At 40.8% G+C, this 72,089-nt stretch overlaps 2 protein-coding genes and 1 pseudogene across 2 annotated transcripts; 1 reads left to right on the plus strand and 2 right to left on the minus strand.

Annotated features, from left to right (window-relative positions):
* Positions 1-13,979: 13,979 nt before the first annotated feature.
* On the minus strand, positions 13,980-16,253 carry Pate1 (prostate and testis expressed 1). The gene is made up of 4 exons (XM_038322159.1): positions 16,202-16,253; positions 15,216-15,248; positions 14,808-14,930; positions 13,980-14,113 (listed from the first exon to the last, which is right to left on the minus strand). The coding sequence occupies exons 1-4, from the start codon at positions 16,251-16,253 to the stop codon at positions 13,980-13,982; spliced, it is 342 nt and encodes a 113-aa protein (XP_038178087.1).
* A 27,234-nt stretch (positions 16,254-43,487) lies between these two features.
* LOC119808690 lies at positions 43,488-43,871 on the minus strand (annotated as a pseudogene).
* Positions 43,872-53,874: 10,003 nt separating this feature from the next.
* Positions 53,875-54,461, plus strand: LOC119810514 (60S ribosomal protein L29-like). Its single transcript, XM_038324033.1, has one exon. It carries the CDS (start codon positions 53,903-53,905, stop codon positions 54,347-54,349), a length of 447 nt encoding a protein of 148 aa, XP_038179961.1. The 5' UTR covers positions 53,875-53,902; the 3' UTR covers positions 54,350-54,461.
* Positions 54,462-72,089: the final 17,628 nt, after the last annotated feature.

Consider the following 72,089-nt stretch of genomic DNA (forward strand, 5'->3'; position numbering starts at 1 on the left):
TTGATGTACCTGGACACATGAGTGTTGAAGGAACGGCGGGGCTGTGTCCCGCCACTCGGCTAGCTTTACCCAAAATAATTACACGGAAACTGTATTCTTTTAAACACTGCCTGGCCCACTAATTTCAGCCTCTTATTGGTTAATTCTCACATCTTGCTTTAACCCATATTTAGTAATCTATGTAGCACCACGAGGTGGTTGCTTACCAGGAGATATCTTAACCTGCGTCCATCTCAGAGAGGAGAAGCATGGCGACTCACTATGGTGACTGCCTGAAGTGTTCCCCCCCCCACTCTGCTTCCTTTCTCCCACAATTCTGTTCTGTCTACTCCGTCTACCTAACTTTCTGTCTCTTAAAGGGCCAAGCCAGTTTCTTTATTAATAATAAAAGTAACACATAGACACTCTTCCATCACATGAGGATAGTAGAGGTCAGTGTAGGAAAATTATTATTTAGCACTGAGTTTCAAAATAACCTTTAAAAAGATCATGAACCAATGTTTAACAAAGCCAAATTTGAATTTCATTGAAAATGAAGAGTTGTAATTAATTAGAAACTTGTTCTGTGCTTCCCAAGTAGACAGCAGGAGTAGGAGCTGCATAGCACTGGGTTTTATGCAGACATGGGTGTTTTTTATGCCTGCACAGACTGTCCTTGTGGGTGCTCAGTTGCATGGATTTTTGACTTTTGAAAACTCTTTTGCTTACTTATCTATAGATTTTTCTCTCTGCCAAACAGGATTTACTTTGTCCACTTGCTAAACTCTCACCTTGGGTGTAGTCATTGGCTGTTGCGTGTCTGGACTCTAGGACCAAGGTGTGGATCAGTCTGTGGTATAATTTGTGACCAACACATTTTATAATGGGACAAGTTTAAAGCCAGTCTATAACTAAGACCATCAACATTTTCCTTCCTCACTTCTTTTCTTTATTTTTTCTAAGTTTTAGAGGGTGTGGTAAGATGCTGGGAATCAAACCCACAGCCTTATTCTCTAAGTTTTAAGAGGAAACAACCCAGTCATTGGGAATGGAGCTCTCAAACAAGATGGGTCAGGTTGGAAAATGAAGTTGTGTTTTGTTTCTCTTGAGTGAGAGGGTGCATGAAGGTGCGTGGTTGATCGGCAGTTATGATTCACCAGACAAGCTTTAATATATATAATTCAGTTTTAATAAAGGAAAAGAAAGGGAACTTACAAATCCAAGGTTCCAGCGAGGAGCGCAGGAAAACAAAGAGCAGGCGGGCCGCAGGCCTGCAAGATTTTATAAGTCAATATTAGACCAAGGGGGACACGCCTTTAGACTAAGGGGGACACGCCTTACAAAACAAGGTTTTTGGCTAGGTTTCCCCTTCAGGTGCAGGGTCTGAATGCATAACTCACGAAAAAGGAGACTCTGATGTGGTAGAGTAGTTACATAGGAATTATTTTACAGATATCCTCTTAAGAGTTGTACTTGGGCCAGTAACCTGGATCTGGAATTGACCAACAAATAATTCACACAACTCCATAATTAATCCAAAATGAGTTTCACATGTATTAAAGCTATCATTGTGAAAAAAATCAAATAAACTTTGACTTTAAAAAACGTGTTATGTCTATTATCATTTAATATATGCTAAAAATTCTAAATACCATATATATTATATATATTATTGCTATGTAATCTCACATGCTTTTCACAGTTTTTATAATCTAGGCAAATTGGTAGATAAGAAATCTGATAGCTGGCTAGTGAAATAAGTAGATAAGTATCAGAAAATTACATTTTCCAGTCTTGACTATTGTCATCACTGTGATCAAGCAAGTCCTTGACTGAAGTAACATATTATTTTGGCTCTTGGTTTCAGGTCCACAGTGAATAGTATGGGCTCATGTGACAAGGGACTTCAGTCTGAACTGTTTACATATGGGAAGGTCAGGGAACAGAGACTGCACAGGAACAGGAACGACCTACTGACCCTCAAAGCTGTGAGTGGCAGGCTAGGCCCTATACACCAGTTCCCAAAGTCTCTCCAAACATGGCCACCAGCCTGGAATCAAACATTCAAACATCTGAGCCTGTGAGGGACAGTTCATGTTGAAACCATAGTACAGTGCTGTGTAACACATTGTTGAGTACACATCGTGTTCACTGGAACTGTGTGTCAGAATTTTGTAGGTAAACACTGGGGCTTGTCTCTTCTCCTTGATGACCAAGGTCTCAGAGGAAGACCAAAGACAAAAGAAAACCAGAAACTGGAGATTGTATGCTGTTCCCCTCCACCTCAGCCTTGAGGGTCATGTTTGCTGCACTACACTAATTCCCTGCCTCCACTAGAGGGCAGAAAGTTCTATAAAGCTTATGATATGAGAGATATGGTTACAGGAATCTTTGGAAAATACAGTTTACTACACATAATTAATGGTAGAGCTAGAGTTTAATTCAAGATCTGTAGAATTCATTCTCATCCTCATTCTGTTCTCACTATCAGTATTTTAAAGTGTCTACATATCTAATGATTGAGGAAAGCTTTTCTAACTAAGTTATCAGTTAAAAAGATTGATAGATTTAACCACACACGAATGTAAATACTTGATAAATTAAAATCATTCCTCTTGGAAAATTATAGGAATGTAATTAGAAAAAAGTTATCTGATGATTTGTCTCCTAAATATACCAAAGTTCTTTCATATAAATTAATATAAGGTTAACTACACAATTAAATAATAAGAAATGAACAATTAAATAAAGTACACCAAGAATACAAAGGAGGAATATAAATTGTTACTACACATAACACAATATCCACAGTCATTTATGATACCAGATATGCAAATAAAGAAAACAAAGACCTCAGAACCCTTGATTAATACATTACCAACAAGAAATGACTTGTGCGCTAGGGATGCTACAACTAACTCTGTTAAATGGACTTAGTAATAAACTGCCCCTAAATTCTTATCTTTACACCCATAGGTTATGCAACTCTCAGCCCTTGTCAGAGAAGCTTCTTTTTGTTTGTTGATGTCAACTAATACTGAGACCCATGATCTGTCAATGTGCAAAGAATAAGGGACTGGAATGCCTGACTCTAAGTGAGACATCTCTATCAAACCCTCTTCTCCCAAGGCTGAGGGATCATTGCAGAAGAGGAACCAGAAAGACTGTAAGAACAACAGGGCACAGATGTCTGTAGAAAAAAAGCATTTGCTGGACATGACAACATAGTTGCACATATAGACTTGCATAGGCTGAGACTGTGTGCACAAGACTTATGCAAGACTTATGCAAGTCAGCCAAAATCCCAGCATGGGTGGGTCAGAAGCTAATGATATCCCACCAGAGTCTGAGGGGCTATTTCTATTGATAGCTGCTTGGGGAATGTTTGTTAGTTTTCTTTAGGCATACAGGTCCTGAAAAGTGACCCATGATCTAGTAGATGATCCCATACCCACGAACATTCAGGTAGCACTAAATAGCTTCAGTGGATAGTAACAAAAAGAGAGAGCACACAAAGTTAGGGGAGAAAGTATTGGGGATAAGAGTAGGTGAAGGAATGGGGAGGATTTGAGCTAAATACATCATATACATGTATGAATATGAAAATATATTTAAAATAACAAAATAAAGATATATATGTGTGGATACACACACACACACACACATATATATGAATCTCACTTTTATAAGCTTAATTTGTGGAAAAAAATTAGAGAGGAAAAATAAATGCAAAGATAACAAGCTTTATAGACATATTTTAATATAAAAAAGCAAAAAGAAGCTGGATTTGGGGCTGGAGAGATGGCTCTGCTCTTCCAGAGGTCCTGAGTTTATTCTCAGCAATAATATGGTAAGAGCTAGTGTTCTTTTCTGGTATGCAAACATATATATGGGCAGAACATTGTGTACACAATAAATAAATGAATTTTAAAAAAAGCTGGATTTGTGCATCCGTGTGTGTGTAAGTGTGCTTGAATATATGTATGTATTCATTCTATCAGTTCTGATTCTTTAGTGAATCCTGACTCTATCATAGTAATAAGGTAGACACCTTAAATAAAAGTCATACTGGGGTGACTCAGACTCCCTAAAATGTAATCTATAGCTACTAGGGGTGAGAGATGGGCAGATGAGACGTCTTGACTCATAATATTTCTCTGTAACTTCGCATTAAAAATCTAGTATGGATGATGCCAAATTTCTCATCCAAGGTTTCAAAGTAGCTAAGTCTCAGTGAAGCGTGGGAGACAGGCAAGAGCAGAATTTAAATGGCTTTTCTCTAATGCCACAGGCCATGCCTGCTTTCACTTCTTCAGGCAATATGTGCTATGACCTTAGAACAGAAAGTTTCTGGATAATACATAAGATAAAACATCCAGACTGAAGCGGTGACTCATCCATAATTCCAGCACTCTGGAGGCTGGGGCAGGATGATCAAAAGTCCAAGGCCAGGCTAGGCTACATAGAGAGACCCTGCCTCAAAGGGATTGGGTAAGCAAAGGAAGGAAAACATACAAGTATCTTGCTAACATTGAGGACAACCAAATACCTTTATCTAGGTCCAGTGAGAAAGAACATCTACTTAGGACATTATGATCAGGGGAAAAGAATAGCATGCCAAGAAAACCCTTAACCAAGATACTGGCAACAGGAAATGACGTGGGTCTCAGTGCTGCACGAGAAGAACAAATGCTAGCTCAGACATGTGATTTCAAAGACATGGCAGCAATCTCTGTAGTTGAGGGTGAGTTGATTCAGAGTTGCTCAACTTCAGAGTTTCTCCAGGGTTGACTTGGAGAAGGAGGGACAGAAACCATGCTCCATCTCTATCTCACAGGGACCTGCCAGTGTCCTCCTCTCCTATTTCATGAGTCTCTGAGAAGAAGAAAAGATTACTTCACCCCCAAACAGAAAGCCAAATTCTCAACCTGGGGCAGAACTGCCTAAAACCCCAAGGGTCACAATAATTTTCTAAGTGCTAGAAGAAAATAAATCACTGAGTTCAGAAACAAATGACAGAAACTAGAATGCCCTGAGAGGGATTCTTCTCAGCTGCTCCACACACTCTCCTTATCAAGGAGGCAAGATCCTTATACATGACAACATCTCTCCCTCTGACCCTTACCCTGACCAGTCAGGCCAGCTTACAGTTCTAAGTTCAACTACAACTTCTTTATGAAGAGTTTTCCCATGACCCACTCTGCACCGCCTTTTCTTTATTCCATATATTTTCCACACTATTTACAGGTGTATTTAATTCTAGCTGTTTGTAGCAAGACCATTTTCTAGAGAATTTTCCAGAGCTGCCTGTATGTGAACCAAACACCCTGGGTTTCCTGCATTTATGACTTTGGCAACTAAAATTTAATCTCTCGCTGACTCAGTTCCTCTGACTGTGGATCATTTAGGTGGACATGATACCATGGGTGTGCAGGTTTTCCAGGTCATTGAGCCATAATACTGGGTGTGTGAAGTAATAATTCTTACAGGAAAATGACCAGTAGGTTATCAGACTCAAGTGGGTCACCAATGCACAGTTCATGACACGAACACCCAGGTGGCTCTGTTCTTTACTTCCTCTCTTCCTATACATGTGCACACTCTCTCAGTTTGTTGATTTTCATAGCTAACTGATTTGATAAGAAGGAAATTAGAATTTACAAATATTCTGTCAATCATGACTGAAGAATTAAATGCTGATAAAAAAGTGTTCCTAAAAGATAGCAATGAAGAAAAAAATTGCTAACATAACAATTGGCTATTTGTTCTTTGGTTTTTTGATCCATGTCCAAATTTTTTACAAATGGAGTAACCTCCTTTCCCAGGTCTGTCACTAACCACTCTTCCATCATAACTTTGAAAACATTAAAAATCATAGACAACAAAGATGAGAAATGGACAGGTATTTTCTCACCCTGTCTCACAGCTTTTTTTAAACATTAGTTTTAATTCTTTGCCAGGTATCTATATCTAAAGTGCCTTCTTCTGGAAACCAAGGATTATATTTCTTAATTACTTTGACACACATTTCTAAATCAGAAAAAGAAACAGAAACACTATGAGTTTTTAGTAAATGTTTTAGCATAGCGAGATACAGAGAAGATTTACCTTGTCCCATTATCCTGTAATATTACTTACTTGGTTAACGTTTTCAGACCCTTCCTAACTTTTCCTCTTCAGGAGCCACTTGTCAAAGTCTAGTGCGTTGGGGGTCTCTGGGTAAGGGTCTCACACAAACCAGGACACAGGGGATGTAAAGTGTGAACAACTGCCTAACAAGCTTTATTTTGTATGGCCCTTTTTTAATTTTTATTTTTCCATTCAATTATTTACATTTAAGGACTGGAGAGATGGCTCAGAGGTTAAGAGCGCTGGCTGCTCTTCCAGAGGTCCTGAGTTCAATTCCCAGCAACCACATGGTGGCTCACAGCCATCTGTAATGAGATCTGGTGCCCTCTTCTGGCCTGTAAGCATACATATAAACAACAATTATTTACACTTCCTTCCCTCCTCCCAATTCCCTCCCGCCCCCCCCCACACCCTCTCCTCCCTCTCCCGCCCTGCTCGAGAGAGGACCTGGAATCCTGCCCTGTGGGAAGTCTAAGCCCCCCCCCCCATCCAGGCCTAGGGAGCTGTGTATCCATATGGGCTAGGGTCCCCAAAAGCCAAAACATGCCATAAAAACAAGTCCCAGTGCCTTTATCAATGGCTTCTCAGTCAGCCCCCATTATCAGCCACAAACAGAGAGACCGGTTTGATCACATGCTCATTCAGACCCCGTCCAGCTGGATTTGGTGAGCTCCCATTAGAACAGGCACATTGCCTCAGATGGTGGACCAACCCCTTGCGGTCCTGACTCATCTTCCCCTTCTTCTGCCTTTCAACTGGACCTTGGGAGCTCAGTCCATTGCTCTGATGAGGGTCTCTGTCTCTATCTCCATCCGTCACCGGACGAAGATTCTGTGGTAATAATCATATTCGAGATAATCATCAGTGTGATAGTGGGACAAAGACAGTTCAGGCACCCTCTCCTCTGCTGTCCAAGGACCTAGCTGGGGCCATCCTGTGGACACCTGGGATCCCCTCTAAATCCAAGTCTCTTGCCAACCCTAAAATGGATCCCTTATTGTAGGTATCTTCTTCCCTGCTCCTGTATCCGCCCTTCCCCCATCTCCACCTCCCACTCCTCCAAGCTCTTGCCAGTCCTTGCCTTCTCCCTTCTCTCTCCCCCTCTCCCCTTCCCCCCAATACACCCCTACCCCTGCCCCCACCCCCATGCTCACAACTTTTGCCCTGCAATCTTGTTTGCTTCCAATTTCCAGGAGGATCTATATATGGTTTTCCTTGGGTTCACCTTGTTATTTGGCTTCTCTGGGCTTGTGAACTATGGGCTTAATGATCTTGGTTTATGGCTAGAGTCCACAAATGAGTGAGTACATACCATATTCATCTTTTTGGTTCTGGGTTATCTCACTCAGGATAGTGTTTTCTATTTCCATCTATTTGCATGCAAAATTCAAGATGTCATTATTTTTTACAGCTGAGTAGTACTCTAATGTGTATATATCCCACACTTTCTTTATCTATTCTTCCATTGAGGGGCATATTGGGTGTTCCCTCTCTTATTAAGACAGATAATGGACCTGCTTATTCTTCCAAAAATTTTGCTAAGTTCTGTGAATGGCATAACATTGCTCATGTTACAAATATTGAATATTATCCACAAGGACAAGCTATTGTTGAACGTGCCCATCAAACTTTGAAACAACAAATTAAAAAATTAAAAAGAAGGAAAAAGAAAGATGATGATATGGAATTAATGTGGGATTTTCAGAATAATGTGAGAGCCATTTTACATCAAGCATTATTCATATTAAATTTTTTTATAAAACAAAATAAAAGGTTTTTATTAAAAAAATAAAAAGACCCACAATTGGTTATTTGTTTCATTTGTAGCTTTAAGATAATTCAGGGTCATTTGTTAACACTCTGGCTGCAGGTAAAGCCTGACCCTCATGGGTAGAAGTTATTTGTACTGGAACAAGTGCACATTTTAGACACAGCTGCTCCCGGTAACAGTGGTGCTTCCAATGCCATTATTGCAGGCTAACAAAAGCCCCAGTCTTTGCCAAGACAGCTCCCATAGCACCTAAGAACCTATTTTATTACAAAGATGATGCAGTAGTGGGCTCATGGCTGTGAAGAGTACTGATCTCCCATCTATCTCATCGCCACAAACTGTTAACCTAAGAGATGGCGGCCTGTGTCAACAAAACCTCAGTTAAACGATGATTTGCAATCAAGCATTACAGTGATTGCCTATCAAATGAGATATAACATATGCTCTAAGATAGGTTAATATGTGGCTCTGCTTTACAACTGAACAGGAAACACAAGCCAGGAATCAAGACTTAGAAGTCAGAACAAAATGATTGTGTTCCTAGCATTTTTACTTGTCCGCAAAGAAATGTTTTCAAGGATTTGAAGTGTGTACTCTAATGAACTAGAGCTCCTTATGCTATCGGAACAGTGAGAATGGAAGTGTTAAGTGTGCACATTCAGTCACACTGGGTGACAGAACTTGGTGATGGGTGGTGAGGGGAAAGTTTTCATAGTTCGTTCTGGAAAGTCTTCCTCCTTCCTCCACCTTCCATATTAACTAAAAGCAAGGGAGCATCAGCTCCTGCCAGATTTAGTCAGCTTCTAAGTTCAGGGACTCCACTGGCTGTTCAATGGGCCCAGTCACTGGAGAGTGATGGAGGACTCTCATTGGTTAATAAAGAAATTGCCTTTGCCCATTTGATAGGCCAGCCCTTAGGTGGGTGGAGTAGTCAAAACAGAATGCTGGGAAGAAGGGAAATTAGTATGCCTCTCCTCTCTGGGTCAGATGCGATGGAGCCAGCCGCCAGGTCAGACATGCTGAATCTTTCCTGGTAAGACACCACTCGTGGTGTTACACAGATTATTAGATATGGGTTAGTCAAGATGTGAGTAAGAGGATGAAACTAATGGGCCAGGCAGTGTTTAAATGAATACAGTTTGTGTGTTGTTATTTCGGGTATAAAGCTAGCCGTGTGGGAGCCGGGTGGGACAAAAAGCAGGCCTGCTCGCCTCATCACTACAGGAGAGGACCAACCATCCATCCCCTATTTCAGGGAAATGTTGTGAAGGACATAACAAGTCAAGACGATGTGACTGGAATTCTTTGGCTAGTGCTGTAGTGCTCCCTTCCATCCATCCGGGTATCGGAACCTAGAGCAGAGGGTTTGCCAAGTCTTCTCAGTCAGTCACACTGTGGGTTGCAGAATGGGCCCTATTATAGCTGTACTCTTCTGGGGTTTCAGCAACATGAAGTGGAGTCATGAGTCAGGTGTGGAGAAAGAAGGAACTGTCACCTGGATGAAAGGCCAAAGTGAATGTGACTAAGAATGACTGTGAATGGATTACAAACAAGAAGTGAAATCTAGGTAAGATGTGGTAGCACATGACTAATCTCAGTGCTCAGATGTTGAGACAGGAGACCTCAAATTTCAGGTCAGTATGAATATGCTTGAGACCTTGTCTCTCAGAATAAAAACAGTGAAATTTGGAAATACACCAAGGAAGGACAGAAAAATACAACAGCCTTTGGAGCCAAAGCATGCCATACCATAATATCCAAGAGGAAAATGCTGCATAAGAAAGCATGGGGAGGGGGACTAAAGAGAGGGTTCAGAGGTTAAGAGTGTGTGCTGTTCTTGCAAAGAACCTGGATTCAATTCCCAGCATCTGCACGTGGCTTACAACAATCTGTAACTCCTGATCCAGGGAAGTCAATACCATTTTTGGCCTCCAAGGATACCAAACACACACACATAGTTCTTGTACATATATGTAGGAAAACTCTCAGAAACATAAAATAAAAATAGATAATTTTAAATAAAAAAAATGGAAGTCTTCTTGACTAGAAAAATTATTGTGGATGTCATTGGAGGTTGGGCTGTGGTGGCACAGTGAGGTGGGGATGACTTTGCCTGGCATATAGAAATGTTAGTTCAGATATTCATGAAACCTTGGAAATGGAAACAGTAAAGCTACTGAATACTTGAATGCATCAGGAAGGAAGATCCTTATCATCCCTTCAGGTAGATCAAAGATCCAGAATGTTTTATTGAGGGGGGACAAAACAAAGACTTGGATCTTAGAGTATCACTGTTATGTTCAAACAAACACTGGGCAGCTGTGCACACCTCTCTTGTTTCCTAATCTCTCTCTTCTCTCCATCTCTTTATTGTTTCACGTAAGAATTGCTGTTGGTTGACAGGTGGAAGTGAATGGGTCGAAGAATGCTTACCATTGCACAGAAATGAATATCTGGGTTCTTACTCCATGATCAAGATAAATTTGAAACTCTCTCCTCTTAGTTTGGCAAGGGGTAAGAAAGTCTTTATGTAGAGAATAAAAAAGCATTGTTAGGCAAATCCATGAAGTTATCTTTCTTGGTAAACAGAGTCTAAATACAGATAGAAGGGAGTATATAGATTCTGAATAGCCAGTGAGGTGACTCCATTGTTATTAAATTATCATTTCTCACTTTCTCCTGAAGCAAGGGAACAAATACAGTGACCCAGAGCCAGACATTATGTAGAGAGAGACACCTTAGAACACACAGGTCTAAATGGGATGTCTCCATCAAATCTCTTCTTCAGAGGTCAGGGTACCCTGTGGAAGAGGAGGCAAAGGGAATGAAGGACACCAGGAGAACAAGGCCCTCTAAAACAATTGAGCAAAGCTCATATGAACTCACAGAGACTGAAGCAGCAACATTGGGGCCTGCACAAGTACACACCAGGTCCTCTGTATGTATGTGTATATATATGCTAGCTTTCAGTTTAGTACTTTTCTGCGACTTCTGAATGTTTGAGCAACTTGGTCTTTGATTCTTGTGCCTTTTCTTGGGACTCTTTTCCTTCTGTTGGTTTGCGGTTTCCAACTTTGGTGTGATTTTTGTTTTATCATATTTTATTTTATTTTGTTATGTTTTATTGTTGTTTCTTAGAAGCCTGTTCTTTTCTAAAGAGAGAGAGGAAGGGAGTGGATCCAAATGGGAGTGGAGATGGGAAGGAGCTGGGAGGAGTAGAAGGAGGGGAAACTGTCATCAAGATATATTGTATGAGAAAAGAATCTATTTTTTAATAAAATGGAAAAATTGCTATCTCTCAGCTTTAGGCACACTGTTCTATATTCTGCTACATGATGCCAACTTGCAAGGATTCTATTTTATGCCTTACTCCCACCCCACTTCCAGGAACCAGATTCATACTGCTTACTAAGAAAGAATCATTTAACAGTGTTCCTTCCCTTGACGTATACATTTTATCCTCACAGTTAACTTCATTGGAATTTATTTTATTGTGTTGTAAACAGGATCCGACTCTCTATCCCAGTCTTGCCCGGAGCTCTATGTGTAGCCCAGACTGTCCTGGAACTCAAGATGTAGCCCATGCTGCTCTTGAACTTGTGGCAGTCCATTCCTGTCTCAGTCTCCACAGTGCTGAGATTACAGGCTTGAGATGTCATACCTGACTTCATTGGGGAATCTGAGGTGTCCACACGTGAGTAACTCAATCTCAAATGTCTGAGTCTCAGTTTCAGAGGGTTCCTCTTCTAGCTTGCTAAAGGCTAGTGACAAGTTTCCCACTGTGTTCTCAGAGGCTCATGGGTTTAGATGGTTACTACAGTTTTTATATATTAAACCAATATCTCATTTTGTTTTTTTTTCTGTCCTTCAATGCCTGGATAATAACTATTTCAAAGTTTTTGTTAGAATGATTGATGCTATTTCATTTTCCTGCCTGACCCGAAAGAGGTCAATGGTGGCGTACTTCTTGGGTTCTGTGAAGAGGGAATGAGAGAGGAGGTGTGGAGTATTTTGCTGATGGCTTTCACACAGGGATTACTTATCATTATTCATCCATGTTCTGATCTCCTACTAGACTAACCCTCATGAGTACAGAGATCATGACTGTCATATCCCAGAGTCTAGCAGTACCTGGAATGTGGTATGATTTGAATAAATGTTTGTTAAACAGATTAAGGGAGAGATTGGAATGGAGTCCTCTCCACAACAGTGTTGTGAATCATCCTCAATCCCACATCACATTTGTTTTACCCCATTTCCCACAGTATGTTGGGATTACACAGCATGGACAACCTGAGTTTGTGACAGATGGACGTGATTAGGAACTTCATGCAGCTATGATCATCTATCAGCCAGATGCAGAGAGCTTCCTTGCCCTCACAGCTCTCAGTGTCCATTGCAGTAGCCTTCATGCTTGCTGGTCCCAGCTCCTTAGAGGCAACCCTGCAGCTCTTCCCTGCCTGTGATCTTTCTCCAGAATCCCACGGACTCCTCCCACAATCCAATGTCTTCAGTCTATCTCCTCAAAGACAGATGGCACAGGAGGCTTCTCTCTTTGGATCTCTATCACAGGTTCCTTTCCACACCCTAACCTTTCCCTCAGCCTGACAGAAGCACCAATGAACAAAATTCAGCAAAAGTTCAATCACTAACTTTTTCCACCAAGCACATTCTTTCTCAGAAAGTCAGTGGTACATGCTTTAGCAGAAGTGGAATGAGAGGCAGGGAGGAAAACAAGAGAAAGAATTAATAAAACATCCACCCACAAAGGGAAAGGTTATAGGACCTAACATGGAAGCTACAATGGTTGGTCTGGTAAACCGACATGAACAGACATGGTAAACAAACCTGTCTGCTCTCTTTCTAAATAACTGCATTTGTCTCCAGAGATCAGTGCTGCTGCTTGCTTTTTGCAGCAGGGAGTGGTGGCTGCTGAGATTCCTACCTTGTCATAGGAGAACCACAAATAGGACATCTGTATCACTACTTCCAAGGCTCAGGGAGCATGGCAGAGAGATGTTGGGAAGAATGGAAGAGCTCAAGGTTGGGGTGGGGTGCTGTGAAATGCTGTTTTCTGGGGATAGCATTGCTTAACCAGGGAAGGGCTCATGAGGTCCCATTCCTCTGGGGGATTTATAGCTTAGTGGCTATTGGGGAAAGGAGAGAGAGATGCTTTCTTCATGCCTGTAAAGAATCTTTCAAAGATACTCCTCTTTGTGGTAGTTTGAATGTATTTGGCCCCCATAATCTCAAGGGGAAAGACACTATTAGGAGGTGTGACTTTGTTGGAATAGGTGTGGCCTTGTGGGAGGAAATGTGCCACTCTGGGGGTGGGCTTTGAGGACTGTTTTTCTTAAGCTTCTCTCGATGTGACAGTCAATCAACTTCCTGTTGCGTCTGAGTCAAGATGTAGCATTCTCAGCTCCAGCACCACATCTACCTGCATGCTACCATGCTCTCCTCCTTCATGATCACAATAGACAGAACCTCTGAAAATGTAAGCGGCCACCCTCAATTAAATGTTTCTTTATAAGAGTTGTGGTGGTCATGGTGTCTCTTCACAACAATAGAAACCCTAACTAAACAGTAATTAAATCTATCGAACTAGACACACCCAAGAAGTGAAAGTTGAAGGGGAAGGGTAGTTGAGGAGGTGATGGGTGGAGGAGGACAAGGGAGAGCAATGGAGTTGAGTTTGATTGGAATACATTCCATACATGTATGTAAATGTCACATCAAAGCCAATTACTGTGCATAACAATTTTACATGGTAATACAAAATTTAAAAAAATTTATGCCATAGGATAAAAAAAGGAAAAGAAGGAGCATTTTTTTTTTTTGCATTTTAGTTATTTCTTTTGTCCTGAGTACTTGGTCATCCAATGGGTTTACTAACAACTCAAACACATGCTGATCTCTATAATACGGCTGTATTTATTCACTTTTTATTGATTTCAGAATAAGAAGGCTCTTCAGAGAAAGGGTGCATTTCCTCTTATACGTAAGTGGCAGAGTCATGTGCTTGCAGTCCTATATGTAGTGCTATCCACAGGAAGTCCTTGCGGAGAAGCCATCCCATCACCCAGATGTTGAAGCACATCTAAATTGTTTCATTGCACATGTCATAGCCCCGGCAGCACCTGAAGTTTACCAGATAGAGGCCCCACCTTATGTTGTTCACATTGGCACAGTTCTTTAAGCAGCCCATGAAGCTTAACCAGATGGTACCATCCCCTGCAGAAGAGGGAAGAACAGATCAGCAAGCCCGGCAGAGGCTTCTGTAAACCAACCTCTCTCCAACCCACACTGGCATCTAGGGATCACCATGTGGTGTTCATGGTCCATTATCTAGACAGGAGGGACTGGAAGGCATTGGAAGTTGGTGGCTACCCAGAAGAAAAAGAATAGCGGTGCAGTTTTAATACTTCATTGGAGGTAGGAAGGTTATGAGAGAAGGGGTTAACTAAGTGGGAGGTTTCTACAGAAAATCTCAAGGCTTGAATATCACTGAGGGTACGAAACTAGAGAAATCCTATATAACCTTATTCAGAAAGAGACTCAACCAGGACATATTGCTGACACTGGCCTCTTTGTTTCCATGAATGGAATCCCATTCTTGAAAAAGCCTGGGTAGGTACACAGAGGGCTGCTTTCATTACCAACTGGCTGCTCTCCTGAGGGTGAGTATTACATCTTTTTTGTCCTGCATTCTGCTCCCCCATCTCTTCAGGCTTTCTCCTGTAGCCTTGAGTTTTACATTAACTTCAGCAGCCACTTCCACTTCTTTATAGTCAATCACGGGAGTGATATTATGAGCTACATTAGCAGTGAGGCTGCCTGTAGTAACCGGAAGTTCCCGTGTTCATTCCCGCAGCCCACACATCCTGTTTCCTCTTCCCCATCTTTTCCTCCTTACCACACCACTTACTTTTGTACATCTTTCCCACCATACAGGCCTCTTCTTCTGTTGCGGTACATATTCCTCTTCCTCTGGAGCACTTTTCCCCAGGGAACTGGAGGTGGCACATCCTACACTGCACAATTTCCACAACTTGAAGAGAGACACGAGCGATGATACGACCATGAAAGAGCCCCTCCATTTCAAGTTTGAAGGATACTTAGTGCTGGAAGACTTTGTCACTGTCTCCCGGGTTCCAAACCCCATCCAATCATGGTTATATGTGTCTCTTTTAGAATGGTAGAAACCAAAAGCGGGTCTGGAGTTCACAGTCTCAGAAGCTCAGCGTGGAAGATGGCGGGGATAGAGGTGAGGGGAAGCAGAAGGAAAAAGAAGCATAGTGCCAAGATGGTCATGCTAGGGTCCCTTTGTACTCACCGTTGTTATGTTCATGAATGTGTACTTTATTTGCTGTTTGGGTGAGACAAAGAGAGCTGTCGGCACTTCTGTCTGAGATTTACGCCGCTTGCTTTCCCTCTCCCCCTAGGGCTCATTCTGTCTTCTAGCTTGGAGTTTTGAGAGTTTTTTTTTCCTATTAGCCCAAAGCTGATTAAGCCATATTGTACCACTTTTTTTTTTTTATCCTTTTCATCTCTTAGTTCCCCTCAGATTCTTCTTCCCATCCCTAGGGGATGCAGCACAGACCAGAAGGAAGGGGATAAATACACATGGTTTGTATCTTATTTTCTTCCTTCTGTTGAACCTCCATGATAATCCCACTAAAGATTGGGCAATGAGAACAGACCTCTGAAGTTCAGGAGGTTGCTACCTTAGATTGGGCCACCTGGTTTCTGCAATCTCCACGTTCAACTTCTCTGGTCCCTTGTCCTTGCCCCTAGCCTTGTCAGTTGCTGCTCCAGTTCTTTGTGAGCCCCAAAGACAGCTCCCCACCTGGCTGTATCCTGCCAGAAGAGGCTGCTGAGTGTGGAAATTATGTCTATTTGTTGTTTACTTTGAACCCTCAGTGCCCACCCCACTCCACTCCTCCTGGATTCTTCCTTCGAATTCATCTTCACATCCATTTTTCTACTCACGGTTTTCTATGTCATGTAGAAATGATGCAGAGAAAACTGTTGAAAAAAAACCAAAAAGATAAAAATTATACTCTCTGAAGAGTATACTTATCCAACCCCCATTTCACAGCTTCCAGGAATCTCTTAAACTGTTGGTAAATCATCTACCTCCTCTTGTGAGCAACAGGGCTTTGGTTATAGTCCCAGTGACCTGATACAGGGTGTGTGGAAGGCACAGCAAACAAGGCTGCTCTTTCTGCTGGCTTTCCATGGCTGACCTGCATCATGGGACTTTTCACCCATGGCTGGATCCTGGACTTAGCTCACCAACTGGTGACTCTCAGAACTCACCCTTCAAATAGCAGAGTAAGATGAGACATCCTGTTAAATGAGGCTTGCCCATTTTGGAGGCAGAAAGGTTCAAGTCAGGGCAGGAAGCGTCACTATTTATACACTGGTGAGGTTGGGCTGCTTCAGTAAGAGCTAGGGATGGGACATTCAGGAAGTCATTGAAAGGTATACCCTGGTCCTAGAAAAATCGACCACTCTGATTTCTTTTCTTTGTAGCTTTGGGGAAAAGAGACTGACTAGGAAAGTCCTAGACTTGATTTATTCCGACTCTCAGGATTTCTGATACACACCAAGTGCCTGCTTTCCTGAGAGCACCTCTATCTCATTAAAGTGTCATCATTTATAGTTTATGTGTTAAACACTTCTGTGCACATACTTGTACTACCATGCCTGGCCAGTTTTATTCCTCATCTGGTCTTCTACAGAGACATTTTCTTTGGCGTGCCTCAGCTCTTCCCTTCTGTCTTCATTGCAACCCATTTGATCCCTTAAGAGCTTCTAACCATTTTACAGCCATTCTGCAACACACACACACACACACACACACACACACACACACACACACACACACACACACACACAAAAGAGAGAGAGGGAGGGGAGAGGAAGAGGAAGGGAGGGAGGTAACACCACGTATGCACACACAAAGAAAGAGAGAAGGGAGGAAGGTAGGGAGGGAGGTAACATACACATACACATGAGGGGGAGGGAGATAACATACACACACACAGAGAGAGAGAGAGAGAGAGAGAGAGAGAGAGAGAGAGAGAGAGAGAGGGGGGGGGGGAGGGAGGGGGGGAGAGAGAGAGTTATAATGCATGATCTGATAGTTAATGTTGGTGATTAAGATTAGAATAAAAGAAAATGTTATTGACCAAGCTGAGTGAAGTCAGGAGTCCTTGGTGAACTAAAGCCATGAAATCAGATGTAGTTTCCAAATTTATAACAATAAGTTTAGTTAATAAAGTCTTACACTGTGGAAAGAAACAAATGTGTCCATCTGTTCTTGGCATAGCTCATACATATTTCAAAGATGGATCCAAGGGGGTTCAGTGAGTAAGGTGCTTGCTACCAAGCCAGACGACCTGAGTTCCAGCCTCAGAATCCACATGAAGGACATGTAGAACTGGCTCTTTCCTGCAAGCTGTTCCCAATACAAATGTGCAGGAGTACATAATGCTTTCCACTTCCCAACAGAATAAATAAATAAATGTAAAAAGGAAATAAATAAGTAAAATAGTAGAATTGCCAAATTAAAATCTTTTATTAAATTTGTCCTTTGGCAAATATACATGTGTATGTATATATGTATGTATGCATTTTCATACATATATATGAAGTGCATTCCTTCCTTCCTTCCTTCCTTCCTTCTTTCCTTCCTTCCTTCCTTCCTTCCTTTCTTTTTCTTGAGACAGGGATTTTCTGTATAACAGCTATGGCTGTCCTGGAATTTGCTTTGTTGATCAGTCTAGCCTTGAACTCACAGAGATCTGCCTGTCTCTGCCTCCCAAGTGCTGGTATTAAATGCACGCGCCACCACCATCTACTTACAGTGTATTCTTATTACTGTCACCCTTACCCCTCTTTTCCTCCCATGACCCCATTACTTCTGCCTTTCTACAAATCCTTCCCCACATTCGTGTCTTTTGGCTTTGTTTGCGACCCTCTTCATTCATCCAGGGCCATTTGTGTTTTCGCTAGTCTGGAACTATCCACTGGAACATGGTGGTCACCACTGGGCTCAGAACTTGAAGACAATGCTTGTCTTTACCTCAGAACCCATTAGAAGAAGTCCACAGCTCAGCTTGGAAGGACAGGACTGCACGGGCCACTCCCTAATCGGTGATTGGTTAGTGACAGAGACAGTCTTGTGCAGGCTTATTACAGGTATCTACTTCTGCCATGAGCTTATGATTCCATTGACTATACTATGTGTTTAGGGGTGAGAACTGGATCATCATATTCTTAATGTTCATATTTTTTAGTTTTTTTCAAAGTATCAAGCTTCTATATGGCTTTTCAAGGCTCGCATCATTTTGATCAGTCTAGCCTTGAACTTGGACTTTTGATTTGCTCTCTCTCCTCATTTCTCTACTCTCATACCTGGTTCACATTCTCCGCCTGCCGGCATCACCTGCTCTCTGTCTCCACATCACTTATATTCTGCTGTGCCGTCTCCCTTGCAGCATCTTTCACTCTCATGATCCTTTACTAGTTTCCCGGACTCTTTAAAAATATGTATTTTATTTTCAATTATGCATATGTGTGTATGTGAGTACCAGTGCCTGAGGAGGTTACCAGAGGGTTTCGAATTCCCTGGAGCTTAGGTTATGGAGGTGGTTGTGAGCTGCTTGATGTGGGTACTAGGAGACAAATTCAGGTCCTTTCTGAAAGCAGTATGTGTTCTCAACTGCAGGCCCGTTTCCTGCCTTCTACAGGTTTTCCAAGTTAAACTCAGAAGTCTAAAGACTGGAAGCTAGGATCTGCACACGAAAGAAAGCTCACAGGTCTATCTTTCAGGCTTGTGTTATTTGCTCCTGATAAATTTTCCAGTTCCATCTACTTACCTACAAGTTTCATAATTTTGTTTTCCCTTACAGTTGAACAAAATTTTATTGGTTTCTTATTATGTTTTTCATTAACCATTCTTCCACTGATGAATGATTATTTTTATTGCTCTTGTTTGTTTGTTATTAAATAGATCTAGGGTTGGTGAGATGGCTCCGTGGGTAAAGGGACTTCCCCTATGAGCCTTGTGGCATGGGTTCAACCTCTGGGTAAAGGTGGAAATGGAAGGAGGGGAGAGAATTGATTCCACAAAGTTGTTTTCTGACCTCTATGTGGCTGTAGCATGTTTACACATGTGCATGTATACGTGCTCGCGTGTGTGCGAGCACACACACACACAAACACATCATGTTCATACACATGTACAATAAAAATAATTTTATTCTTCATAAGGTATACAAAAATCTGTAGTTTCACTAGTGGTGGAAATGTCTTCACATAGTGACCTTGCTGGATAGGTCAGTGAGGCTGGCGGTGAACGGTAGATTTGAGGAATGAGATCTCAGTGTGAACAGATTGCCTGAGTGATCACGGAACAAAGAGAAAGAGCCTCAGCTGTTGTTCCGTTGCAATGCCTCAGTTTTCTGGAATGTGCCCAATGTCCACGGGATATCTACTGATGACCCAGTGGGGGAAAGAACAACTTCTTCATCAGCGTTTGAAGTAGTGGTCAGATAAGAACAGCCTATGTCATTGCCTCAGGGAAGCAAAGAACATACCTATGTGTGACAAGGAAGAGAAAAACACCAAAGAACAAAACCAACAAAACTAAGTTTCTACCTTCATGGATGATACGGGGGTGGGGTGGGGGGGGCAGAAAACATCTAGATAATATGTACTAATCAAAGAAAGCACACACATGTGTCTTTAGAGAGTATTCATATGTACTTTCTTCTGTCATGTGGTCAGCCAGGTCTCAGACTGTCAGGAACCCCAGAATTGGCAGCCATCTCCACTCTTCCACAGAGTACCTCCTCTTGTCTGAGGACTGGAGAGGGTATGAATGACAGCGAGGTGTCTGAGGAGGTCTGGATTCCAAACCTGAAAAAAACCCAATGATTTATTTACTGTTCCTATGATAGCATAAGGGTTAAATAAAATTATCTGAAATTTCCAATAGACCGTATCAATACAATAAACCTGTATGTCTCCTGAGAATGATTTCTAAGGGTGGCCCTAGCTAAAGAGAAATGAAGGGCTCTTACTTTCAGTAAAAGGGGCAGGGCACACCAGACAGCTCTGCATTACCTGCCAGCAGTTAGCTTGTGAATTCCTATTTGCTTCCTTTTCATAATTTCAGTGTCTTTATTAACATTCTTTACTAGAATTGTTCTAGATTCTTTTAGTTTTTAACTTTAGGTTTTTGATCAAAGAAGAAATATTTAAGATAAATAACCTTATGTTTTACCTTAAGAAGTGAGAAAAACAAAAACAACTGAAACCCATGCCAACAAAAGGAAGATAAGATTAGAGATCTGAACTGAAATAAACAAAACATTAAATAGGAAAGCAGTAGGGGCTGGAAGTAATGGCTTACTGATTAAATGCACATACTGTTCTTAGAGAACCTAGGTTGGGTGGCTCTCATTCTTCTGTAACTACAGCCTCAGATCCAATGTGTTCTTCTGGCCTCCAAAGGCACATTTTTAAATACCCCCGTATATGTGCATATAATTAAAAACAAATGAACAAGCTTGAGAAGTCAATGAAAGCAGACGTTGGTTCTTTGAATAAAGCAATGTTGAAAGACCTTTAGCATACCTCATGAACATAAAGAAAGAGGGAGAGAAATGTACAACTATTGACACTGGGAATGAAAAATGGCATATTTTTTCTGACTCTGCAGAAACAGAAAGGGCTATAAAGGAATATGATCAATAGTCATGCACAATCAAATTAGACAATTAGGTGAAAGAAATATGCTCCTTGAAAGATGAAATTGCCAAATTTATTTAAGAATATGTAAAAATTTGAATAGATCTTCATCAAGTAAATATACCCAATTAGTGATCAAAAGAGTTCTACAAAGGAAAGTTCAGGCTTAAGCAGTTCCATTGGTGGATTCCACTGGATGCTTAATGAAAAATAAGCATCAACGCTTCAAAAACTCAAAGATACAGACAAGTGGTAAAATCTTCCCAATTCATTATATAGGGACAGTGTGGTTCCATTCTTAAACTACAAAAAAATTATAGGAAAAGAAAACTAAATTTTTTTGAAGTTGGACATTTATTAGGTGTGTTATGGATGGAAAGGGAAAAGGGGAGAAGAAGGGAGAAGGGGGAAGGGAGAGAGAAGGGGGAGGGAGAGAGAGAGAGGAGGAAAGAAAACTGAATTTTAATAACATTAGTGAATATAGCTATAAATACAACCAAAATATCTAGAAACCTGATGATAGTCAAATTTATTAAAAGTATTATATATCTTATAAAAAGGGATTTTAGCACCAGGTTAATTCAGGATATAAAATTTATCAATGCAATCTGCCTTAATAATAGAATAATTCATAAATAGAATACACGAATAGGGTAAACACAGCAGGAACAACAAAAATAGACAAATGTCCTGTAAAGTGTCATGAGATTTGTGGTCCAGGACTCCTGAGCACAAGCTCTTCCCCAACTCATTAGCATTCTTAGAGCTTTTCTCCCTTGATAAATTGTTTCAAATTCTGGAAGAAGAGGAAGAAGAAAAAGAAAAAGAAGAAGAAGAAGAGGAAGAGGAAGAGGAAGAGGAAGAGGAAGAACCCATAATTGGATAGCATGAAGAGAAAAAGAGACTTTGAAATGCTCTGCCCTATATAGGATGTCTATATCACACTCCTCCATGTTAAAGATTATGGGACTTCCCTGATCCCATGCAGAAGAGAAGGTGGAAAGGAATTTGGAGCCAGAAGGTGGTAGGTAGCTCCAAGGACACAACAGAGCTGGTGCACATATGAACTCACAGAGACTGTGACAGGCATGTGTAGTACCTGCCCAATCTCAAGCCAGCATGGAAGATGGGGAGTGGGTATAAAGGCCCACCCCTATCCAAGAAGCTGTTTGTCATTGGCAGCTGCTGGGAGAAGGAGACTCTGTCTTCTTCAATAAAATCACACTGGGTATATTACTTGTACTCTTAGGCAGGTCCCATGGTTAGGAATGGGTAAATGAACAGTGGTATAATGGCGAATTATTCAACAACAAAAGAAAATGAATGATTAATAAATCTAGCGAAAGTATCATACAGAATGAAAAGTTTTCTTCAAAATTATTATGCATTGTATGATTCTACCTGTAGAATAGTCTCAGAACACAAAATTATGAGTGGCAAAGACCCCAGAACTGGAGCTAGGTGGAAAGATTGACCCTAACACCAGAGTTTCTTGGTGATGATGGACAGCATGTGTCTTGATTTCAGGGGATTTTTACACAAATTCCATAATGATATATCCTAAATGAGTATATGTCCAACTGATAAAACACAAATAAGTTTACATTTAACACTATTATATTTCTGTTTCCTGGTCTAGAAGTTGCACCATAGTGGTTGAAGATGGCACTGTTGGGAAAGCTACATGAAAGGAATACAGAAATTATTTTTCAACATTTTGCAATTCTTTTTTTTTCTCTCCCCGAGACAGGCTTTCTTTGTGTAGCTTTGGCTGTCCTGGAACTAACTCTGCAGACCAGGCTGGCCTTGAACTCAGAGATCCTCCTACCTCTGCCTTCCCTTCTGAGAGCTGGGGAAAGGGATGTGCAACACTGCCTGGCTACTTTTGCAATTCTTAAGAATTTTAAAAACTAACTTCAAAAACATTGATGTATTTATATGATTGAATTCCTGGCCAATAATCATGACCTATTTCTCCATTTATGTTGTTGACTCTTATTATTCCTGATACTTACCCCCAGAGAGTTTGTCCAGCTTACATTAGATTTCTTCATAGATCCTCAGGACATTGTTCCAGGAACGGCCTGGGATGTAGCACACACTGTTAGGACCAGAACATCCTTGGGGGCTTGAACTGATGACACTTTGATGATAAGATTCAGATGGGCAGCAGATGAGAGGCAAAATGCTTAACCAGGCAAGAATAGCAAGCACTGGAAGTCTTGGCAACGTTCCGAGATGTGTGAAGGTCGAAAAAGAAGCTGTGAGAACATTCAGGACACACAGTCAAACTAAGCAAAACATGTCTGGCCCTCCAAAGACTGAACCGTGCATCAGAGAGATGAAAGCGTAAGGCTATGGGAGATTACAGCCTTTACTCCGAGGGTGAGAAACTACCCGAGCAAGTATTATGCCCAGATGCACTACCTAAAAGTAAAACTCCGTTGGCTCCGTGCTGGGGTCAAACTCAAGGTCTGTGTATGCTGGTTGAGTTCCCCATCACCATGCTATGCTTCCAGCCCTAGACAGTGAGTTTCTTATAATATAACTCTCTCTCCATCCCATAGAAGGGTCTAGAATGCAGCTCAAAGTCACCCTTCTGGTTTGGCTTATATCTGTTACACTCAGATTGACTGCCACCAAATACTCAGGTCTCTGTAGTAATACAATTAATGTACCAGTCGAGATATTAATATTGTAAGCGTAATGGAAATATCTATTTTATTGTTTTGCTGTGAATTTAGTTTTGATTACCTTATTTTCCATCTCTTTGTTATTTTGTTTCCTGTCTCCCCTCTTGTCACTCAGTGCCACCACTCTGCCTTTATAATGTGTGGTTTGGTTTAGATGTGGTTTGGATCTCTGAGAGTGAGCAGGAGAAATAGTTTCTGAGGGAAGAAGCCTGTCAATGGATTACCCAATACCAACAGTCAGCTCTGAAAACATATATACAAGAAACATTACACAGACCAAGCAGGTTTTACTTATATATTTAGGAGTATGTGTGTGCGTCCCACTTACTTTCAGCATCCCTTAGATGTCTGTAGGACTGAGGCTTTGTGGGCTTTCCCCATCCATATTAGCCTATCTGTTGCTGTTGTTCTTGTTCAGCTCCTATGGAGGCAGTCACATTGGTGAAAATTTATGGGTGGAGCTTCAGATACTACCAGGAGACACAAGGTCACAGAAGTCTCTCCAATGTCTGGCTTTCACAGTTGTCCCATTAACTCTTCCACAATGCTTCCTGAGTCTCACATGCAGGAATTATGTTGTAGACAGATGCATCAGTTGGAGCTGGCAATTCTTCACTTTGATTAGCTATGTTTTTCTGTAACAGTCTCTGTTGTAAAGGGAAGTTTCCTTGATAAGGGGAGAGGATGGCACTTATCTGTGGGCATAAGAACAAATATTAAGAATGTGATTAGGGGTCACACTGGTTTAGTAAAGTGGTGGGTATGGGTTCTCTTCTTTGATCCACGACTTCAGTAGTTCTAGGAAGTTGGCTCGGCTTCCAGGACCAGTCATGATTTCCTCCCTTGAAGCCTCTATGCAGCTGCTTGGTACCATGAGAGCTAGTCCTTATGGAGAAGACTGTAGGTCAGTTCCAGTTCCAGGTCCTCAAGCCCTGTTTCTGAAGTGCATGGGGTCTTCAGCAATAGGGACTCACCTTCTACCTCGGGGGACAACCAAGGACAATAGCAATAGCTTGTAGTGTTTGGGGAATTTCTTGGACAATCTTGACCAACAGTTCTAAGGAGGCTTTCTGATGTGTATGGTTACATGGACTTGGGGTTTTGAAGGAAGCATTGTCAGCCCAGATGAGAAAATTTCATTTAAATTATGTATGTATATTTATACATGCACTTATGTGTAATACAGGTGTTTTAGGTAGATAGTAATATGATTCCTTATGATTTTTTTAGACATTCTTTCTGTTATTTACCCCTCTCTCTTCTTCTTTTTGCAGTTTCTCCCTCTCTTTCTTTAATTAGACCCCCCGTTTCAATTTCCCCAGTCAGATCCCTTGTGCCTTGTTTTCCCCTTTCTATTACTCTTCAAGCCCCACCCCTGCTCCCAGCAATGGTCTCTTTTATTTTTCTCGTTTCTGTAATTACTTCAGGATTTGTACTCACATCTGAGGATTTGGAAGTAGGAGCCTCAGATGAGAAAGCACATGTAGCATTTGCCTTCTGTGTGTGTGATTATACCTAGCTTGGTATAATCTTTTGGAGTTCCATCTATTTACCTGCATATTTTATGTTTTCATTTTTTTCTTTACAGCTGACTAGCATTCCATAGTGCATATTTAACACATTTTCATTACCTATCCATCAGCTGATAGGGGTTTAATTTTTTCCCATTTATCTATTGTGAAAAGAGCAGCAATGAAAATGGCTGAGCAAGTCTCTGTGGAGTAGGATGTTGAGTGCTTTGGGTATATACCAAGGTGTGGAGTAGTTGGGCCACATGATGATTTATTTTCAGCTTTTATAGAATTCTCCACACTGATTTCCAGAGTGGCTGCCCGCTATGAAACCCCATCAACAGTGAATTAGGGTGGCTCTTTCTCCAAATCTATGCCAGCTCTTGTTGGTTCTTTTGTTGATCTTTGCCACTCTTATAGGTAAGATGAAATACCAAAATTATTTTAATAGCTAGGAATGATGAACATTTTCTGAGCTATTTCTTAGTTTTTTTCTTCTTTTGAGAGCTCTCTGTTCAGGTTCCTAGCCCAGTTTTGGAATAGATTTGTTTCTTTTATTATTATTTTTTGTGTATGTTCTTGTATGTATATATATGTGGTGTGTGTGTGTGTGTTTGTGTGTGTGTGTGTGCTCTTCATATATTCTGGATATTTGTTAGATGATTTTTTTCCTTAGTTGTATGGAAACTTTAATTTTATGAATTCCTTTGTCTATTGTTGGCCTTAATTCTTGGACAAATTGTGTCCTGTTCAGGAAGCCCTTTCTTACACCTGTATCATGTAGGATGCAGCCTCTCTTTTCTTCTAGCAGGTTCAGTGTTCAGGTTTCAGCTTTCACAGTAAGTCTTTGTCCATTTGTAGTTTGATTTTTCTCAAGGTGATAGATACAGGTTTAATTCCATTCTTCTGCATGTGGACTTCCAGTTTTCCTGGCACCATTTGTTGAAAATGTTTTTTTAAATCTAGCTTTTGGAATATTTGTTAAATAGCAGGATTTATATGTACTCATATTTTGGTCTTCAGTTTTGTTCTATTGGTCTACATATCTGTTTTTGTAGCAGTACCATATTGTTTCTATTACCATGGCTCTGTAACATAGGGTAGAGATCTGGAATGGTAATTGCTCCACCCTTCTTTTTGTTCAAGATTGTTTTGGCCATCCAGGGTCTTTTTGGTTCCATATGAATTTTAGGATAATTTCTTCTATTTCTGTGAAGAATAAAATAGGGATTTTGATTGAGATTGCATAGAATCTGTAAATAACTTCTGGTGAGTGTTCATTTTTACATTATTATTTCCACAAGTCTATGAGGATGGGGTGTGTTTTCATTGTCTTTCTGTCTCTTTCTTCAGAGGTTTGAAGTATTCATTGTAGAGGTCCTTCACTTCCTTGGTTGGGTTTATTCTTAGATATTTTAATTTTGTTGAGGCTATTCTGAATGGGAGTGTGCCCATGACCACCTCTTTTACTGAATGTATATATGTGTGTGTGTGTGTGTGTGTGTGTGTGTGTGTGTATATATATATATATATATATATATATATATATATATATATATATATATAACCCTATTGATTAGTGAAAGTCCTGCCACATTGTTGAATTTGTTTATCATTTCTGGAAGTTTTCTGGTAGAATAGTTGGAATTTCTATAGTATAATATGTCATCTGGGAATAGGGATAGTTTGATTTCTTTCTCTATTTGTGGCCTCTCAGTTTTCTTCTTTTGCCTTATTGCTCCACCTAGTGTTTTAAGCACAGCGTTGAGAAGGAGTTGGGCTAGTGTACATCCTTGTCTTGTTTCTAACTTCATTGTGACCTCTTCAAGCTTTTCCCCATTTAGGATAGTGTTGGCCATGGGTAGCTTTTATTGTAGTGAGATATGTTCCTCTAGTCCTACATTCTCTAGGACTTTTATCATGAAAATGTGCTGGATTTTGTCAAAGGCTTTTTATGCTTTTCTTGGGATGGTCATGTGATTTTTTTCAAGTCCATCTAAGTGGTCTATCGTAGTTATCCAGGGATGAATTTCAGGGATAATGCCAACTTGGTCATAGTGGAAAAACTTTTTGTTGTATGTCTATACTTTGTTTACAAGTATTTTACTAAGGATTTTTAAAATCCTATGGTTATCAGAAATACGTTCTGTAGTTCTTTCGTTGTTGTTGGTGCTGTCTTTACCTGGTTTCAGAAGGAGAGTGACACTGGTTTTCTAGAAGGAGTTTGGGAATACCCCTCCCGCTTCTATATTCTTTGAATTTTTTATTGCCTCCAGTTCTTTGAAGGCCTGGTAGAATTCTGCTGTGAATCCAACTGATCTGGACTTTTTTTTTTTTTTTTTTTTTTTTTTTTGGTTTTCGAGACAGGGTTTCTCTGCAGCTTTTTTAGAGCCTGTCCTGGAACTAGCTCTTGTAGACCAGGCTGGCCTCGAACTCACAGAGATCCGCCTGCCTCTGCCTCCCGAGTGCTGGGATTAAAGGCCTTTTAACCAGTGTCTTTTATTACCATTTGAGTCTCCTCATGAGTCTGTCTAGGTTGTTGATTTCCTCTTGATTTAATTTTGCTGGTTTGGTTGAATCTAGAAATCCATCCATTTCTTTTAGGTTATCCAGATTATTTTAGTATGGGTTTCCAAAATATTCCTTATAATATTCTGAATTTCTTTGGTGTCTGTTGTGGTTATTCCTGGTACATTTCTAATTCTATTAAGTTGGGTCCTTTCTTTTTCTTCTGATTAGTTAGGCAAAGGGTCTGTCAAAGAAATGAGCTTCTTAGAGAAATAAGATCTTAAGTTCACTGATTCTTTGTATGGTCTTTGTTTCTATTTCATTAGTTTCTCCTCTGATTTTTATTATTTTTTGCTGTCAGCTGTGTTCAGGTTTGATTTGTAATTGCTCTTCCAAATTGCCATTAAGTCACTTATTTGTTTATCTCTATCTATTTATCTATCTATCTATCTGTCTGTCTGTCTGTCTGTCTGTCTGTCTGTCTGTCTATCTATTTATCTATTTTCTTATCACTTATTGGGGAATCAGCCTCCAATCAGTACCAGGGTATGCAAAAAAAAAACCCCATGAATGCAGCAAGGGCTAGACTTTTCTGTCTGAGGGGTTTATAAGGAAATACATGCATTATGATGGTAACTTTCTTTTTTAACTTCATCTTAAATAATCCTCTCCGAGACTCTCTCTGTCTCCACATAACTACATTCTTTACATACAGCTATGTATCTTTTTTTCACATGTATACATCTCTTTCCTATAAGGACTACAGTAACACCACAAACCACAAAACCAAAAAAAAAAAATAAGAGGAATTAGCAATCACTGGTCATTAATATTTCTTAATATTGATGGACTCCATTTGCCTATAAAAACAGAGACTAACAAAATGGATACAGAAACAGGATCTGTCCTTCTGCTGTGTACAAAAAGCATACCTCAACTTCAACTTCAAAGACTGACATTACCTCAGAGTAAAGGGTTGGGAAAAGATTTTCCAATCAAATGGACCTAAGAAGCAAGATATTCTAATATCTAACAAAATAGGCTTCAAACGAAAATTAGTTAAAATAGATGGAGGACATTTCATATTCAACATGGAAAAATCCATCAAGGAGATCAAGGGGATCTGAATTGGAATGGAAGAAGTCAAATTTTTGCTATTTGCAGATGATATGACAGTATACATAAGTGACCCCAAAATTCTACAAGAGAATCCTACAGCTGATAAACATCTTCAGTAATGTGATGGGATACAAAATTAACTCATAAAATCAGTATCCCTCCTATATACAAATGATAATGGAGCCAAGAAAGAAATCAGAGAAACATCACCTTTTTCAATAGTCACAAATAAAATAAAATATCTTGAGGTAATTATAATCAAACAAGTAAAAAACCCATGTGAAAAGAACTTTATGTTTTTGAAGAAAGAAATTGAAAAAGATATCAGAAAATGGAAAAAAAAAACTCCCATGCTCTTGTAAAGGTAGGATCAACATAGTAAAAATGATAATCTCACCAAAATCAATCTATAGATTCAATGCCATCCCCATCAAAAACCCAACAAATTATTCACAGACATAAAAAGAACAATACTCAACTTCATATGGAAAAACAAAAACACAGAATAGCAAAAATAAAGGAATATCTGGAGACATCACAATTCCAAACTTTAAACATTACTAAAGAGTTATAGCAATAAAAACAGCTTGGCACTGGCATAAAAACAGACATGGATCAATACAATTGAATTGAAGACCCTAGTATTATTCCACACAGCTATCAGCACCTGATTTTTGACAAGAAATAAACATTGTACAACGGAAAAAAGAAAGCATCTTCAACAAATGGTGCTGGCATCACAGGATGTCAACATGTTGAAGAATGTCTATCAAAACTCAAGTCCAAGTGGATCAAAGAACTCAATGTAAATCCAGCTACCCTGAACCTGATATAAGAGAAAGTGGGAAGCAGCCTTGAATGCATTGGCACAGGAGATCACTTCCTAAATAGAACAGCAGTAGCACAGGCACTGATAGCAATGATTAACAAATGGGTCCTCCTGAAACCTGAGAGGGAGGGGCTTTTTCTGTAAGGCAAAGGACATAATCAATAAGACGCAATGGTAGCCTACAGAAATGGGAAAGTTCCTTTGACCAACCCCACATCTGACAGAGGGCTGATCTTCAAATATATAAACAACTCAACAAAACGAGACATCGAAATACCAAATTAATATATGGGGCTACACATCGTAAACAGAAGATTATCATTAGAAGAATCTCAAATGGGCCAAAAAAGTTAAGGAAATGACCAACATCTTTAGCCCTCAGGAAATGCAAATCAAGAACAAACTCAGATTCCATCTACATCATCAGAAAGGGGGCTAAGATCAAAAACATGAATGACAGCTTATGCTGGAGTAGGCTGTAAAGTATGGGAACACTCTTTCCACTGGCAAAACTTGGGGTTGCAAACTGTACAGCCACTTTGGAAATCAGGGATGGTGGTTTCGCAGAAAATTGGGAATCAATCTACTTCAAGACCTAGTGATACCACTCTTGGTCATATACTCCAAAAGTGCTTAATTATATTATAAGGACACGTGCTCAGCTATATTTATAGTAGCATTATTATAATAGCCAGAACCTGGAAACAATGTAGATACCCCTCAACTGAAGAATGCCACAAAAAAATGTGGTACATTTACACAAAGGTGCATTATTCAGTGGTAAAAACCAATGATATCATGAAGTTTTCAGGGCAAATGGATGGAACCAGAAAAAAAAAATAATCATCCCTGAGTGAGGTAACCCAGACCCAGAAAGACAATCATGGTAGACGTACTCACTCATAAGTAGATATTAGGTGTAAAGCAAAGGATAGCCAGGCCATGAGCCACAGTTCAAAGAAGCTAGGTAACAAGGAGGACCTCAAGAGTACACACAAGGATGCCCTAGGAAGAAAATAGATAAGATCTCCTGGGTAAACTGGGACAGGGTGGGTATAGAAGGGGAAGAGAAGGGAGGATAAGAACATGAGGGAAATAGGATGGTTGAGTTGTAGGGGAGGAACAGAGAGGGGGAGCAATGAAAGAGATATCCCTGATAGAGGGAACCATATGGGGTTAGGGAGAAAAAGGGGCTAGGGTTTTTTTTTTTTTTTTCCCCTACGAATCCATAAGATTGACCCCAACTAAGACTCTTAGCAATGGTGGAGAGAATGCTTGTACTGGCCTTCTCCTGTAATCAGACTGGTGACTACTCTGCTTGTATGATAGAAACTTCATCCAGTAGCTGATGGAAGTGGATGCAGAGATTCACATTCAAGCACTTGGCCAAGCTCCTGGAGTCCAATTGATGTGAGGGTAGAGGGATTATATGAACAGGGGAGGTCAAGATCATGATGGGGAGACTGACCAACGGCAGCTGACTCAAGCTAGTGGGAGCTCATGGACTCTGTGACTGACAGTTGGGGAATCTGCTGTGTGGGACTGAAATAGGCCCTCTGAAAGTGGGTGACAGTTGTGCAGCTTGGTCTTTTAGTGTGTCCCCTGGCAGTGGGACCAGGATTCATTCCTGGTGCATGAATTGGCTTTTTGGAGCCCATTCCCTATAGTGGGATACCATGCTCAGCCTAAATATGGGGAGAAGGTTTTGGCCCTGCCTCAATTTGATATGCCAGGCTTTGTTGACTCCCCTCTGGAGGCCTTACCCTCTCTGAGGAGTGGATGGAGAGTTGGGGGGGGGAATGAGGGAGCAGGAGTAAGGAAGGGATGGGGAGCTGTGGTTGATATATAAAATGAATAAAAGAGTTAAAATAACTACAAAATGAGCTGTTTAATTTCCACGAGTTTGTGTATTTACAGTAGATTTGTTTGTTGCCAATTTTGTTTTATTTCATGGCACTCAGATAGGATACACGGGGTCATTTATGTCTTTTTGAATTTTGAAAGATTTAATTTGAATTCCAGGATATGGTCTGTTTTAAAGAAGCTTCTGAGTGATGCTGAGTGGAATGTGTATCCATTGGTTTTTGTGTGAAATATTCCACAGATATCTGTTAAGTAATTTTGATGTATGAGCTTCTCTTATAATTTTTGTTCAGATGACCTAGCTGTTGGAGAAATGGGATGCTGAGATCACTTACTACTAATGGGTGATGTTAATTTCTGTCTTTAATACAGATGTCCATTTTTTTATTTAATTGGGTGCACCAAAATTTGATTTATATGCTTAAGTTAGTGATGGGTCCTTGTTTAACTGTTCCTGTGAAGCTGAAGTGTCCTTCTTCATCTCTTCTGGTTAGTTTTAGATTGATGTCTATTTGTCAGACATTAGGATAGTGATGCCTGCTTGCTTCCTGATCCCATTTGATTGAAATACTTTTTGTTCATTCTTTTATTCCAAGCCTACCTTTAAAGCTACAATGTGTTTCTTTTGGACAATAGAAAGAAAGATGACAGGCAGACAGACAGATAGACAAATTATGTTTCTTGATCCATCCATTCTATATTTTGATTGTAAAATTGAGGCCATTAACATTTACAGTTATTGAAATGTGCGTGTTAATTTTTGTCATCATGTTGTTGATTTTTGGTCTCGTTTGTATTCTCAGTGCTACTTTGTGTTTTAGTAATTATTGCTTTGTGTTCTTCTTTACCCCATATTCTCTTTCTTCTATGTTTGTTCTTCTATTCAGCCTAAAATGTTGCTTCCTGTATTTTATTTAGTTTTAGTTCATTGGATATAATTTTAAAAAATTACCTTTTAAGTTATTTTTGAGATTATAAAATAATTACATTATTTATCCCTTCAGCTTCCTCTTTCCAAATCCTCTCCCATATCCTTCCTTGGTCTGTTTCAAATTAATGCAATCTTTTTTTCATTAATTGTGATTATATATACACACAATCCAATCAGTCTGTATAATGTTACTTGTGTCTATGCTTTCAGAGCTGACCATCTGGTACTGGATGACCAATTGATGCATTCCTGGATTGCATTCCTGCAATTCTTTGTTTAGGGTTGAGACCTAATGAGCTTTCCCTGTCCACATTAGCAATGTGTATTGTTGTTGTCTTGTTCAGCTTATGTTTAGAGAGTCACTTTGGTGATACTTTATAGATGTAGTCTGTCATTCCTAAGAGACATAATCTCATAGAAAACTCTGTGTTCTTGTGGCTTATACACAGTCTTTCTTTTCCCTCTTCTGCAAAGTTCCTCATAGGTTCAGGAGTTGTTTTGTACATGAATGTGTTGGGACTAGGCTCCACAACTCTGTGTATTGATTTGTTGAAGTTTTCTGTAATGGTCTCCATATGATGTAAAGAGAAATTACCTTGATGATGGGTGAGGATTTCACTTACTGAACTAGATCCTGGAGGGGATGTGCAGCATCTGGTTGGAGTATATGTACCTTTAGACTGTTTATATAACAGAAAATTCTTCTTCCTTCAACTATGGTGGATAGTTTTGCTGGGTATTTTAGTTTAGCTTGGCTACCATGTTCTTTTAGGACTTTTTGGAATGAGTGCTGCTGATTCTTTTAACTTTCAAAGTTTCCATTGAGGAGTCAGCTGTTATTCTGATAGATATTTCTTTACATGTGTTCTGTGTTTTTTCTCTTGCACCTTTCCATACCTTTTCTCTGTTCTATATAGTTTATAGAACTTATTGATTCTTTGTGGACTTCACATCAAACATCCTAATTCTATTCATCTCCCTGTCCCCTTGCATGCACACTCTGCCCCTGCAACTTCTCTCTCAAAAGAAAATAAAATTTAAAACAAAAACAAACAAACAAATCTCAGCATGGAAGCTGTAGTGTGACAGTGAGTCACACCACACTTTAGTTCATATGTCTTTACTTGTAAGTGTTCATTGCAATGAGTCATTGGTCTTCCTTGAGACCTTCAGTTTCAGCTACACTATCGATACTGACCCCTCATTGGGACTCCTCTTGGAGGATATCCTGCTGTTGCCTTGTGTCATGGAGATCCTGCAGCTTTGTACCGACAGGTCTGTCCCCTTCATATGCTCCATCAGATTATAGATGAGGTGGATGTTGGGGTGGGCAAATTCCCTGCCCTGGTGCTGGGCCTGGGTAGTAGTAGCTGGGTTAGTCAGCCACCAGTTTTCCCTCATTATCACCACCAAGGTGAGCTCTCCAGTGCTGCCCTGGCTGGCTCACTCAATGCAGCAGGCAGCAAGGAGTGGGGACAGTTCTCCTACTCTCAGGCCCTCAAGGTTGGCTCACCTACACCACCAGGACCAGCTCTAGTGTTTGCACAGGTGAGGTGTAGGGCCCACTCTCCTGAGTGCTACAGCTGCTGAGGGGCATGATCAGCTCCTCCACCATCATGACCCTAGGACCAGCTGTCCTGCCTACAAGTAGGTGACAAGGGGCGAGGGGCATCTTTTCCTCACCCATGCCACAGCATAACAGATAGTTATAACATATATAACATATATAACATATAACAGATAGTGGGGCTGGCTCTCTCACTCTTATAATTCAGGGCTGGTTCACCATCATCCTTATAAACAAGGTCAGTTCTACTATGTTGCCCACGAAAGGTATAGGGCCCATTCTCCTGCGTGCTGCAGTTGGTGAGGGGCAGGACCCACTCTGCGTAGCCCTAGCCTCACTTTCTTAGGTAGCCATGGACATCAACACAGACTGAGACTATAGCAGGATCATGGACCCAGACAAGGTCGTTGGCAGCAGCCCATGCTCAGATGACAACATGGCCCTGGGTTGCAGTGCAGGATGCTCATAGTTGGATGGCCCTGCAGAAGCATGACCCTTGGGCACTAACATGGCCCTGGGTTGCAGTGCAGGGTGCTCAGAGTTGGATGGCCCTGCAGCAGCATGACCCTTGGGCACTAACATGGCCCTTGGTTGCAGTGCAGGGTGCTCAGAGTTGGATGGCCCTGCAGCAGCATGACCCTTGGGCACTAACATGGCCCTGGGTGAAAGCCTAGACCCTTGATGCCTATGTGAACCTTGATGCAACATGAGCCATGGATATCAACACAGACCTTGACTGGGGTTGGACCATGGACTCAGACATGGCCCTCAGCCACAGTTCAGGTTTGCATGTCACCATAGACCTGGGTGGTGGCATAGGTCACCCAAATCCTTATGGCTCTGGCAGCAGCTTGAACTTCAAATACTAACATGGCCCCAGGTGTCAGCCTAGAATACAGGTCTCTGCGCAATGGGAGCCACGGACATCACCACAGAGCCTGGCTGCAGCAGTACCATGAACCCAGTCATGGCCATCGGCACCAGTCAGGGCCCTGACATCACCATGGACTGAGGTGGCAGCACAGGATTCCTTGATTGGCATGACTTCTATAGGAGCCCATACTTTGGACACTGACGTGGTCACAGATGGTAGCTCAGCCTCTGGGCATTCGCAGGGCCTTCAGTGGTAATAGGAGTCACAGACATCAACACAGATCACCATGGCTGTGTTAGGGCCATGGATCCAGACATGGCCCTTGGCATCAGCCCAGGCCCAGATATCACCATGGTCCTGGGTGGCAAGCAGACCACCCTTGTCACCCAGTTGCTCCCTTGACTCTTCAGATCAGCCTCTCACTACCATAGGCACTCACCATAATGGTACCTGTGGCACTGGGCAGGCTCATGGTTGATTTCTTCCTGCCCAGGGCGAGTGTCCTGGGGCTGAGCTGTGGCTACGCTCCTTGCTCCCAGGCCTCATGGTGCTGGATGGCTCATGGTTGATTGCCGTCCACCCCCTGGTATTTCATTTTCTTCTGGAGCCATTCTCTTTGCAAGGCTTTCCTTAGAGTTTTCTAGTTGGGTTTTTAAACTTCAGTTTCATTTCAGCTGGAATAACCTTCAACTTTCCTTTCTTTAATCATCTGTACTTTTCTGGTCCTGGACTGGCTTTGTCATTTCCTTCAGCCTTGTGTTTGTATTTTCTTGGGCACTGCTCAGGCATTTATTGTCCCTTTCCTTAATTTCTTTGAGCTTTTTTATTTGTGTATTTTTTAGACTACTTGAATTCTTTGATGAATTTCATGATTTTTCTTTTACATTCTGTGTACTATCTAGGTAATTCTCACTGACAAACATTTCCATAGGATCTTTAGGTTTCAGAGGAGAGATAATGGCTTGATCCTTCATAATTTCTTTTGCATTTTTTTGCTATGAGATTTGGGTAAGTGGACTTCCTTTGTTAGAGTTCATTGTCTGATAAGGACAAAGCACACTTGAGAAGACGGGAGGATGTGCAGGGCAGTTGGTCTTAGAAGTTGGAAATGTAGCTTCATAGGAATATCCTTCTTTAGGTTGGGGAAATTTTCTTCTATAATTTTGTTTAATATATTTTCTGGGCCTTTGAGTCGTAATTCTTCTCCTTCTTCTACCCCAATTATTCTAAGTTTGGTCTTTTCATGGTGTCCCAGATTTCCTGGATGTTTTGTGTTAAGAATTTGTTGGATTTGTTTTGTTCTTTAATCTGTGATTTTAATTCCTCTATAGTATCTTCAGAGTCCGAGATTCTTTCTTCCATCTCTTGTATTTGGTTGGAAATACTTGTCTCTGAAGTTTCTGTTCGTTTACTCAGAATTTCCATTTCCAGTCTTCCCTTGGATTGTGTTTTCCTCATTACCTCCATTTCATTTTTCAGGTCTTGTACTGTTTCCCTTACCTGTTTGATTGCTTTTTCTTGTTTTTCTTGGGTATCTTTGAGAGATTTATTTATTTCATCTACTTTTTTGTTTGTCATCTCCATTTCTTTATGGCAGTTTTTTTTTTACCTCCTGTACAGTATTGAAAACAGCTTGGTATTGGCATAAAAACAGAGAAGTCGACCAATGGAATCGAATAGAAGACCCGGATCTTAAACCACAAACCTATGAATACCTGATTTTTGATAAAGGAGCCAAAAGTACACAATAGAAGAAAGAGGGCATCTTCAACAAATGGTGCTGACATAACTGGATGTCAACCTGTAGAAGAATGAAAGTAGATCCATACCTATCACCATGCACAAAACTCAAGTCCAAATGGATTAAAGACCTCAATATTAATCTGAATGCACTGAGCTTGATAGAGGAGAAAGTGGGAAGTACTCTACAACAAATGGGCACAGGAGACCATTTCCTACGTATAACCCCAGCTGCACAGACATTAAGGGCAACATTGAATAAATGGGACCTCCTGAAGCTGAGCAGCTTCTGTAAAGCAAAGGACACTGTCACTAAGACACAAAGGCAGCCTATTGACTGGGAAAAGATCTTCACCTACCCCGCAACAGACAAAGGTCTAATCTCCAAAATATATAAGGAACTCAAGAGACTAGACTTTAAAATGCTAATTAACCCAATTAAAAAATGGGGCGCTGAACTGAAGAGAGAATTCTCAACAGAAGAAGTTCAAATGGCCAAAAGACACTTAAGGTCATGCTCAACCTCCTTAGCAATCAGGGAAATGCAAATCAAAACAACTTTGAGATACCATCTTACACCTGTCAGATTGGCTAAAATCAAAAACACCAATGATAACCTTTGCTGGAGAGGTTGTGGGGTAAGGGGTACACTCATCCATTGCTGGTGGGAATGTACACTTGTGCAACCACTTTGGAAAGCAATGTGGCAGTTTCTCAGGAAATTTGGGATCAACCTACCCCAGGACCCATTAATTCCACTCTTGGGAATTTACCCAAGAGATGCCCAATCATACTACAAAAGCATTTGCTCAACTATGTTCATAGAAGCATTATTTGTAATAGCCAGATCCTGGAAACAACCTAGATGCCCTTCAGTGGAAGAATGGATGAAGAAACTGTGGAATATATACATGTTAGAATACTACTCGGCGATAAAAAACAATGACATCTTGAATTTTGCATGCAAATGGATGGAAATAGAAAACACTATTCTGAGTGAGGTAACCCAGACCCAAAAAGATGAACATGGGATGTACTCACTCATAATCGGTTTCTAGCCATAATTAAAGGACATCTAACCTATAATTTGGGATCCTTGAGAAGATAATAAGAAGGTGAACCCAAAGAAAAACATATAGTAATCCTCCTGGATATTGGAAGTAGACATGATCACCGGGCAAAAATTGGGAACTTGAGGGTGGGGCGAGACGGGGCCAAGGGAAGATGGGGAGAATGGGGGGAGCTCAGAGGAATGGGATGCTTGGGATACAGAAAGGGTGGATATTGGAGCAGGGAAGCATATATCTTAATTAAGGGAGCCATCTGAGGGTTGTCAAGAGACTTGACTCTAGAGGGGTTCCCGGGTTTCCAAGGAGATGCCCCCAGCTAGTTCCTTGGGCAGCTGAGGAGAGGGAGCCCGAAAAGGCCAGTTCCTATAGCCATACTGATGAATTTTTTGCATATCACCATAGAACCTCCACCTGGCGATAGATGAAGAAAATGACTGAGCCCCACATTGGAGCACCCGACTGAGCTCCCAAGGTCCTGATGAGGAGCAGAAGGAGGGAGAACATGAGAAAGAAAGTCAGGACCATGAGGGGTGCATTCACCCATGGAGACAGTGGGACAGAACTAACGGGAGATCACCAACTTCAGTTGGAATGGGACTGATGGAACATGCGACCAAACCGGACTCTCTGAATGTGGCCGACGGTGGGGGCTGACTGAGAAGTCAAGGACAATGGCACTGGGCTTTGATTCTTCTGCATGGACGGGCTCTGTGGGAGCCTTCTCAGCTTGGTTGATCACCTTCCTGGACCTGGGGGGAGTTGGGAGGATCTTGGTCTTAACATAGAGTAGGGAACCCTGATGGCTCCTTGGCCTGGAGAGGGAGGGAAGGGGGTATGGGTGGAGGGTAGGGGAGGGAAGGGGAAGAGGAGGGGAGGAGATGGAAATTTTTAAATATAAAAAAATAAACCATGAAATAAAAAGAAGTTGGAAATGACATAGTAGAATGAAGTCAACTGGACAGAGGAGACTGGGCTGGGGCGAGATTTGTGTCCTGGCCCAAGCCTGGAGTGTGGGAGTAGATCTAGCAGTGTGCGGGAGCTTAGATTTTTGCTAGGAGAAGCTTCTGGGTTGGGACCTGTAGGGAAGATCCTGGCAGAATCCCAGAGACTGACTATGGTGCAGACAGGATTCGGATGTACTAGGCCTGGGCAGTGGATGTGGGATCCAGGCTAGATGTGGTGATTGGAGAGGGTGTGTGGAGGGAAGGGCCAAGCCCCTGGACAGAGGTTGGATGCAGTGTGGGAGAGCTAGGGTGTGTGTATGTATGAATGTAGGTATGTATGTATTGTGTGCATGCACATGCACTAAGGAGGACCTAGTTTATGTACTGCAAGGCTCAAGACAATGATAAATGTAATTATAATTCAAAATCATCTTGAGTTTGGGCAGTAGAGGGCAGTGTGCAATAGCGAAGGAGAGAACTCTGAGAGGTATTTGTGAGAGCAGACTTGCTTAGTTCTGTCTGGAGTGGGAGACACTGCAGGCGTTGAGACCCATCTTTTCGGAGACAAAGAAAGGCAGCTAAGCTTTCTGTGATATAACAGACAATACACACTGTTTTTAAAGCCAGTCCATCTCCAAGAGTTGCCAGCCCCCAAATGATACTAAGATCTAGAAGGTTGTGTAGAAGAGCACAGAGATTCTGAGAGTCCTTTGCATCCTCAAGCAATATCTTCTCAGATGTCTCTTTCTTTCCTCAAGCCTATCATGGCCACTTATATTGCCTCCCTCACTTTTTTGGTGTGGTGTGACAGAGTCAGTCTCTCTGTAGAAGGAGAGGTGGGGCTGTTCCCACCACCTGGCTAGCTTTACCCAAAATAATACATGGAAACTGTATTCTTTTAAAACACTGCCTGGCCCCATAGTTTCAGCCTCTCATTGGCTAATTTGCACATCTTCCTTTAACCCGTATTTAGTAATCTGTGTAGCCACCACGAGGTGTGCTTACTAGGAGAGATCTTAACCTGCATCCATCTCGGAGAGGAGAAGCATGGAGACTCACTATGGCGACTGCCTGAAGCGTCTCCCCACTCCTGCTACCCAGCATTCTGTTCTGTCTACTCTGCCTACCTAATTTTCTGTTCTCTTAAAGGGCCAAGGCAGTTTTCTTTATTAATTAACCAATGAAAGTAACATAGATAGATAACCCTCCTCCATCATTTCCCCTTTTTCTGTTTAAACAAAAAAGAAAGGCTTCAACTGTAACATAGCAAAATTACATATAACAAAACAGTTATCAAGCAAGTATTACAGTTACACATATTAGATCTATTTTATCTTTTATCATAACTAAGGAAAGCTATAACTATCTATTTATTTTTCAGCTCCATCAAAGACTCCAGAAGGATATAATATTACCTAAGTAAACAAGTCATATGCAACTTTCAAACTCTAGAAATGACAGAGACAACTCGCTGCCTGGACAGTCACCCAAAGTTCCTCTGTACAGTTGGGGCATCCATCTTCAGCCTACAGGCCCATAAGTATCCAGAAGACATTTCCATGAAGCAGGAAATTCCAAAGACAGTTCAGTCATTTTCTGCTGTGTCCTGCAGAACGTCTTGCAGACTCTTTAATGAATCAGGAACCCCAAAAGACCATCTCACCTTTAGGCAAGTTCAGCAGTCCTCTTTCTGTGGGTTCCTTGTGTCCAGTTTATGCAACAGTCCAGGCAAGAGCAGTTCCTTGCCCAAATGGCTAACAAACTCCATAAGTAGCCTCTTTGATGCCCATCTTCCTCTCGAAGTAGATTGGTGCTGTCAGGAGCAAACATGTCTCATTGTCATGAAAAACCCTAAGCTATTAAAACATTAAATGCCATATTTTGCAGTCTTTGAAAGATATGAAGAATGTCTATCTAACTGAAATATATCTCTACATATCTAGAAAATCTAATAACATGACTACAAGCTTAACTATTATCAATGATTATCCATTAACAACCTATATTTCCTAATTATACATTACATTTTAAAATGAACTACACAATCACAATAGCTTAATCAAAATCAGAAATACATATACATATAACAAATTGACCTTAAAGTCCATACCAATGCAAATTATTTATATCTATATCATATCCCCCTTTAAATGTAAAAGTACATTTATAAACAATATTTGGGAATGTGGGCGCAGTTATTTCTCTCCAAACTGCTTCCTGCTGAATGGGGGCGCTGTTATTTAGATCTTTCATGGTATAACCTGTGTGCTAGGTTCATCTCAGTTGGCAGTTGAATGAAGTAATTTTTTGAAGATGTTCATAACAACCTTTCGGGAGGGCATGGTCTGTCATACCATATTGGGATAGAAGCAATCCACAGGGTGTCATCCTCTGTGAAAACAAAAGAAGACCCTCTTTTCCAAAGCATCATGTTCTTAGATCCAAATTCTGAAGTCATACGTTAAGATGTCCTTTCTGGTCTAGCCTGGCAGCCCATATAATGAAATGTCTCTCTGTATTTAGCTCCTTTACAGTCAAAAATTTCAAAGAAAACACAATAAAATACATAATCCAGACTCTCTGTGAATTTTCCATTTTTACGTGGCTTATTTTTACTCTATCACTTTACTTTATTCTGTCTCTTTAAAGCCTTACCCTTTTTTAAAGGCATTAACTTTATTTTCTATATTTTTTCTTCTCTCTCTCAAGCCTACGTATGTTCAATCCAACATGTGACTCATTTAAGTCTTTTCTGTCTGAATCTGTTCTATTGTGAATCTGTAATTTTTTTACTATCCAGGAGCAGTTCTTAAAATGCTAAGCAATTCTTAAAAACTTAAGTCGCGCCAAGTAGAGGTAATACGGTACCGCCAGTGTCCTGCCCAGTCTAAACCTTAACTGTGCTGTTATTATGGTAATTCCAATAGTTCCTGCCTGAGGTCAGCACAGTTCAGCATGGTGGAGCAGAGCAAGAGCCTCTCCTGCCTCAGTCATTTGGTACCCCTGAGCCACACACAGTTCCAGGCACACAGAAGTCCACATTGGAGCCGCACTCAGCAGTTTAATTCTGAGACTGAGCGTGCAGCACAGAAACTCTTTTCATCCAAGTTACAGCAAAATCTGATGCGCAGAGCACCACGCAGTCTGAAAACATCTCTCTGTATGGCGGCAGAAATCCGCCATGCTCTCCCGCTCGCCTAAGCCTGATTCTGCCATCTGCCCAGGTGCAGGCAGGGAGCAGTGAGCCATTGGCATGGTCTCAGCGCACTCTCCTTCCGATCCCAAGTGGGAACACAAATATCCAGGCCCATAAAAAGCCATTGAAATGCTTTATAGCAAGAGTTTTGCACTGGCAGCACAAGCACCAGGAAGCGCGTTTTTAAAATGACTCAGCTTTTTCTCTGCCGCTATTGCTGAACAGGAAATCTCTCTACAGCACGTCCTAGCAAACAGCAAAAGCTGTGTTTAAACTCTCTCTCTCCTTTATTTAAAGCCAACTCAGGTTTTTAAGTGGATTTAGTCACCAGGTTGGAGCGCCAATCTGTAGAAGGAGCAGCGGGGCTGTGTCCCGCCACCCTTTTTTTTTCATTTAAAATACTGCCTGGCCCATAGTTTCAGCCTCTTATTGGCTAATTCTCACATCTTCCTTTAACCCATATTTAGTAATCTGTGTAGCACCACGAGGTGTGGCTTACTAGGAGAGATCTTAACCTGCATCCATCTCGGAGAGGAGAAGCATGGAGACTCACTGTGGCGACTGCCTGAAGCGTCTCCCCACTCCTGCTACCCAGCATTCTGTTCTGTCTACTCTGCCTACCTAATTTTCTGTTCTCTTAAAGGGCCAAGGCAGTTTTCTTTATTAATTAACCAATGAAAGTAACATAGACAGATAACTCTCCTCCATCATCTCTCTACATAGCCATGGCTGTTGTGAAACTCATTATGTAGACCAGATTAGCCTCAAACTCATAGAGGTCTACTTGCCTCTGCTTTCCGAGACACAACACCCGACATGAGTTAAATATTCTGCTACCTGTTGGCCTTTGTTAGCAAGTGGCTCTTTCATTGTACATCCTTACTCTTGTTCTGGTCTTTAGAACTCAGGGATTATAGTATGCTGAATTTTATTCCATCATTGTTTCTTCCAGGGCATTTCTTCTAGAAAGCTCTTTTATGGGAAACGGAGATCTCTAATATCTCTCTCTTTCAGGTATAACAGTTCCTCTCACCCTTCATCTCTATGAGCATTTTTTTATTTCTTTCCTTTTTTGAAGCCTTATTTTATTTTTATTATTATGCATGAGCATGAGTATATATGTGCTGGCACCAGGGCATCTCTGTGGATGACAGGTGACAGCTTGTGGAGTCGGTTCTCTTCTTCCACGTTTCCATGAGGTATTGGTGATGATATTTCCTTAGTTCTGAGGGAGGAGTAGAAGCCAGTGTGGAGAGTGCTAGCAAGGAATTCTTAGGAAAGAAACTGCTCATGAAGACGCAAAGAAGAAAGAATAGACACAGGAGACAGCAGGAAGTGTGTGTCTCTGTGTGTGTATGTGTGTGTGTGCGTGTGTGTGCACGTGACAACAACTAAAGAAAAGAGACCATGAATTTGAAAGAGATCAAGGTGGGGTTTGTGGGAGGAAGGAAAGCGAAGAGGAAGGTGATAGTTATAATCTCAAAACTAAATTATTAAAAATATATAGATGATTCCCTTACAGTCCATTGCTGGCCACCTTCTCTCACCAGGGCCTAAGAATGCAGGCAGGATTTTTAAAAATATTTATTTATTTAAATTTTATTTTATGTGTGTGGGTGTTTCACTTGTATGTACATTGTCTGTGTACCATGTGCATACGGTGCCAACGGAAGCTAGGAGAGGGCATCAGATTCTCTAGCACTGCAGGCACAGACAGGTATGACCTGCCACGTGGGTGCTGGGAATCAAACACAGGTTGTATGGAAAAATAGGCAGTGCTCTCAACCACTAAACCATTTCTACAGCCCAGAAGGCAGGCATTTTCTTTTCTTTCTTTTTTTTTTTTCGGGATTTGTACACTGATACTGGCTGCATCACTTTATTTCCCCACCCTGAGGTGACCGCACATCATAAACTCTGAAAAGTGACAATCACCTGATTTCTTCAGTAAGCTCCCAGGTAGATCCCGGCTCTCCTGGAGCTTGGAGTCCTGAGGTTTCAAATGTTAAGGTTTTCACCACAGCCACAAGTTCCTGTGATGTTGGGGTTATTGAAAGCAAACTCCACTGGATAGTTTGTCCTCCACATAGTCCGTTTCTGTTCCTAAGAGTGTTAACTGGGCTTTCTTTTCGATGAATACTCTGACTCCATCTTGAATAACTTCTTCATCAGAATCTCCTTTTGTCTTTGACTACTCCAGGGTGTAAGAGAGGCTATTACAGCCCCTGGTTGGCACGCCAACTCTCAGACCCACATGCTCTGGCTTGTCTTTAAGAAGTTGTTTTATCTTGTTCACAGCTGAGGGGGTTAGTGTGAGCGCCGCTGTCGTGGGCTGCAGCTTCCTCTTGCTCACACGGTTGCGCGGACCAGTGACGCCTACATGGTCACGTTGAGGCGCCCACAGCCTCCGGCTGGAGCGTGACCCCTCAGCATCGCTCCATGGACATGGCTGGCAGGCATTTTCTTAAAAGTCCTAGATCAGCCTAATTCTTTGTAGTCTACACGATTTTATCTTTTTTGAGACCGTCAGTCTACTGGCTGCTACCACTGCCCCTTACTTACAGGAGCACTCTGTACTGTAATTTGCATACATAGAATAATGGAATAGGCTGTTCCATTTTCTCATGGGTTAGCTTAGTCTTATCATCTATGAATTGGGTACTAAGCTGTATTCCCTAATCATTTCCAAACTGGTAGGGGAGAATTGGCTGTATTCTGTCAATCATGTTTTAAATAAATGCTGATTGGCCAGACAGGAAGTATAGGTGCCGCGCACCGGGCCCCCATGTCTGCGTTAGCTGCTCTGGCACCCAGTTCGCGAGATTTGGGCAAGGGGCAAGAGGTTAAAATACACAAACACAGACAGACAGAAAGACAGCGACATGGATCATTCTTGAATTCCCCAAGAATGCCCCCTTTATTGTGTTCAGGGGCAGATTATATAGAGATAGCCACGCCCCAGCCAAACCCACCAGAAACCACTCTCCTGCCATCAGGAACTCCTGAAGGTCTTGTGCTCAGAGCAGCTGTAGGCTCTCAGATCAGGGGATTACAAGAAATTCAGGATCTGGGGTCTCACTGCTCCCAACATATAGGTGGGACAACAAGACAGGAAGTAAAGGTGGGGCAATGAGAACAGGAGAATGCTGGGAAGGAGGAAGCCCATTCCTCTGCAGTCCTGCCCAGAACACAGAAGAAGCAAGATGTGACCTACTCCGCTGAAAAAGGTACCAAGCCATGTGACTAACATAGATAAGAATAATGAGTTAATATAAGCTATCAGAGCTAATAAGATGCCTGAACTAATGGTCCAATCAGTTGATAATCTTACGGAGACCTCTGTGTGATTTTCTTTGGGGCTAAACGGCTGCAGGAACTGGGCAGGACAGAAACCCCCGACAAGCAGGCCCTCATGCTACACCAAACAGCTCCAGCAACAGGAAACCAAGCGTTCACATATCTGAGTCCATGGAGGTCTTTCATGCTCAAACCACCACAGTCAGTATGTGGTTGTTTAAATTCACGCCACTCTACAATAGACTTTTTGAGTGAGTTTAATATAGTGATTTTTTTAAAAAAAATCTTAAAGACTGCATGCTTTCTTTTTAATACACAGGTAATAATGACTGCACTTTGGTAGAATAAAACTATTCTTTTAAAATACCTCAAATGAATTTTCTTATGTTCACACAACAGGAGGCTATACTAGCAGTCATTCCATGCTTATTACAAACGATGACGGATAGTTCCCAAAGACTCTAATTACCAACATTCATGAAGAGCCACCAAGAGTACCATGTATCTATTGTGTTTATTGGCTTTGCCACTAAAATTACTACCATGAAGAACAGGTAGCTTCCTTGGTGAACTCTATCAATCATGTTTTGGTAGAAATAATTTTTTTCTGGACTTGAGAAATTGCTTAGAGGATAAAAGTTCATATCCAAGCATCATGTAAAACAGTTGATAAATGCTCTAACTCCAGCTCAGAGGGATCCAGCATTCTCTACTAGCCTTCCAGAATACTTGCACACACACACACACACACACACACACACACACACACACACCAAACAAACAAACAAACAAACAAGCAAACACACAAAATCCAAAACCCAAAACACACATAATTTAAAGGGAATTATTTCCTCCTAACTCATTTTATGTGGCCTACATTTTGAGAATAAAGACATCATAAAGTAAGACTCTGACCTGAGTCATGACCTCCGATCTCTAGAATTTTACATGACCTTTGCCTCATTACAGAATGCCATCTGGAATTCCACTAGCTAAGCCTTACAGTTCCTGACATCAGAGCTAGCACATCTCCACTTCTCTGTGGGTGACTTTAAAACTCGTCTCTCTAGACATGAAGCCTGTTCTCTGCTGTCCTGTTGTAGAATCTAATTCCTCTTTTCAGAATGTTTCACAATATTGTCCATCTACAGGGACTCAAATATACTCAAGAAAGGAAAAGCCACAGACTTGTATGAAAGAGTAATGTGTATTGAGATGGGGCAAGGGAAATCACTAGACCCCCCTAGCAAAAGCAGCTCATTTTATCCAGGCTAAAGAGGTTGAGGCTTAACCTTGAGCTATACTGATGAAATTATTTCAAAATAACTTACAAGGAGTGGGCCCCTTGTTTGTCCCAGCCACCTGGCTAGCCTACGTCTGAAATAAACACACAGAAACTGTATTAATTAAAACACTGCTTGGCCATTAGCTCTAACTTCTTATTGACAAACTCTTACATTTTAGTTTAACCCATCTCCATTAATCTGTGTATTGACACATGGCAGTGGCTTACCAGAGATTTTAACCAGTGTCCATCTCAGGCAAAGGATCCATGGCTTCTCTGACTCTGCCCTTCTTCCTCCCAGCATTCATTTCTGTTTTTCTCTGCTGACCTAAGTTCTGCCCTATCAACTAGACCAAGGCAGTTTCTTTATTGATTAACCAATGAAAGTAACACACAAACAGAAGAACCTCCTATACCAGTAATCAATCAGTGAGTTGTCAGAAGTGAGAGAGAGGAAGAAAGAGAGAGGGGGGATGGAGGGAGAGAGGAGGAAGGAAAATTAAGAAAGGAAAACATGTCTCAAATATGGTTTCCTTAATACAGTGTTGCTGTTTCTGTTTACCTGGATAAAACCGAATTGCCCCGAGTTTGCACCTTTAAATTCTCCATCCTGTGAGTGACTCCATCTGGTATGGTCCTCTTCAGTCAATTTTTCTAGACCTAAATGTATAATCTGCCAACGTAAAGAAACTCTAAAGTTAGCTTGGTCCTCATTCTCATCGTCATGTACTTCCTTTTCTTTAGCTGAATGTTGTATGATATGGATGTGCTGGGGAATCCACTACACTGTATGTGTGCCATGCACTGGCAAGCCTGTGAGGTAAAGCTATCATGTCCCCCACCCCACCTTGAAACTGGGGTTGTCGCTTGCCAGTGTTGTTGTTCTTTCTGGCTTGTGTCTACCGAGGAGTCGGAGGAAGAAGGCCTGGGACGCGCGACCACGTGCGTGGGAGGGTTGTTTATTAAGGGAAGGGAGTGCTCCACAGTGCGGGGGGGGGGTGGGGGGTGGGGGGGTGGGGTGGGCGGTAGTCTGTTGCAGTGTTCCTGGGAAATGTAGTCTTCCGGTCCGGCGGGGTGAAACTGATCCTTCTGGGAGGTGTGGTCCTCGTCCCATGAGAATCACAAATGTTATTTTCCTGGTCAATATCCCAGCTTGTCTGGGTTGGAAAGGAAGCAGAACACCCACTCTGCAGAGGCAGAGCCCACCAGCACCAATAAATGGGCCACATTGTTCACAGCCCAGGACATCACTCAGAGTGAGAGGCCAGGGGAAAGGCTCAGCCTCAGCTTCATCTCACATACTGCCCAGGACACAGCTCCTGAGCACTTGCGGGACACTGATTACCCACCCCCCTCGCTTTTTCCTTTATTGTTTTTCCCAAACACATGGACTGGCTCCTGTTCCTCTTGCTCCCAGGAGTCCTCCTGGTTTTATGTGAGTCTGATTTAAAGGGTGAGTGTCATGGAAGGGATGCGGGAGAGAGGAGTTCTGGGATCTGGGAGTGGTGTCCTGAGCTTCTTAATTGGGAAGGGCAGGGACTGCAAAGACAGCATTGGATCCAGGTCTCTGAATTCTCTGACTGGCACAATCCCATTCTCTACCTTAGAAGCTTGTACTGGGGCCTTGAGCCTATGTTGTCTAGTAACTCCACTAGAATCTAGTTCTAGGGAGGTAGTAAGGAGGGAGTTTGGTGGAGAGAGTGATAAAAATTATCAGGAGAACACAAGATTTCTCTCAACTGAGGTACAGATCTTGGCAGGTAACTAAAGTAAGATTTTCCCTTTCCTTGTCCCCACTAGATTCTTGATCTTCTCTCTCAACCTTCCCCAAGTAGCATTGCCTTCTCCATCCTTCTGATACAATATCTATGCCTTGTAGATATTCTTTGCACTTCTTGCGATGAATATTATGACAAGACATGCAGAAAGAACTTGGGGGTCTGTCGACCCAGATCTCCTGACTTTGCATGCCAAACCAAAGAAGTGTACTTTCAACTTACGACTGGAGGTGAGGTGAACGCAAGAAGCGGGTGGGAGACTGACTATATGACTTGGCTGAGGGAGGAGAAGAACATCTGGAATCATATCTGCTTGCCTTAGCATTGACTTAGCTGGTGGTGTTGGATATGTTCCTTCCATCCTGAGTTCAAGGTTCCCATTATACACAATTTGGTTTAATAAGAGGCCTCCAAATTCCCAACCATTTCTTATTTTCAATGACTTACATTAACAGGTGAGTCTGCAACATATCTTCTGTGATAAGTGCTTTCTTGTACTGGGTGTGGGGATAAGTCATCATGGAAAGAGACGTTCTTAATGTGGAAGAGTCCTTAGCTTCAAGCTCAAGGCGGGGGAGGGAGGAACAACTCGGCTACATTTCCTCTCGTTGGTTTAACCTATACATCTATGTCACTTTCTTCAGCATATCTGTACAAATATTCTACCTTGGGCTGTCCAAGAAGATGTATGGAGTATGTCCGCTTCATCAATTTGGAGAAAAACATCTTCTCCTGCTGCAATGAAAGTTACTGCAACAGTTTCCCAGAAAAATATATCCAACTCCCAGAAAAAAAACCACATAAGCACTTCACCTAAGTGCTTCCCTTGGTTTGTGGGACCTTCCTGCTGGTCATATCCTGCCCACTTCTTCCTGAACAAGCTTCAGAGTTTGGAAGTTCCTTCACTCCCATCCAACACACATACAATCTGCCAAGAGCCAAAAAGCACAAAATAAATGAACTGTGGACAGAGAAGAAGGTGGTGGAACTCTGAAATGCCACCTGGGCCCTGTGATATTCATCAGGCATCAGGATCTGGTATTTTGGTTGGAAACAAATCACAAGTTCAAGTGTGGGTGGAAAGGGATCATTCTGTGTGAGGATGCTTGCTACACCCAACATAAGTTATCAAAAATGTTATAATACAAAATATGACCTCATGCAGAGGATGTGTGGGTTGTTTTCACATAGACCAGAGAGGTTCTTGGCTGAAAGCGATTTGTCAAAGGTTCCCCAGTGTCTTGGATCGTAAATTCTCTTAGATCTGAATCTGGCTGGGTTGAGGAGTTCTTTTTTTTATAAGAATTAAAGAATTTAAAATCAGGAAAAAAGTTCAAGTTAAAACTAACATAAAGTTCACTGGCAAGTATTATAGAATCTGAACAGAGAGAGGGACCTCTGCACTGGATACTCCCAATTCAAAAGGGCCTAGGTTTTAATTTGGGCTTGAGTAGCCCCCTCCTGGTGATCTCCCTGTTCTCCTATTGGGTTTAAGGTGTTTGTGCATTCTTAATGCAGAGATCAGGTCCTCTTCTTTCCATGAGCTCAGGAACAGCTGCAGGAGGATCCCTGTCTTGTTGCATAAGCACCAAAGCAGCTGTAATAGTGGCCCTTGTCTTGGTGCACAGGATGGAGCTCGGCTGAGTGGCTCTTGTCTTAGTGTACAGGATGGAGTTCAGCTGAAAGTGAAATCTTAAGGTTCTGTCTTTTCCAAGTACAGTTTGTTCCGGGAATGCCCATGGCATTCAAAGTTCTGTTTCCGTGACTGCTCGTCACCTTCACTAAGAATTGACTTTGGTTTATTCTACAAGCAGTCAACTCCACCTTAACGTACTGTATGTCTCAGTGAGTAATGGCTTCTTAAAGAGAGCCGTGTGTCTTTTAGCTCTCAGGGCTTTCGTCAAAATTTCCTACTGTGTTTCTGATTAAATTCTGAGTTGGATGAAATAGGTATGAACACCTTCCACCACTGTTTCAAGTACACTGATTCATTAGGACAAACACACACAAAACAAAGACTGGGGCTAAGATCTTTAAAAAGCTCAGAACCATTGAACAGTTGATTTTCATAAACCTTTGACTTTTTCCCAGAATGTTTATTTGTTTTCTGAGGGGTGTCAGAATGTGAGGCTGGGGTTTCTGTAACTTCTTAAGCCACAGTTTTAAACACTAGAGGAAGAAATTCAGAGTCCAGAGTGCTAACCATACCTACTATAAAATTTTTAGAAAGAAACCCTTGATGTCTATGAATCATTTTTAAAGCCTAGAGGTTTACTCTATTTCTGTTGTTTTTACATCCAGGTTAATGACCTCAAAGGCTCTTTAAGTTCTCTGAAATTGCAAGGATCCTGGATAAGTCTAAATTGGGACATACCCTAACAAACTGGCCAGAAATACGGAAGGCATTGATGTCCCCAGGTGTGCATCTTTCTTACTCCCTGAAGGTTTATTTGTGCCAATCTCACCTGGAATGACCTTGATTCCCAGTGTCTGCCTTACCTATTGAGAAAGGAGACAGAGTCCTGTTGCACTGAGACCGCTTGTTTGTCCTGACCGCCTGGCTAGCTTAACCCCAAAATAACCACACAGAAACTGTATTAATTAAATCACTGCTTGGCCCATTAGTTCTAGCTTCTTACCAGCTAATTCTTACATATTAGTTTAACCTATTTTTATTAATCTATGTATCACCACAAGGTTGTGGCCTACCAGCAAAGTTTCAGCACGTCTGATTCTGGTGGTGGCTCCACAGTGTCTCTCCGACTCCACCTTTCTTCCTCCCAGCATACAGCCTAGCTTTCCCTGCCTAGTTCTGTTCTTCCCTGCCATAGGCTCAAAGCAATTCTTTATTAACCAATGAAAGCAACACATAGACAGACCTCCTAAACCCTTTTCCAAGTCTTCAAAGCTACCTATCCAGCACTGCTCAAGCTTTTTTTAGTGGGACAGGAAGTTTTCTGGGGTTATTGTCCTGGATTCAATTGAGAGACCTTATCTCATTAACAAGGTGAAGAGTAATTGAGGAAAGTCAGACTTAAGCTTCCACCTGTAAACACACACACACATACACACACACACACACACACATGCACGTATGCATGCACACACAACCACCACATACATGTACAAATAGACAGGAAAAACAAAAAGAAAGGAAAGAAAAAGAGAAAAGACAGTGTCTTCAATAAAGAGTAACACACACACACACACAAAAACCATGTATTTCCACTTGTAAATGAATAAAAATTGCCAGTGAATGAAAGGATTAAAGACCTACATGTGAGGAGCTGAAACTACAAGTTTTGTAGTAGAAAACATAGACATGAGACAGAAACTCTGAATTTTTCTTTTAACAACATGCTTGAATTTAGAGAAGGACAGATCAGTTGTCCAACTAAAGACAACTTTGATTTTTAAGTGAGTTATGACTATTATTATAGTGGGTAGCATATATATTATATATAATATATACAAATATATATATATATATATATATATATATATATATATATATATATATTCAGTGATTCTTACCCTCAGATGATCTGTCTTCATAAGTCATAATACTCTTTGCTTATTGATCCTATCTGGATAATTATCTTTTTCTCTTTAGGCATTTAGATGCCCAGGGTCTTTTGAAGTTGAGTATTTTCCTACAAAGACAAGAACAGAACCCTGCCCCAACACTTATGAGGTTTCCTTACCATCTGTATGGTTGTCACCACTGTGGATGAGATGCCCTTTCTCTTTTTTTTCAAGAGGGTTCTCTTTTTCAAACTGCATCTTTATTAATTTTGATGGTATCCATAGCTTTTCTTCTCCTGTGGAAATAAGAGCAGTACTCCTTCCCCAACATAGCACATTTCCTGGTTTCCATTGTGAGATCAACACGTCCTTGAAATACACTGGCTGAATTAATTCAGAAGATTTTTCTATTATCCAGTGTCTCTCTGCTGCTGTTGTTCCTTTCTCATTAGCATTAAGAAAATTCAAACTTAGTAAAGCATTATGTAATATATTTCTGGGGTATTTTCCTTCCCTTTCTGTTCATTTAACATATCCTTTATAGTTCTATTTGATCATTCTATAACTGCCTGGCATGTAGGATTGTTTTGTATACTTGTAATATGCTTTATATTATAATAAGCAAAAACATGTTTCATTTTCTTAGAGACATATGCTGGACCATTTTCTGTCTTTATTTGTGCATGTATACCCATGATGGCCATAACCTCTAATAAATGTGTAATTACTGAATCAACCTTTTCTGAGCTTAAAGCAGTTGACCATTAAAAACCTGAATAAGTGTCAATGGTGTGGTGCACATATTTAAATTTTCTAAAATCTGCAAAGTGGAACACATCCGTTTGCCATATTTCATTTTTTGAGTACCCTTTGGATTAGTCCCTGCAGGTAGCAGTGTTTGGTTATTGAAAGAGCAAGTAGGACATCTCTTTATAATCTCTTTAGCTTATTGCCATGTAATAGAAAACTCTTTCTTTAAACCTTTGATATTGACATGATGTTTCTTATAAAATTCTGAGGCCTTCAACACACTTCCAACCAATAACTGATCAATTTCTGCATTACTTTGTGCTAGAGGACCTGGCAGACCCATATGGGATTGGATGTGTGTTATGTATATGGGACTAAGCCTATTCCTGATTATATCTTGAACCTGTATGAATAATGAAGTTAATTCTGTATCATCTGGTGTAAATTAAGCAGTTTCAATTTGCAAAACAACTCTTTATGCATATTGTGAATCAGTAACTGTATTGAGAGGTTCTTTAAAATCTATTAGTACCATGAGAATAGCATGTAATTATGCCTTTTGGACAGAATTATAAGAGCTTTGTTCCACCTTACTTAAATCTTCTGATTTGTAACCTGCCTTTCCTGATTATTACATCAGTATAAAATGTATGGGCTCCAGTTACTGGTGTGTCCTGTACAATGTGAGGAAGGTAGTTCTCTTTATAAGGTTAATTCTATCACTTTTGGGATAATTGCTATTAATCTCGCCTAAAAAATGAGCACAAACTCTTTGCCAAGGTTCACTGTCTTTCCATATATATATTTTTAATTTCATCAGTAGTAAAAGGCACTATAATCTCTGATGGGTCTATTCCTGCTAGTTGACAAAGTCTCAATTTTCCTTTTATGATTAATTCAGAGACCTTTTTCACATAAATTTTTGATTTTTTACTTGGTTTATGTAGTTAAAAAGATCTATTCTAAGATAATATCTTTCCTTTGCATTAAGATTCTTGTTGGGGGAAATTCTGGAAGGCAATGTGACTAGAATGCAATTAAGATTTGGATTCACCCTATCCACATGTGCCTCCATAATTTTTTTTCAAAGACAATCAATTCCTTTTCTGCTTCAGCTGGTAATCCTCTGGGACTATTTAGGTCCTTGTTACCATCTGGGGTTTGGATTAAATGAATTATTAGATCAGGTGTTATTCAAACAGCTGGTCGTAGACTGGAAATGTCTCCTAACAATCTTTGAAAGTCATTGAGAGTCCGCAATTGCCCCCTCCTAATTTGTGCCTCTTGTGTTCTAATTTTCTGTAAGCCTATTTTATAACCTAGGTAATTGACAGAATCTCTTTTCTGTATTTTTTTTTTTTTCAGGAGCAATTTGTAATCCCCATTTTGGCAAGACTTTCTTTACTTCTTCAGACATTCTTTCTAAAGTATTTATGTTTAAATCAGATAGCAAAATGTCATCCATGTAATGGTAAATTTTAGATTTAGGAAATTTTTTATGTGTTTTTCCAATGGCTGACTTACAAAGTATTAGCACAGGATGGAAATATTGAACATTTCCTGTGGGAGGACAGTCCACTGGTATCTCCTAGCAGACTGAGAATTATTATAAGTAGGACCCATGAAGGCAATTTTTTCTGTCCTTTTCTTGTAAAGGTATAGTAAAGAAATAATCTTTTAAATCAATAGCCAAAAGAGGCCATCCTTTTGGTAATAGAGAAGGCAAAAGAATTCCAGATTGTAGAGGCGCTTCGGGAGCCGCCGGTTACTGTCCAGTCATGGCCAAGTCCAAGAACCACACCACACACAACCAGTCCCGGAAATGGCACAGAAATGGCATCAAGAAACCCCGGTCACAAAGATACGAATCTCTCAAAGGGGTTGACCCCAAGTTCCTGAGGAACATGCGTTTTGCCAAGAAGCACAACAAGAAAGGCCTGAAGAAGATGCAGGCAAATAACGCAAAGGCTGCGAGCGCACGTGCGGAGGCCATCAAGGCCCTGGTGAAGCCCCAGGTGGTGAAGCCCAAGGTGCCAAAGGGCCCCAGTCGCAAACTCACCCATCTCGCTTTCATCGCTCACCCCAAGCTTGGGAAGCGGATTAGAAGCTACATGGCCAGGGGTCGTAGGCTCCAAAAAATAAAGCCCAAGGTTCAAGCCAAGGCAGAGGCCTCAGCTGCAGCTCAGGCTCCCAAAGGTGCCCAGGCCCCTGTGAAGGCCCCATAAGAAAGGTCTCAGTCTGCCAGTGTGAAGAGATGGACTGGTGTGGATATCTACACAGTGTCTGCAGATGGTCAGGACCTTGTGCTGTTTTTACAAATAAACTTGAGGCAAGTTCTGTTAAAAAAAAAAAAAAAAAAAAAAAAAAAAAAGAATTCCAGATTGTAGAGGGCCAATTACAATTCCAGATCATAGAGGGTTGAATTACCTTGTTGATACCTCTAAGATCTGCCACCATTCTCAATTTACCAGATTTCTTTTAATAACAAATACAGGAGAATTCTAAGGGCTGGTTGATTCTTCAATATGGCGAGCATCTAGTTGCTCCTCTACCACCTGTTCTAATGCCTACAATTTGTCTTTTGTCAAAGGCCACTGTTTAACCCATATTGGCTTCTCAGCCATTTTAAAGGTAGGGCTATTGGTACCTCTAAAGGTTTGCTAGTTGCTTTGTGTTCTTATACAGCCTAAATGGCTGGTGACCTTTGTGTATAATACCTTATAATATCCTTCCTAGAAATATGAGTTTCTGAGACTACAGGAATGTTAATCTGGGTATTCCATTGCTGCAGCAGGTCATGACCCCATAAATTCACTGCAATATTAGCCACATACAACCTCAGCCTTCCTCTCTGTCCTTCTGGTCCATCTATTCATTCAACCCACCTCATGCTTTGTTTCACTTGAGATAGGGTTCCAATTCCTAGGAACTGAACATCTGCCTCTTGAAAAGACAAATTTGGATGTTAAGATTATGAAGCAATGATACTCACATCCACACCCATGTCTATCAAACCCACAATTACAATGCCATTTACATGCACTCTTAGCTTTGGTCTTTGATCACTTATAGAAGTCTGCCAGAATATACATTTCCTATTGGAATTTTTGATTCATTGTCTATGTGTATTCCATTATTCAGTACATTATGCTTTTTTTTACAGAAGGCTCTGGATTTTTTAAAATTTTCTGGTGAGACATGTCTTCCACAGTGACTGGGGATGACTATACCACTTTTGACTTGGGGGCGTGTGAGCCCCCCAAGGAGTTTCCCAGTGGTATCAGGTTGCCTTGTCTATCTTTTGTTGATCTGCATTGCTTTGTCCAATGTCAACCTTTGTCACACCTTCTACATAATCCAGACAGTTGATATCTTTTGTTTTTGCCATTCCCAGAGGAAACATTATTTCTAGGAATTCCTTGTCTATAATCCCTTCTCAGATGTCCTATTCTACCACAATTAAAACATTTGGCAATTTGATTTCTCTTCATACCTTTGGAAGTTTCTTTTTCTACCCAAGGTTCAGTATTATAGTCAAATGTCTCAATGTTCATTTTATGCAGGATCCATTCATCCATGGTCTGGTCTAACCTTTAAAGAACCAAGTATCTTTTAGAATTCTAAATTGGCATTTTTGAAAGCCAAAGATTCAATAAGTACTTGTCTAGCTTCTGGGTCTGTTACTCCTATATGTATAGCCTTAGTTAATCTTTGTAAAAAGTCACTAAAGTGTTCTCTCTGTCCCTGTTTAACACTGGTATGTGATCCAATTTATTTTCCTGATTCTTGAATTCTGTCCCAAGTATTTAAGGCTGCTTTGTGGCATAGGGACAAAATTTGTTCATCATAAAGAGCTTGAGTCTATGGGTCAGCATAAGTGGCCTCACCAAGAATTTGATTTTGGGAAGTTTCAAGTCCTACTGCTTTTCTTGTTGTTGTAAAAGTTTTGCCTCTTCTCTCAAATAACATTTTCACTGTAATTGTTGCCACTGTAATGAAGCCAGTAGTGTGGGATTATCTTATTGCTAGAAGACCATGTCTTCACCATCACCCTAACAAATGCTGAATGCAAACCATAAGATACTACTGCTTGTTTAATTTCTTTTAGATCATTCATTCCTATAGGTATCCATCTACCTTCTTTGGGTCCTTTTGGGCATTTAGAACTTGATGCTTTTTCAGAGCAGATTACAGGGTAAGCAGCTAAAACTCTGGGTAAGTCATCTCTGACAGGTACTGGAGATGTTAAATCCTATCGTTGTACCTTCTTTCCCAGCTCCAATAATCAATCATTCTTTCTCTGCTCTTTCATAAGCTCCAATATTTCCTCAATCATTTCAAATCTTTTTACTACTGTCTTTTATAAAGCCTGAATCTCCTGGCCTGTATATATTTCTAGTGATTTCATTGAGGGACCTAGCTTCTGGTCCTCAGTCTACACATGTGATTCCAGGGTCTGAAATCTTTTCTTTAAAGATAACATCTCATTCTTGGACATTATTTGGATAGCGTGCAGATTGCCTTCCTGTAGAGATACTCTATCTGCTAACCTATCATAACTTTAAAACAGATTTTGATTGTCAAATTCAACAGTATGAATTCTTTCAGATAATTTCTCAGTACCTTTTGACATGGATTAAATTTTGTCTGTCAAATTAATGTTATCCTTTTCAATAGTATTTTTTCAGTTAACTTTTGATTTTCGATGGTTTTAATCTTGTTAGCCAACTTTTCATTATTAGTCTGTAAAGACTGAATATTTTCTATAAGTGCCTCATTCTTGGCTCTGTTATCAAATCATTTTCTTAAAGATATAATATGCAAACTAAAACTGAGTCCCAATATGCAATAAATGGATGTATCACAATAACCAGAATATAATCCATAGCATTAGCAAAAAGATTATTAAAATTTTCATGATAATGTTGTCTTTCATGATATAATTTTCAGGTTTATTTATTTATTTATTTATCAAATGATGAGTTTCAATAAATTGTTTTAGGTGCAATAATCTTTATTGTCCAGCAGGTGTCTCAGTGGCAGCTATGTGGCAAAGAGTCTCAACGGTGGTGGAATGAAGAGTCTTGTGCCTGTTTGGTTTTCCCCTTTGGTGCCTGGTTAAATACTGACAAATATGTTTTGTTTCAAAAATTAAAAGCAATTAAATCAATTCTGTATAGGGAGTAAAAAGTTCAGAACTTAGGAGCAGGTAGCACAAACTAGATGCTGTGCCAGTTGCCGCGTAGCAAAGAATGCAGCAGTTGGGGGCGGGGTTGTAGGCAAACTTGGGAAATTTCCAAGTCGCTGCTTGCTTAGCTCCACTGTGGCAGGGTTTTACAAAAAAACTGCTTAGAAGGTGAAAGCAAGTCTGGCTGATGGGGTTTGGTGACCTTCAGGGCCATGGACCATTTGGGCCTTTTAGACCCGTCCACCTTGTAGGTATGGAGTTTAGATCCATGTGGGACACCAGATGAAGACAAATGCTTAAAAGAAATCCCACATTAGCTCAGAATTGAGTAAAATAGAGGGTTATTTATTTAGTGGTAGACTCACAGATCACAGTCCTCTGCTTGAACAAGGAACAGCAATCAAATTCAGCAGCTGGAAGAGAGAGGAAGCACATGCTTTACATTGGCATTTATAGTATATGAGGCCACACCCAAGTGGGTGGGTAACTTGAAGGCTACTGGCTGAAGGATTTCCTACAGCACACCACCCTCAAGTGTGTATAGAGCAGTTACACAAAAGGTTCATAGCACTGTAAGTCAGACCTGGTGGCATAGTCTTGTAATTCCATTCATTACTTGGGAGGACCAGGCAGGAGAACTGAAAGTTCAAAACCTTCCTGGAATACAGAGAAAGCTCAATGCCTACCTGCAACACTAAGTGAGACTATCTCAAAATAACAAGTTGAAAGAAGGAAGCAGACATAGCTCAGCAGTGGAGCAGTTGCCTAGCATTCATGAGGCCTAGGTCCAATCCACATTACCGAGAATGAGAGATCACAATAATGAAAACAGACCTAACAGATGATACCTCATCCAATAACAGCAGAATGCGTAGTCTTCTCTGGTACACATAGGACCATACGAACACTGTTCCTTCAATATCTTCTCTGTACTTCTTGTCTCCTTAGTAGATCACAGAGTAAATGCCTGGGAACAGAAGTGTCCTGTGAATACTTTTGTTGTCTGTTCAATAGCTGCCCCCCTCCTCCCCATAGTATAAGGTATTTCGTGCATTTAAATCCATGATGACATCTCTTTTTCAGGTAAAAAAAGCACTGTTTAAATTCAAGACTCAACTCTATTTGCGCTAATTGTAGGCAAAATAGCAAGGATAAGTAGTGGACTGTGTCATCCTTAATAGTAATACCAAGGAACTTTAGACCTTGGGTTCTGTGACTCCTGCATGTTTTATGCTTGGAAAAGCCTTTAGTGGAGAGTAAAACTAAAACAAGCAAGGGGATCTGACACGAGATTTGAGGGAAGGGAGGAGACAATCTAAATGCATCCTCAAGCTAAGACATTATAATTGGTAATGAGATCATTGCAAAAATCGCAAAATCACAGCAGGTTGTGAGCATGACACAATCACCAGATAATCCCACTGTAGTCAGGGTTCTTCATGTACTCGCTCTCTGCATGTGGTTGGTCAGCCACTAGAAGAGAAAAGCAGAAACAAGTTGGCATCGTGTTAGGTCTAGATCCAAGCTTGAGCCAGGCGGTGGTGGCGCACGCCTTTAATCCCAGCACTTGGGAGGCAGAGGCAGGTGGATCTCTGTGAGTTCGAGACCAGCCTGGTCTACAAGAGCTAGCTCCAGGACAGGCTCTAAAGCTGCAGAGAAACCCTGTCTCGAAAAAACCAAAATAAAATAAAATAAAATAGATCCAAGCTTGAGTAACCAAGGGCATCGTAAGTGGAGACTATTTCTTCTATAAGAATTACCAGCCCCACACTGGCAGTCCTGCCATGCATGTATTTAGCAAGACTTCTTCTCCAGAAGTTTTATAGCCTTGGTGCTGAGCTTGAGGTTCTAGAGCAGTGGTTCTCCACCTTCCTGATGCTGTGACCTGTTAATACAGTTCCTCATATTGTGGTGACACCAACCATAAAATTATTTTACTTCTACTTTATAACTGTAACTGTGTTACTGTTATGAATCACAATGTAAATATCTGATACGTAGGGTATCTGATATGTGACACCAAAGAGGTCTTGATCCACAGATTGAGAACCACTGCTCTAGATGGTGGTACACTCAGTAACCCATCCCTCTCAGACAGACAGGCACAAAACACATGCTGAACTATTGATGGGTTCTAGTTTCTGTGGCAGATGTTTGGGGATGGGCAGAGCAGGGAGACATGGGAAGCATAGAGGGGAGCCATATAGACCAGGAGTAGGCTTGCAGGATATGGAAATCTGAGCAGAGACCAAAGTTAGATTAGCATTAGAATAGTGGAGGAGGACAGAGTGTGAGGAATGAATGTTTAGACTCAGTGATTGAGATAGATACTTTGCACCCTGAAGAAATAGCTGTGGTTGTGGAGACTCATAAAGAGATCATGAATAAAATGGTGGGAAAAAATCTATCAACTCACAGGTCTCCTTCTTATTAGAATTATCAGATCTGTGCGGGAAGGATGGCTAAGGACACTCACTGCTCTTTCAGAAGATCCAGGTTCAGTTCCCAGAACCCACTTGTCAGCTCACATTCATCCATAACTTCAGTTCCATAGGATCTCATGTCCTCTTCCGGCCCCTCTATCGCTAGACATGCATGTAGTACAGATACATGTATGTAGGCAAACACTTTTTATAAAGACAAAAAGTAAAAAGGAATGGTCTATCAAAGGTTATGATGGAGGGCCACAGCCTCAAGCACAGCTCTCATTTACCTTTTTAAGGGAAGGTAGGTGTTGACTTCTGAGCATGGGACATTCCAACAACTTTCACTGGCTCACTGAATACCCTTACAGCTTTGTGGCCCAAGCCAGACTCTATGTTTCATACAAGATTCATATCAGTCCATGCACACAGATTTGTTTCTATAGATGCTACAGTATCTACACAGAGGGAAGGCTGTAACAAAAATGAGACTGTGTTTAAAGGAGAAAAGAAACATTACTGTCACACTCCAAAGAGAGCAGAGACTAAAAAGTTTTTTAACCCTAGAGACACATTCCAAGCTACAGACTAGGAAAAGCAAGGAGAGGGTTATGCAATCCTCACCTGCAAGTGACAAGGGAACCCCAAACTGGCAGGCAGGAGCACTAACCACTCTGCTTAGAGCCACCAGCCCCAGGATTATCTTGTGGTTTACTACAGTGACCACATGTAGAATGAAGAGCACAGACTATCTCTTAAATGTCTAGAACCTGAGCTAAATGTCCAAGAATGTTAAGAGGTACAGTCACCTCAGGTCGAACAGGAGTTTCTTATTCTTCTCTCCTCTGCTAAACCATAGTTTATGGAGGAGAAGGTTTATTGTCTGACATTTTCAGTGGCTGACAGAATTTGGGAAGGATCTGGGAAAATAAAAATATAGAAGAAATCAGGTGGCCAGTGATGAGACCTCCCTTTATACCATGTTCTTCATAAATTAACTTTGAAGTCATAGGCCTAAGAGCATGGGGGATTGAAGATCCTGCTTAAAACATACACCAAGGTTTACCCTCAGCTGACAATTTAACTATCACCAAACCAACATCGAAACATTTACCAATTTCTATGCAGAGAAGAAGACTCTAGTTCAGTAGGTTCCCCAATGGGAATCAACTGACTCTTGAAGCAAGTTGTGTTAGAGGTGGGGAAGCTCTTGAGCTAGATGACTGTAGATCACTGGCTGCCAAGATCAACCTCCAGTTATACTATACTCAGGCAAGGGCATTGGGCAGGAACTGCAAGAATGGCCAGAAGCATATCCTTTGATACTGTCAACACTCTTCCATGACCTGTTTCTCTCCCACATTCAGACTGCTGGCTTTATTTAGTTGAACCTAAATATAGATGAGCAAAAAGGCAATTTCAGTTTCAAAATCTTTATGGATATTGCATTAAATTCATACCTTGCTGCTTTAAGCTGGGTGTAACTTCTAGAAGAAATATGTATTTCAACTCTTTTCAGAAAATAGAATGACCCCAAGGAAATAAAAATCTTTGAGGGTCAAGGAGTCAGATACATTCCAGGGAAGTCTGGTGGTAGACTAGACATGCCATAGTGTTCCTTCTTGGTACAATGGGCATGAATTGAGCTATGTAGGTGGACAAGATTAAAGAATGGGAGACAGTGTTCCCACAAGGTCCCTATTTCACAAAAGACTAAGCAGGAGGTGGAAATTATAGCAACTGGTACATACAATGACCATTAGAGGCCAGAAAATTATTTGCCTTACTAATGTGCCCCTTGCTATGAAGAAATGACACTGTTGGGTCAGATTCTGTTTTCTGATCAGGACTCTAAGAAGCAGGTTTTCTCTTTGTCTCCACTCCACCAAACTTCCCAATCCCTCTCTCTTTAAAAACAGAGTCTCACTGTAGCACAGACTAATCTATACTTAGTAATGTAGTCCAAGTTTATAAGTCAGAAATCTTTCTGCCTTGACTTCCTGAGTACTGGATGTATGTACAAACATGGTCCATGCACTAGGCTGATGAGACTAGGATTTTGATGTATGTCGTATTAAGTATATTTTCATGTTCAAAAGCAAATAATCATTTTAAATCTATACGTTTCTTTTGATTTATTTCCCCACCGTTTAACACATTTTTTTCTTGTATTTTTCTAAAACCTGGATCATTAGTGGTCTGAAAGATGGCAGAGATACCCAGCACTCTCCTGTATCTCTACTAGATTGACACCAAGAACACACGCAGCTACATCATCAACCAAGGGTCCACAGAAGATGGTGAGATGCTGCAGTAGAGAGCTGTGGCCGCATGAGATCCAGAGACACCACATTTTAGGATTAAAAGAGAAAACAAAGCACTAAGAACAGATATTCTGCAGCTTAGGAGTAGGGCAGTGAGACGGGAAGAAGCTTGCAGTGGGCCTATAGGTGAAAAGAGAAACATAGGCTCACTGTGTTCCTGATGGTGCAGAATCTGACACTGTGCACTTGCTTACATTCTAAAACCATATCCAAACATGTAGAAATAACAGAGAGGCATATGATATTCCCACTGACAAAGTAAAGCTAAAATATGATATGCACCTAATAAGTCTTATTGAAAATGGAGTCATTTAAACACATTATTGTTCCTTGATAACTAGGAGAATTAGAAGTAATTAAATACAGACTATCAATGTGTTGATTTGCTAGAAACATGTAGAAATTATGCTCTATGCCGCATGTTGTTTACTTTTATTAATGTATTAGTTATGCCTACTATGAGAGTTCAGCATATGCATACAGCATGTACAACCAAATCAAGATCTCAGTGCTTCACTAACTGAGCATCCATTTTTTGCTTGGAACCTACAAGCTTTTTCTTTTGGATTGTTGACAAAACATATACTGGATTCTTGTAAAATAGACTTGACTTGCTATGCCATGCACCAAAACTTACTCATACAGTCTTACTAACATGTGGACTTCTAAGAGAAAAAGAAACGTCAAGACTTATATTAAAATAATATTTATCATAACATTTTACTTTTTAAAATATCATAACATTTTTATTACGTGTGTGTGTGTACGCGTGTGTATGCCTACTTGCATAGTACCTAAGCGGAGGAGTTCAGAGGCAAACTTCAACTTACAAGAGTTGCTTCTCTCTTTCTGCTATGTGGGTTCCAGGGACAAAACTCAGGTCATCAGGCTTGGCAGGAAATATCTTTGCTCATTGAACCATCTCTTTAGCCCACTCTGTTTCATTTCACTAAAAGTAATAACCCTCAGAAAAAAAGCCTTTGCCTTCATTTATTTCTTTATTATGTAAGAAACTTGCATACTCATGTCCATAGATAAACAGGTAAGTGGCAAGGTATGGTGGGCATGCCTTTAATCCTAACACTGGGGAATGGAAAACATGTTATCAGTGTGAATTCAAATTCAACCTTATCTACATAGCAAGTTTCAGAGCACTCAGGGTTACACACACACACACACACACACACACACACACACACACACACACACACGAGAGAGAGAGAAATGGAGAGACAGAGAGACAGAGAGAGAGACAGAGACAGAGAGAGAGACAGAGAGGCAGAGACTCAGAGAGAGGCAGAGACACAGAGAGAGAGACAGATTTCTCTTCTAATTTTTAAATCCTAGGAATCTAGTAACAGTGTTGTCTACAGTCACAGATAGAAAGAGGGAAAACTGCTCTTACTTTGTGAAGCCAGTGGTATTTGCTGGACTCTCACACAGGGAGCACAAAAGGATAGTGTGTAATGTGGCAAGACATCAGTCTTACTCAGTGGTTTCTGGATTGACTACAGTGTTAGGCAGGATTAAAGTTTCATGTCAAAGTAAACCTTTCACATTCTTAGTGCAGTGACTTTATTGTCTGACAACACTAGTAACTACTGAACAGAGGCTTTCATAGTTACCTTAATTTAGCTGTTCTTATCCCAACTCTTTTTGATTCCTCAGTCCTGGTTGTCTCTTTAGAAGATATATATTTATGCTCGTAGAGTATGTTGCCATATGAGTTCTAGGCTTCAGGAACATACACCCCATTAGATAGAAGAGGAGATAGGATATATGTTCAGGAGGGCTCTTCTAATTCCAAATGATTCTGTTCAGCTGTATGTCACTTACCTCTGCACAAGTCCTCTATTTACCCACTAATGGTCTCTGAACATCTCTAGCTTAAGGATCTGTTTGGTCCAGAGGCAACCACTATGGAGTCATCTGGGGATCTGAGGATGGACGAGAAGAGAAGGACACATTGGAAAGAATGTCCAGGATTCTACAGGAGCTCCATGCTTAGGACTGCAACCAATTATCAAAAGGAGTTTCATCTCCTGAAAACAAGTTTCAGAAGATGAGTGGTGGTGGTAGGGGGATAATTTAACTGGAAGGATGACTGGCATGGGAGCTTGAGGATCTGAGTTTGGATCTCTAGAACCCACATAAAAGCCAGCACAGTAGCATGTGTGTGTAACTCCAGCACAGGGGAGCAGAAACAGGTGGATCCCTGAAGCTCATTGGCAGCCAAACCAGCCAAACTAACAAGTTCCAAGTACAATTAAAGACCCAGTCTCAAAAAGTAAGGCAGAAATGTGAAAGACCCCTGACATTTGAACTCTCCAATATCAGCAATTTTTCCAGATCCCTACTCAATGCCCCATTTTTTCATTCTTCACTGAGACTTTCTCATTCTAAGAGTTCAACAAATTATAGCCTACAGATAAATTTTCAGGTTTCACATAGTAAGTGAGTATTCCTTATTGTATCAAGCTGTATGCAGTCTTTAAAAGATATTTGTAAAGCAACTTCTTCTTTTGAATCAAAGGTAAAAAGAGCAATCATAATGAAAACAATGGGAGATCACCCCAAAGTCAAAAGCACACACCTGGGACAGACATCTACATTCATAGAAATATTTGGAATAGTTGTCATAGAACACAGATTTGATGGATCTTGAAGGGGCACAAGTGTACCACGTGGGATAAACTTTCCTGCAGACATTCCATTCCATTAGAGACAAAAGGGGGATGGAGAACACAATGGTTGGGTTTGTGAAATCCTTCAAAGTCCACAGAATCTGTTGAATTCCACCATATACCTTTGGGTACTTGAAATCATAGCACTCTGGTGTAAGATTCTTTTGTGCTTTGTGATTAGAGATACATAAATATGGTATATATGTGATCGTATGTATCAATATCAATATATCTAAATATACCAATATCAGTCTGTCTATTATCTATATCTAATAATCTATCTATCTATCTATCTATCTATCTATCTATCTATCTATCTATCTATCTATCTATCATCTAATCTATTATTTATCTATCTATTATCTAATCATCTATTTACTATCTATCTACTTATCTATCATCTAATCATCTATCATACATCTATATATACATCATCTAATCATCTATCATCTATCTATATATCCATCATCTAATCATCAATATCTCAATCAATCAATCATCTATCAATAATCTAATTATCTATCTATATTATTTTCTTGCTTTAATCAAATGCCTGACAGAAACAATCTAAGGAAAGAGAGTGTATTTCTGATCCATGGTTTTAGGATTTCCATTTATTATTTCAGGGATGGCATGGTGGAGAAGCACAGTTAAGGGCACAACAGCCTAGAAATCAGAGGAAAATGGGAATCCTGATGAATGCTCCAATAGCTTTCTCCATTTCCCCTTCTATTCTACCTGCATAACAGACTGTGGGACGGTGCCAACCACATCAAGAAATCATCACTAGAAACACCCTCCCAGGCACACCAGGGTCATGTCTCACAATCTCCTAGTGGTACAGATCCAAAAAAAAATCCACAATGAAGATTAATCATCACAACAGCAATCTGGAAACAAACATTCTTGTTCTTGCTCCCAGGCAGATACATTCTTAAAGATTCAGATCTCTATGCTATTTTTCTCAGCTTTGTCTGAGGAATATGGAATTGTGTTAACCATCAATATGGACTGGGAATAAAATGAGAGATTTTCCTCATTGTGCTGCCATAGTGTCTCTAGAATTGTCAACAGCCTCTGAGTTCTTTATTCACTTCTGTTTCTTTGTTCTACCGTTAAGTCTGTTGTCTCAACTTTCAACTGTACTTTCTTTTTTTATATTAAGATAAATGTTGCTTTCTTTATTATTGTGTTGAAATTTGAAGCCATATTCAATAAAAATTATTACAAACATAGACACACAAGAACAGACACATATGCACACACATATAGACATAAATACAATACATACAAATATGTGAATTTACACACACCAATATAATTATTCATACTCATACATATATACAGTGTACACACATATTTATATGAGTACACAGAAACACAATTCACACACATACACATACACAGAGCCCATTTGCACACTGCGAAGATCAATATTTAGAAACCTACCTTCCAGTGTGCATACCTTTGTGAATCACCTTGGCTTGAACTTTCATATCTGTGCTGCTCATGCATGTGAGGAGAATGAGATAGTCCAACAGATGATCTGTTCACCCAATATGTAAGAACATTCCATTTTTCAAGTCTGATAAAGCACAATAGAAGATTTCCTCCTTCCTTGCCCTTAGTGTTTCCTGTAATTACAGGAGCATGAACTGAGGAGAACAGAGAGCAAGTTTCACAACTGAACCTTAGTTGCTCTCCATTTTAGGGAGATAATGATCCAATGCCCTCACTTTTCCACCTCCTGGGTAGTTGTATCATCAAGGTTTTGAGGTCAAGAGTTGTAGCTATATCACGATCAAATTTGGTTAGCACCAATTAACTTGTGTTGGCTGTTTTCCTCACTGGGGAAGTGCGTCTACCATACTGGCCTGTAGGCAAGTGATGGGCATTTTAAAAATTGAATCTTGGTCTGAGTAGGCCTTGCCCATTCTATGTGGTGATATCTGTAGACAGGCAGTCCTGACGAGCATAAGAAAGCAGAATGAGGAAGGCAGATGGAACAGGTTAGTAAAAGAACTCTTCAGTCCTACCTTCATAGAAGTCTACAGTCCTGCTTTCAGATTCCTGCCTTGAGTTCCCATCCTTGTTTACTTTCTGATGGACTAGCTGATGTAAGATGAAATAAACCTTCCCTCTCCAAGTTGTTTATTGCAACAATAAAAATCTAACTAAGAAAAAAATTGGTATTAAGTTTAGAGAATAATGCTGTCATAGACCTGACCATGTTTTTGGAGGATTATCAAAAGTCTTTGGAACTTTAGGCTGGAAAAAAAAAAACTTTGAATGCTTACTGGGCTGTTCTGGGAGAGCTTGGAAGATAAGAATGTTGAACAATGCAGATGATAGAGGCCTGGCTTATGAAATTTCAGAGGAAAGCAAAGACTGTTCATGTAGTATTTTGTGTTAGGCATTAATGGAAGTAAAATGTGCCCCTCTGGGATGATAGACACTGGCCAGTCAGGGCTGAAGGATTGGTTGTGTTTATTTAGCAAGATCCCAGCACCATGGAGGTAAATCTCCTGGGAAGTGCTTCCTCAGTTTCAGCCATGCTATAGGTGGTGTAGCCAAGAAATGTAGCTGCCCAAAGCCCGTGGAACAGACAATCATGAGTTAATCCCAGGTGTGGAATATTGAACTACAGGATATGATTTATACTTCTGGATGTTGGTTTTGCTTTGATTATGACGAAGCTCTGGTTCTTTCCTTTTGGAGTAAGAAAATATTTACCTTGTTTTTTATTTTCAAAGAAATCTACAATTATGAGGACTTGTTTATTTTAGAGAGACACTGGGATTCTAAAGAGACATTACATTTTAAAGAGAGCTTGGACACTTAAAGTGTTGAAATTGTAAAGATAGTGGGACTTTTAAAGTTATGCTTTGTGTTGTATTCTAATATTAATATTAACATGACATATTATAGACACTCAAGAAACGACAGTTTATGGTTTAATAGAGATGTGATTGTGTGTCGAGTTGACAATTATGTTGGCTAGTATATTTTTTGTCAACTTGACATAAGCTAGAATAATCTGAGAAGAGGGAATTTCTTTTGAGAAAATATCCTGATCAGATGGGCCCATAGGCAAGCCTATGGAGTAGTTCTTCATTGATGATTGATGTATACATACTTGCTCAGTCCCCTGTGGTTACTATCATCCATAGGCGGGTGATCTGGGAGTGCATAAGAAAGCAAAATAAGCAAGGCATTAGGAGCAAGGTAGCAGACAGCATTTCACTGTGGAATTGGATTTCTATTGCCGTGATAAATCACCATGATCAAAAGCAATTTGGGGAAGAAAGGGTTTAGTCCAGCTTCTAGTCCTTCATGAAGGGAACTGAGTCAAGAACTTAGAGCAGGAGACTGGGGGCTGGAACTGAAGCATAGCTCATAGAGCTTGCTGGTTTGTCCCTTGTGTCTTGTTCAGCCTGGTTTCTTGTATAACCCAGGAATATCTGCTCCAGGATGGCACCATGCCCAGTGGGCACAACCCACGCATATTAATCATTAATCAATAAAATACCCTACAGATCTGCGAATGAAAAATCCAAGGGAGGCTTTTTCTCAGTTGGGATGACTCTTCCCAGATAACTCTAGCTTATGTCAAGTTTACAAAAAGCAAACAGAACAACTCACCCTTTGTCAATGTGACACTTCATTTCTTTATTTATCTCCAAGAGCTCAACACAAATAAAGTAAAACATCCAGACTTTAAAAATAATACAAACATAAAAAGGACATTTTCAAAATAGCCAACATCTCTTTCAAAGTCCAAAGTTTCTCAACTGTGGGCTCCTGTAAAATCAAAATTAAGTTTGTAACGTCTTATTAAAAGAGAGAAGAATCAGAGTCACAATAAAATTAAAGCACAACCAAAACTCAGTCATATAAAATGTTCTGTGTTTGCTGTCTGGGACCCACTCATGAGCCTCTGGACTCCAAAGGACGCGGGCCTAGGCAACTCGACTGCGTCAACTGTTCTCCAGAGAACACATTGCATTTCTCAGCTGCTGTTGTCCTTGGAAGTCTCCCTGTAGTACTGATATGTCCAACATATGGGGCTCTCCATGGGGACTGAGGCTGAACCTTTACCAACAGCCTTTTCTAACCTCTCTTCAGGAACTTCAGCCCCCATACAGCGGCAAGCTGCAGTTGCTCTTCACGATGTCTTCATCCTTTAAAGTCAGTACCACGTGGGTGACTTTTACACATGACCAAATTTGACTTCCAGAATGAGATGCAGCCTTGATCACCATGGGCCATAGCTATTCTGCCTTTAAGGAAACATTTCCCCAAAGATTCGCCTCGCTGATGTTGGTCTCTTCTTAATCCTAGCTGATCCCTCAGACCCAGTTCCCCAGTATTAACTGTCTGATTAAAGAAAAGGTTTTACTTCAGTGCTACTCTTCTCTTGTGCATCACAGGTCTAGAGCTGAAGATGAGCAAAACCAAGGGTTCTTAATTCAAAAATTGCAGAAATAATTCTGGTAGAGTCTGTGCTTCTTGTTGAAAATTTCCAAGCCAGGCCTCTACGATCTTCATACCTTTCAGCTTTGCTATCTTTCCACATACCACAACATCCCACTATCATTAAATAATCAGTGTCTTTCCCTGCCTAAAGTTCCAAAATACTTCCAGAATCTTCCCTAAACAGTGAACTTTGGTTGGTCACAGCACTATCTGATGAGCTCAGTACCAATTTCTGTCTTAGGTTTCTACTGCTGTGGTAAAACACATAACCAAGAGCAACAAGGGGAAGAAAGGGCTTATTTTACCTTATAGTTTACAGTTTTTCATGAGGGAATATCCCTTCCCTTCCCTTCTCTCTCTTCTCTTCTCTTCTCTTCTCTTCTCTTCTCTTCTCTTCTCTTCTCTTCTCTTCTCTTCTCTTCTCTTCTCTTCTCTTCTCTTCTTCTCTTCTTTTCATGTTCTTCTCTCTGTCCAGCCATATCTCTTCCTGTCTCCACCGTCCTAGTGCTGGGATTAAAGGTGTGTGACTCTCAAGTACTAGGATTAAAGGTGTGAGCAATCACAGCCTGGCTCTGTTTCTTTTTTAGCCTGGTTCAATCTCGTGTAGCCCAAGGTGGCCTAGAACTCACAGAGATCCGTCTGCCTCTGCCTCCTGAGTTCTGGGTTTAAAGGTGTGTGCCACCATTACCGGGCCTCTGCATCTAACTAGTGGCTTAGCTCCACACTCTGATATTCAGACAAGTTTTATTTGTTAGATCACAAGCAAAATATCACCACAGTCATCTATGTTTATAACGATTTACAGGGAAAAAGTAAGAATAAGAAGTGACTTGTACAATTACTTAGTCTGACATGAGACCAGGTAACGTCTGCTCTCAGATTCAGTGACATAAATTTCTGATGCTGGAGATGTCTCTAGTCTTAAGCAAAAATGAAACTTAAGGAAGGATGAGAAATAAGATGAGGAAGGCAGGAAGGAGGCGTAAGATAATCCGAGGGCTCGTCAGTACCAATCATCAATGGGTACCTTGATATCATTGCAGAAGTCATGGGCGGTACAGCAGCTTGTCAATACTGCTTGATTGCTGTAGGTGTACTCATCTTCCGTACAGTTTATCTGGCACCCAGAATACCCACCTAGTGGGTTGTTCACTGTGAAAGATAGAAATAGAGTCAATAGATTGTTTTGAATGAAGCAAGGCACAAATTGAAGTAAGAGCAAACCAAGACAAACTACTTCTTTATAATATCTATTAATCCAGCACTGGCTAGACAGTGTAGATATGGAAGCAAACAGGGGCAGTTCCTTTCAGGCAGGCAGGCAGGCAGGCAAGCAGGCAGGCAGGCAGACAAAAAACATTTGCTAAACATTTACTAGGTTCCAGGCTCTGTGGAGATCTTGAGTTCAAATAATTCTATTCTTAGGGCTACCATATCATAGGAAGGCATTTGAGCCCTGAAGAGAAAGAGGCATGGCCACTGGTCTTCCATATTAACTGAGTTCACTACTTACCATTGCCAGGTGGAGCCCACATTCTAGTAACTATACACGATTCGCCATCTTCCGCAATGCATGTTTCCACTTTGTGTTTACATTTCTTGTGTAAATAGGATGAGCATACTCTACATTTGAGAGCTAAAGCTGCAAGCAATAAAGAGAAAGACTGTGCTGAAAGAATCAAAACATCTAATCTCCCAGACACCTTGACTTCATGAAGGGTTTGCCACGAAATGGGTGATCTTATCCCCTCCCTATAGAAGCCAAGGAAAAAGCAGGCATGGATACAGAGGATTCTCCACTGCTCTTGGCTCATCTTCTACCTTACCACAGTTACTGTAGGGAGGTGGAAGATCACAGGGTTTCCCTTGAGCTGCCAGAGTTGGGTCTAAATTCTAAATTCAGATTATATAGCAGACCTTAGGTTCCTGCAGGTTCCTTACTCCAAAGATTGAACCATCATTCAGGGAATATAGAAAACAGAAGTAACATCAGGTGTCTAGAGAAGAAGAGGCTAAAGAAAGATCCATGCAAGTCCAAAAGAAGTTGGGTGGCCAGGACTGGGACTTCTCTTTGAGTGAAACTGGACATCATTCCTCAGAAGCCCAGTTAAACAAAAGTTTTACTAAAGCTATATCAGGGTCCAAACTTAGTTGATCCCATAGCTGTTATGAATCCATTCTCCCACTATTTACCAGTTTGTGTGCATAGCAGTAGAGCAATGGCCAGCTCCCGTAAGTTTCTCATTGAAGATCCGCTGTGGAAAAGAAGTACTTGAGCTAGATGATAACCTAGTATGGACTGCTAACTAGCCCATTATTTTATAACCCTCTTCATTGGCCAATATGAACAAGAAAGGCAAAAATAGATTCTGATCTAAGTCATAGGAACCTGGCGTTTTTCCAGATCCTTCTTCCATGACCTCGTTCTTTCCTTGTTCCTCTTCAGATCTCTGGCTTTAGGTTTCTAAAACTGTAAACAACCAAAGAAGTAATCTCACCACCAGAATTTTTATGTACAATATGCAAAATACGTAGCTCACATAGCCAGTCTGTGTGGGGATCCTTGAAGATATTTGTAAACAATCCCTTTTCCCAATCACAGAAAACAGTGATCAGTCAGTAAGGAGAAAGTGGGAGTCGTCACAAAGTGAGCTGCTCCCACTAGAGTCTTTGCATACCAAGCCATGAGGGCTTTAATACAGAAACTCTCAACTAGGCTTTGAAGACAGTAGAAAGAATGGAAGACAGTGTTTCATTAAGATGAACTCAACGTTGGTCGTCATTCTAAAAGGGAGGACGATGGCCCTTGAACCTTATAATTTCTGTTGCCTTCTAATGTTGGCCCTTCATACTTGAAACTAGAGTAGATA

This window comes from Arvicola amphibius, chromosome 3 (assembly GCF_903992535.2).
Source record: "Arvicola amphibius chromosome 3, mArvAmp1.2, whole genome shotgun sequence".
NCBI classification, from domain to species: Eukaryota; Metazoa; Chordata; class Mammalia; order Rodentia; family Cricetidae; genus Arvicola; species Arvicola amphibius.

Excerpts from the sequence above, each read along its gene's own strand:
- Pate1 (XM_038322159.1), bottom strand. The coding sequence starts at position 16,253 with ATGGGCAAGCCTCATTTAACAGGATGTCTCATCTTACTCTGCTATTTG. Across the intron at positions 15,249-16,201 it reads CTTACTCTGCTATTTGAAGG|CAAATAAAGTACACATTCAT; the intron begins GTGAGTTCTGAG and ends TCACCCAAACAG. Across the intron at positions 14,931-15,215 it reads CATTCATGAACATAACAACG|TTGTGGAAATTGTGCAGTGT; the intron begins GTGAGTACAAAG and ends TCTCTCTTCAAG.
- LOC119810514 (XM_038324033.1), top strand. The coding sequence starts at position 53,903 with ATGGCCAAGTCCAAGAACCACACCACACACAACCAGTCCCGGAAATGG.